We start from the raw sequence: 72,089 nt of genomic DNA on the forward strand, positions 1-72,089 counted from the left end.
ACTGGGTGTGCTGCGACATCTGAGCATGTATGTTCTCCTCAGGATGTTGATCACTCCCCCACGTATCATGTGATGCTGACATAGACGCATGATATCCGTAGGCTCCTGCACGATGGAACATTTAGTCATGAAGAATGAGGTCGCCTCAATTAATATTGAAAACAATAAAAATGAAGACACTTACCTGCTGGTTGTGACGGCTGCTCTGGCTCAAACACGAAGCTCGACGAGGGACCGTGCTGCTGTGGCTGTGGAGAAAACACGAAGCTCGACGAGGGACCGTGTTGCTGTGGCTGTGGAGAAAACACGAAGCTCGACGTGGGACCATATTGATGTGGTTGCTGCCATGTTGAATTGCCAGGTTGGTCAGGACGGGGTGGCCTGGTTGTCGGCTGATGTGCTAGACGTGGACGTGGTTGATGTCGGTGCATGGAGTGACGCGGCTGCTACTGCTGGTGCTGAACAACGTCGGTTCTCCGGGTGCACGTGATAGCCTCGTACACAGTTTGTATCTTGTTCTGAATTCGTTCCAAGAAGGGCTGTAGCACTAGACGGTGCTGAAGAAGAGGTCCAGACGACAGTGATCGTCCAAAGGTGGTCACGTCCTGGTAGAGTTCGTGTGTCAAGGTAGCCTGCAAATTTCCATGACGATTAATAATGTATGTCTCTTGCACGTCAAAGTATGTGACAACATTACTTAAAGAAAATATATCTTACCGCGTACTGCCTAGAGCCCGAAGTGTCATAGCTCGGGTACATATCCGACGGAGTAGGATCCGGTATCTCCTCTGGGTGGGAGTGCTCAACGATGCGTAATCGTGTTCCGGTCATGTAGCATCGCAAATAGAGATTGAATTCATCGAGATCAAAATTGTGATTCTCGTGCCATAGATGTGTGTTTGTTGTCTCCCATTCTATAACATACGGCTCTAGTCTAACTAGCCAGTCAGCAGTTGTCCTGGTCATGCCCTTCCTTGTCGTCCTAAAATTGTGGTGTCTGTTCAACAATTACCTAAAGCTTCGAATGGAGTACTATGAAAGATAATGCAACATTGAAAAATTAGTTAATACCTGTGGATGTGTGCTGGCACTGGGTTCTCTATAGGGGGAGGCAGCTCCAACTGCAGAAGACCAAATTGCCTCATAACCCTCTGTTGTGCCATCTCCTCGACGAAGACATCGAAGATGATTTTTGATTTTGTCATCCAGTAATCTCGGTCCCTTGTGCATAGCACAGACAGACCACCAGGGTATCTCGCTTGTATGGCTGCTTCCGTGTAGGGCTGCCAGATGACCCCGGTGTACGCATCGAACTGCTCGTTCAATGCTGTGTATGCCTTCCTGGTCTGATCACTAGCAAAGCGTCTCTGCAGAAAACAAAAGTTAGTAGCCGCTAGCATCGAACTATCTCTTGTGCAGAAAAAAGTTACATTAAACTATAACATGGTGCATACCTCGCAACGTGTCCAACACAGACCGAAAGTAGGCATGTCGATGTTGTCAGCATCAAACATGGCGTCTATAGGCTCACGAACACGTACATCTGGTCGCCCTAGAGAGAACCTCTCCCACGACCATAGCTGTAGGAATAGAGGGCATCCAAGAAGGGTTGGCTTTCTCGATGTAAGTTGGCAACCGTTGCACATACCTCGGTATGTAGCCGCTAAGACCGCCGAACCCCAACTCCTCTGTCTGATCTGATCCGCCGTCTGAGCGCTCGCTATCTCGAGTGCCATAGGGATGTAGAGCGCGTTAATAGTGGTGACATGGTTCTCTGTGAACATCACCTTGCCGAAAAGCCACATTAAGTAGGCCTCCAGGCTCCGAGTGATCTGTTCCGCAGTCAACGGCGCCCGGAAGTTTTGGATCTGCATTAAGCAAAGAGAAAGTATTAGTTAGCCGCAGTTATTTTCTGTAAAACCATATGCACGATAACTTGAAGATAAGAGGTTGGGGAAATTACCCGGAAATTGAGCAACCACTCATACTTAGGTCCGTGATGCTCCCATACCGGATCCGGAGCATCCGGAAAAACACCATGAAAACGTTGTGTAAGGGCTCGCTCCCAACCAGCCAGTGCGTCCAACGGTCCTATGGCATGACCTGCCAACGGTAGTCCGAGAAAAAGTGACACATCCTCCAGAGTAGGAGCCATCTCTCCCCATCAGAAGTGAAACGTGTGGGTCTCTGGCCTCCAACGGTCCACTAAGCAGCTCAGCAAGGACCCGTCGATGGCGATGCGTTTCTCACCCGGGATAGACTCAACCAGACGCGCGAAAGGTAAAAGGCCGGCCCATTTCAACCTTCATCAGAGAACATTTCAGTTAGTGTCTCCCATTAATATGCATGTCAGTGTGCAAATTAATAAAACATGTACCGCTGAAGCCATCCTGGGTGTATCATCCAGTTTTTTTTAGGAGTGCGAGTGACCAGAGGCTCAAGCTTGCGCTCATACCATATCGCACCACGATGACCCCAATCAATGTTCCCATTCAGCAACCACATTCCCGACATTCCTGCACATAAAAAAATTCAGAACATAGTGCCACACTTAATAAAAATTCAGAACATAGTGCCACACTTAATAAAAATTCAGAACATAGTGCCGCACTTAATACAAATTCAGAACATAGTGCCACACTTAATACAAATTCAGAACATAGTGCCACACTTAATAAAAATTCAAAACATAGTGCCACACTTAATACAAATTCAAAACATAGTGCCACACTTAATACAAATTCAGAACATAGTGCCACACTTAATACAAATTCAGAACATAGTGCCACACTTAATACAAATTCAGAACATACTACTGCTAGCTTAGCTTCTTCCTCTCGCCCTTACTCCTCTACTGCCTCTTCCTCCTCTTCTTCCCTGGTTGCCTCATCCACGCCCAGCGACAAAAGTGGGACAATTAGTGTCCCTATGGCCAAATTCATTGCACAGAATGCATTGCCTAGTCGGACCTCCTGCTTCAGATTCATCCATATCATTCCGGATGCGCCGACAATGCCGTCTGCCTCTACTTGTACGCATATGCTCTGGGTTTGGAATGTAACGCCTTTCAGCAGGGTTGACGCTGTTGAAATTACCCATTGATCGAAAACCATCAGCTCACCTGTCCAGGTATTGAGGACAGACTCTTTCAGAAAAAATGGAGATACAAACAATATTGCGTCCATTCCAAGCTGCCCACAAGGAGCAAGTACATGTGAGCAAGGTAGGTGAAGCAATTTTGGTTTGTTGCATGTGCACTCACACGTTGGCCAGGCTTCATTGCCAATTTTCACCTCATGCGTCCTCAACTCATTTGCACATCCGAATTTGTTGTTGGCTAAGCGGACCTAAAACCTTCTTTCTTGATTACCGATGGCGACTACAGTGTGTGATCTAGCTTGTTATCCATGTACTTCATGACTCTTTCACAGTACCATGTATTCGGGTTGTTGAAGATATGTTGCTCTGCTTTTTGACATCTATCTCTGAAATACTTGACGGTGCCATAGAAAATACCCTCAAACATGGCTGTAAGTGGCAATGCCCGATTTCCTCTGAGGACAAAGTTGTATGTTTCTGCGAGGTTTGTTGTCATGACACCGTATCGTGCTCCATGTGTGTCATGTAGCAAAGACCACCTCTCTAGAGGCTCATGCTCTATCCACTGTTTGAAGGTTTTAATCAACCTCCCAAGCCTTCTCCTAGTACCAGGTGGGTCAAAGCTTGGCAGGTCACATAGCCCAACAGGCTCCTCCTCCACGGCCGATGTTCCTGTTGCCAACTGTGCAGCTACTGCTTCAACATGTGCCCTCGCCGCTGCATCTCTTGCAGCTTTCCTGTCCCTCACGTGTCTCTGCATGCACACATTAAGTCTGTCGTGTATCAAATTGTACTTCCATAGCTGGTTCTGCTTGTAGAGTTTTTTGAACAGATTCATCAGGTTCTTATTTCTAAACTGCGAGAAGAAATTAGCCCCCAGATGGCGCATGCACCAACGGCTCTGCAAGTCCTGCCATGGAACTTGTTCCTCAGGGCCTGGGTTTGTCAGTGTCCTTATCGCACTGAGTATACCTGCATGCCTATCATGAAGGATGCACACATTGGGCTTCTCCTTCACAACTGATATTTTCAACTGCCTGAAGAACCATGTCCAACTTTCAATGTTCTCACTCTCCACAAAAGCAAATGCGAATGGGACGACTTGATTTTGGCCGTCTTGACCTATGGTTGTCAGGATCTGACCCTTGTACTTGCCTGTGAGAAAAGTACCGTCAACACATATCACCGGTCGGCAATGCCTGAAAGCTTCGATGCATACACCGAAAGAGAAGAAGAGACGATGCAACACCCTCACGGTTGGGAACTCTGGCATGAACATGTCTTGGATATCGATATAGGTGCCTGGATTCCGCTGCTGCAGGGTGTGGAGGAGCTGGACAACAGAGTCATATGCATCAAAATAAGAACCAAATCTCCTCTCAAGCGCCGCATGCTTAGCCCTCCAAGCCTTGCCATAAGAAATTATGTACTTGAACCTGGCGAAGACTTTTGTCTGGACTGCCTTCACTTCCATAGCTTTGCCCTGCACTATCTCATCGTAAAACAACCGAGCAATAAGCATCGATGAAAGGTTGGCATGATCCTGAGGGATGCAGGGAATAAGACAACTGTGATTAACTAAGTCACTTATCACCCATCTTGTGCCATACTTAGGGAGAAAACCGTGCACCCTGGCGGGACAATCTGCGTTCTTGCATACCATTGTCAGGAATTTCTGACTGGACACCTGAGCTGTGAAAACCCTTTGCATGGACATTGCCCAGTTAATTATTGCATCTTTCAGGGCTTGCTTGTTCGGATACATAGCACTCGTCGCAATATTGTTCTGGTGATATTGCCAGGCTGAATCATGTCCATCATTCACGGTCATTGCAGATGAGAAGTCATGATTCCACGATGCAGGATTCGGGACCTCCTCTGCATTTTCTTCTTCATCTGACTCGTCGGAATCATCGGCATGACCCCTTTCAACATCGGTGTCTTCTTCTTCCATCCGGTCCTGCATGTGCCCATCTACCTCGTCAGCGTCCACCTCGCCATTGTAATCACCATCGGCATTTCCTCCTTCTACCTGACTACTCTGCCCCGGTTCATAACCATAAGCATTTCCTCCTTCTACCTGACTGCTTTGTCCTTGTTCATAACCATCATCTCCAGCATTTGACATAGATAACTGCCTCCCTACACTGCTATGATCAGGATTGTAGCCACCCTCGCCTTCATGTGCAGTGACCTCCTTCACGACGGGAAGAACTAAAGCAACAGGATTGCATCCCCTTCGTTCACAACCTTGTAACCGCAGCACCCATTCGGAGTCTCGCTCTATCGGCCTCACACTACTAGGAAAAGGGCTATAGATAGGATTGACACTAATGGCGCACCAGGGAAGTAGTGCGCCACTACTATATACTAATGGCGCACAAGTTGGTGATGCGCCATTAGTGTGGAAGACACTAATGGCGCACCAAAAAAAAGGTGCGCCACTAGTGATATTTTTTTTCATTTTTACATACATACTAATGGCGCATCCGACCGAAGTGCACCATTACTAATTCTAACTAGTAATGGCGCACCGGACAAGGAGTGCGCCAGTACTGAATTTTTTTTATTCTTTTTTTTTGCAAAACAACTAATGGCGCACTACTACGCGGTGCGCCATTAGTATATATATATTTTTCACTACTACACGACTATCTTGGTTACGGTTATCTCGCGGGGCAGGTAGTCTACGGATTTTCTGGATGCGTAAGGTGCATGGATGACACAACGTATCGCCAGCTAGATAGAGATCCCGGGTCTTCGAAAACCATGTTCATGGGACATCGACGTCCCCCTCGCCGCCAACGATCAACCGCACCCTCCCCCACTCCACCGCCGCCGACGATCAACCGCACCCTCCCCCGCTCCACCGGCCGCCGCCGCCGACCCCCGGCCCACACCCTCCCCCACTCCATCGTCGCCAATGACCCACCGCACCCTCCACTCCACCTTTTTCATATTCATAAATATTTTCAAATAACAAATTTGAACATATTTTTTAAAAAAATTATTACTGTTTTTATAAAAAAAAATATTACTGTTATGATTTAAACAAGTTTAAACATATTTAAACACAAATAAATATCAAACGGCATTTTAAATGCACTACTACACGACTATCTCGGTTACGGTTATCTCGCGGGGCAAGTAGTCCACGGATTTTCTGGATGCGTAAGGTGCATGGATGACACAACGTATTGCCAGCTAGATAGAGATCCCGGGTCTTCGAAAACCGTGTTCATGGGACATCGACGTCCCCCTCGCTGCCGACGATCAACCGCACCCTCCCCGCTCCATCGCCGCTGACGATCAACCGCACCCTTCCCCGCTCCACCGGCCGCCGCCGCCGACCCCCGGCCCGCACCCTCCCCCGCTCCACCGTCGCCGATGACCCACCGCACCCTCCACTCCACCTTTTTCATATTCATAAATATTTTCAAATAACAAATTTGAACATATTTTTTAAAAAAATTATTACTGTTTTTATAAAAAAAAATATTACTGTTATGATTTAAACAAGTTTAAACATATTTAAACACAAATAAATATCAAACGGCATTTTAAATGCACTACTACACGACTATCTCGGTTACGGTTATCTCGCGGGGCAAGTAGTCCACGGATTTTCTGGATGCGTAAGGTGCATGGATGACACAACGTATTGCCAGCTAGATAGAGATCCCGGGTCTTCGAAAACCGTGTTCATGGGACATCGACGTCCCCCTCGCTGCCGACGATCAACCGCACCCTCCCCGCTCCATCGCCGCTGACGATCAACCGCACCCTTCCCCGCTCCACCGGCCGCCGCCGCCGACCCCCGGCCCGCACCCTCCCCCGCTCCACCGTCGCCGATGACCCACCGCACCCTCCACTCCACCTTTTTCATATTCATAAATATTTTCAAATAACAAATTTGAACATATTTTTTAAAAAAATTATTACTGTTTTTATAAAAAAAATATTACTGTTATGATTTAAACAAGTTTGAACATATTTAAACACAAATAAATATCAAACAGCATTTTAAATGCATAAAAATAAAAATTGGGGAGCCTGGGAATCGAACCCAGGACCTCCAGTGTGTGTGCTGCGTGCTAACCAGTCAGGCTAGTGGGCTAGTTCTGATGTAGATTGGGTTAGGAGGAATATAACCTGAGGGCTTGAACTGTAATAAAAAAACATTCTAATGGTGCACCGCTGCTGGGTGCGCCATTAGTAAGCTTCCCCCCCCCCACTCCACCTATTCCCCTCCCTCCCTTCCTCCCCACTCGACCTAATTTGCCCCCTCCGCCCCAACCGTACGCCGCCGCCGCGCCTGCACGCCCCCTCCGTCCCCTGCCGCCGCCGCCCCGACCCCCGTCCCCACGCCCCCCACCACTGCAGCTCCCCCGCGCCGCCGCCCCCACGCCCCCGCCCGCCCCCCACTGGCTCCCCCGCGCCGCCCCCCCCCCACCACTGTAGCTCCCCCGCGCCGCCGCCCCCGCGCCCCCGCGCCCCAAGCCGGAGGAGGAGGACCAGGAGGAGGACGAGGAGGAGGAGACGACGACCGCCAGCTCAGCCAGGCCACGCGACGCCGCCGTCCGTGCGCTGCTCTGCCCTACCTCAGCTTAGCCAGGCCGGCGCCATGTACTCCCTCGACTGCAGGTGAGCCCCTCCCCTCCACTTCCTTCTTCTTCTTCTTCCTCTTGCCCTCAACCTCTGCTCTGAGTCTCGACCGCTGTGCAGGGCCCGTCCATCTCCGGCGAGCTCACCACACCGCGCGAGCTCAACGACCGCTGTGCAGGGCACCACCACGCAGGTGACAGTTAGGTACAGTTACAGAAAATGGCTTGTAAATAGGGTTAGGGTTTGGGAGTGGAGACCATGGCCATGGCTTGTAAATTGTTGTTGATTCTCAAGTAAATTTTTCTATTATGTACAGTTAGATACAGTTACAGAAAAATTCACACGGAAAGGTTGTGTCATGCATCACAGCATTTGTAGGAGTTCTTGGAGCCACAAAAATAACTTTAGAACCCAGAGAGGCCTCAGACCAGCATCATAGGCAATAAGATCACGCAACATCTGTTCTTATTAGTTTAATAGAAGAGAGAGGGATGGAAAAATAGACAAGAAAGCAGAATATAGCCAAGACAAGTAGCATCTATTCTTAAGCAGAGTATAAGGATAGCATAGAAGAAATAGACAGGGTAGCACCCAACTAAACATCTGCTTCTGCAGAACACTGCACTCCACTTACACATGGTATTTTTCTGCAAATAGGACACCACACCCACAAGCACTTGGGCTAGTATCATTAGCAGTGCTGCTGTAAGTATATATAACAGCAGTAACCTGTAACAACAAGTATAAGTAGCTATTACCCAAAGGTCAGCCAGACCAATGGGAATAGACAGAATTAAGTAACCAACTCCAGGAACTAGAGTAGCATATTCAGTTAACTGAATCCAAACACCCTTTTTATCCTTCAGTTTATGATGTACTATAGTCAAGAGGATCTGATTGTCTGTAGTTCTCATCTCACAGCCATTCTGAAGCACTCGAACCGCAATGTCTTGAAATATCCCACCATAATTTGTTTAAAAAAATGTTTGTTTGCACCTCATCTACTGCTTGCTTCATATTAAGCCTGAACCATCACACCTGCTTAGCATATGATGGGGTCCAAAATCTGTATAACAGTTTAATTTTTTTTGCATGGAAAGGTTCACCCAAATTTCCATTAAGAGAAACCAGAGCTCGCTACAAAGTCTCGAATACTAATCTTTATAACTATGTGCTTTCTTTTCTATATTTTCTGACAGGTGGCACATATGTTTCTGATGCCATATTTGTTGGTTTTTTCTGGAGGGTGATGATGTCATGTCTCTACCGTAGATTAAAATAAATGAAAGTTTAAAAATATGAGAGAAGTTGTCTTGACTAATTACATGTTTATGTAAAAAAGAATAGCAGGGATATTTTACAACTCTTGTGTGTGTAGTTGCTTGTTTTTACTGTAGTTGTGGCTGCTTTCTTCTTGTATCATAAAAATATCCCTGCTGCTGTATTTGTGATGATGTTGTACTTGTGATGATGCTACTTGTGATCTTCTGAAATGACCCATTGGCGACTTCATTACGCGGGGATAATGATTTTGCAGGTACCCCGAGAGGCCCTTGAGTTTGCCGGAATGTTGATTAACTTCCGTTCCGGCAAATTCGGGTACTCCATATGTCCTATTTTCAGCAAAGGTCATGCTGAAATTTTCCGTGAATTTTAGCATGACTTTGCTAAAAATAAGACATATGGGATACTTGCGACTAATGCCTGTTATCATGCATGTTTTATGATCTGTTGTAAGGGTACTAATTGGTCTCTTCTGCTGCTTATCAGAGATGGCGGGAAGCAGCCACCGCCGCTCTGCGACACCGCAGTACGAGTTGGATGCTTCCGAGTTCTTCACTATCATACTTGGGACTTCAGTATCATCCATGACGCAGGTATATAAAACGAGAGATCTCCCCTTCACCCATCTCATTATGATATCTGTTGTTTGCTACATCACTCATTGTCCCAACCTGCAGAGGCTGCCTGACAGTTTTATGAACATGCTGATGGGTGAAGATCCGCTAAATAATGTGAAGCTGCGACAGGCCGGCAGCGGGCTTCGCAGGCAGTGGGATGTGGAGTTGGTGATCAAGGAGGGCCACATGTACTTGTCTCGTGGGTGGGAGAAGTTCTACCGTGCCTACGACCTGCGGCTGGGGTACTTCCTTCTCTTCAGGTACGACGACGATGCCACCATGCTCATCGTGAAGGTGTTCAACGCGACTATGTGTCGCATGCGCTACGCTGACGATGATGATGCCGGTGCGTTCTGCCTCTTCTTATTCCTCTACATTTGGCTTTGTCTCACATCGATTGTTAACGGTCATTGTTGCATTTGGACAGGTAATGGGAGCAGCAGCAGCGACACTGGCTACAGCCAAAGCAGCAGCGACTATGGCTGTAGCGAAAGCAGCAGCGATTCTGGCTGTAGCGAAAGCAGCAGCGATTCTGGCAGCAGCATAGACAACAAGAAGGATGATCCGGACTGGAGTGCGGGAGAAGAGGAGCAGAGTGGGAATGAGGAGCTGCAGGATGACGATGGGCATCAGGCTGAGGATGACCTAACGCTGGTGGTGGCTGACCAAGGGCAAGAGATGGTGGTGGCTGACCATGGGCAAGAGATGATGGTGGCTGACCATGGGCAAGAGATGGAGGTGGCTGAGGATGACCTAGCGATGGTCGTGCCTGAAGGTGGCCTCGCGATGGTGGTGGTGCCTGACAATGACCACGCACCGGTGGTGGCGCCGGCGATCCCACAGCTGGGCGACATGACCACGCCAATTGAGGTAGAAGACTACATCCCACTACCTCCACCGCCTCGCCACTCTTGGCGCATCAGGCTGAGGAAGGAGAAGGAGAAGAACAATGCATGAGAACTGAACTTTGTCAGGTATGTCAGATCTCCAAAATGATATATATATATATATATACTTAGTTACCTATATTATCTCTAATATGCTTAGTTTCCTATAAGTTAGCTTTATTTTACCTAAGTTGGCTCTAATATGCTAACTTAGAGCTTATATGTTTAGTTTCCTATAGGTTAGCTCCAAAATAACCTATGTTAGCACAAAATGATCAAGTTTACATAATAAGCTTATAGTCTTTTTCTTATTCTTCTTCTTTTCCAAAATGACATAGGTTAGCTTCATTTTACCTAAGTTGGCTCTAATATACTAACTTAGAGCTTATATGCTTAGTTTCCTATAGGTTAGCTCCAAAATAATTTATGTTAGCACAAAATGATCAAGTTTACATAACAAGCTTATAGTCTTCTTCTTATTCTTCTTCTTTTCCAAAATTCTTCTTATTTCTTCTTCTAGTGTTCTTCTTCTTCTAGTATTCTTCTAGTCTTCTTCTTTTTCTTCTTCTAACTTCTTGTTTATCATTTTGCAGATTTGATTTAATTCACGGAAGCTTGCATGGATGGAGTGCTTCTTTTCCATTTGTGTTTTTATTTTGTATCAGTGTTAAACTTTTGTGAATTGATGGATAACGGTGTTGGATGAACAATATGAAACTTTTGTAATATGTAACGATGAAACTATGTGTTGGCTATGTATGTATATATGATGGAACTTGTGTGTTGGCTATGTATGTATATATGATGGAACTTGTGTGTTGGCTATGATTGTTATATGGATGCTTGTTGTATATATATGTGTTGGATATCTCATAGGTGAAATAGTGACATGAGATTAAGAAAAAAAATTAAAAAAATTGTTACTAATGGCGCACTACCATGTGGTGCGCCATTAGTATAGCAGACACTAGTCGCCACCGCGGGCAAAACTAATGGCGCACTGTCTGGTGCGCCATAACCATACCAGATACTAATGGCGCACCAGCGGTGCGCCATTAGTAAAAAATTCTAGTGACGTGATACTAATGGCGCACCGGTGGTGCACCATTATTAGGCAAAACTGGTGCGTCATTAATAGGCCTTTTCCTAGTAGTGTCAAATAAAAGTAAATTATTGAACTTGACTGTGTCCACAATGCATGAACACCGACGGTGTGTGTTTCAGTATCAAGACCTAAACTTGCCGCAATCCATTCTTTCAACTGACTGACAGACCATGTTTGAGGTGCGCTCATTGGCACATCTATATGAGTAAATTCACTCAGATCTGCTCCCATCTCAGTTGTTTGGACAGTACCAGGACCATAGCAAAATCTGAAGTTCACTACATCAGACATCTCGGCTCACCTATTTTTTTCAACAACGAAATACAGGTATTAAGCAACAACTTAATATACCCCCACTAAGAAATATTAGACATGTGTATATATTAGCTAGCTATATATTACAGAATATTAACGGAGCAACTAATACCACTGAAAAAATAGCACGATATATCGCCGCTAATAGCACGCTATAGCATATAGAGAATTGTCTCGCTAAAATAAATCAATGTACAATGCCTCGCTAATAGCACGTTATAGCGCGTTATAGCACGCTAATAACATATTTTCAAGGATGACGCTATTTTCTGTAGCGCGCTATTTTTTTCAATGACTAATACTACCGGAGCAACTAAAATATTTTTACACAACTAATTAGTTAACATCTAAATATATTTACGTATACTACCGGAGCAAATAACAATAATCACACACCTAATTTATTTCACATCGAAACATATTAACAAATACTACCGGAGCACCTACGAAAAATAAAATGTTGGTTGAAATATACTCTTCGAACGACGGCCTTCAATCACCGGAATCGGAGAGGGAAACTCCACCAAACTGCCGGAGCTTCACCTCCACCGCCTCCACCACACTGCCCCAACTTCTCCACCACCACCTCCATCGCCGCAACAAGCTCCACCAATGAGCTGGAAAAAAAATCCACCTAAATGCTCATCACGACCGCCACGAGCTACCCCATCAGTAGATCGAGGTCTCTTTTGGTTGCCCTAACTGAGTAGAATCCATTCACGGTGCCAAATCCGCAAATAAATGGTTCATTTAGGTGTAGAAATTGAGGGCATTTTGGTGTACAGAGAGGAGAAGGAAAGAACAGAAGAAGAACCTCGCGTGCGTGGGAGGAGGAAGAAGAGGCAGGGAGCCTCTCGTGCCGCGCGAGGTGGGTCCACACCCTGTCGGCCCGCAGTTGGCCGATCGGCCCGCGGTAAGCCAATAGGCCTGCGGTAAGCCGACAGGGGCTCGCCCCGTGACCGCCGTGCCGACAGCTCCCTCTCTCCCCCCTTGCGACGTGGACTGCCCAATCCGCGCGCGACACGTGGCAAGCTGGCCAGCTACTGGCCGAGTGCACCCAGTCGGCCTGCTGTGGGCTGACTAGGCCCAGTCGGTCCGCAGCGGGCCGACGGTGTATTATTTCTGAAATTGTTTTTTTAAGCATAATATTTGTGCAAATTAATAAAAAAATGTATTATTTAAAAAAAATTAGCTGTGATGTTATTACTCCCTCCGGTCCTTTTTACTCTGCATACAAGAATTGTCTGAAGTCAAACTTTACAAAGTTTGACCATATTTATATGAAAAATATCAACATCTACCATGATAAAGTTATACAACATGAAATTTAAGTCATGATTTTTTTTTATAAAGTTGGTCAAACTTTACAAGGCTTGACTTCAGACAAATCTAATATGAGAACTAAAAAAGACCAGAGGGAGCACCTATGTTACTCCCACTGTGGGTAGTCTTAAGGTAAGTAAAGCAAATTACTTGTGCTAGCTGCCTGGGTCATGAGGGGATGGATCACCCTCGGCGCTGCGACCGGCTGCCTGGCTGCTGGAGCACAACGCAACCTCCCCGTCTACGCCGTACGACCGTGCACCTGGACTGCACTTGGCTGGGCACTCGGACCTCAAAAAGCAAGTGTCATTCCGTCAGGCTGCTCACGGGATGGGCTGTGCATATCTAACTCCTTTTCCGTTTTTGTGCTGGGCGGCCCACGTCACACTTTTGCCCCAGCATAGCTCCGCCAGTGCCGTTGTGGTCCATTGATTATAAAAGAGTCAACCAAATCAATTGCTTGATGTTCTACCTTTTTGTGAGAACCTATATAAGGCGATCCCTCTTTATTTGTGTTGTATTGTGCTTTTAGTATACATTATCATGAAGATGTAATGGCCACGATATGTTTCGGTACATTTATGAAGATCATGTGGTTGTGATCTATTTAGGTAAAATCATCGATTCATGGTAAAGAGTGGGCAGTGTAGCCTCTCATGTTCTTTGCAACCTACACCATACAGCTTATTCAGCCATTGATAAAAGTTTCGGGAAAATGGGCAAGTGAAATAGTGAATAAAAAGAACCAAAAGGTCAAAACCATACCAGTGCTTGGCCACAGATCTTGAGATTTCATCGTGAAGGTCTCAACAACTTTGTGGACTTCAGAATATTTATCCTTTTGAACTGAAGTACGTAGACATCATTGGAATTCACATGAATTTATATTACCATCAAAGAAGATGCAGACGGCTTTAATAAAGGCAAAACCTCAGCTGGATCACTTATTTTAGAGACATGCTTAAACAACAAATCAGAAAGATCGGTTCGCCCTTTTTAACCAGTTTCCTGATCACCCAAAGCTACTGTAGTATATGGACCCATCATAATTTCATCGCCCATTGAGACAGAGATTCTTTAATATATATAGCAAATACCCAATTAGTCTTGCTTTGAAAGCCATACATAGTAAAATGCTGTCATTATTACAAATAATAGTAAAAAGAAGAGAAAATTTTACTTTGGTCTCATATGCATCTCAAAGGCAATGAAAAGGCTATTGAATAAATGAATACATAACTACCTAGAGTAGTTTATTGTTTTACTTCTATTCAAATTCAAGAAAGGGAAAAGGGATTTAATTTTATATCACAATTGATGAGGAGCAGAAAAAGAAACACTACGAAACACTAAACTTTCAAGCATGATATGCAGGGGCGGAGCTTAGTTGGGGCCAACCTGGGCCATGGCCCGCCCAGGATTTTGGTAAAAACAATACCTGTGCTTTTTAGCCCAGTCCAGTAACCATGCAACGTCTATTCGGGCTAGTACTCATGGCCTGATATTTTTCGCTCATCTATTCTTTAATTCTACAAATTGCAGCGGCAAGCCTTCTTCTTGTTTTACAAAAAAGCGAGTCATTTGCTGGGTCACCAGCTATAGGGTACGAGTACAAGCAAAGATGACGCTCACACAGGCCAAAGACCTTACAGAAAAGCAACAACGAAAAACTCATGGATAGTTGCAGACTCGATAGTTGTGCTTTCCTTTGAGTTGGCCAGCCCAGCTTTTTCTTCGAAGCTCCACCACTAATGATATGTATATGTATAATTCTAGAGTTTGATCCTGATTCTAGGCAGCTAAAAGATAAAAGGGAAACAAATTTATATGGCAAGATTTATATAGCCTAAGCTTGTGTTTGACACTTGAAATCGGCCTACATTATCTATACCAGGAAAAACAAAACATCAATAAACAGAAATTGTGGAGTGAATTGCTTTTATTATGAACAAGCAGTCAGTGCTGCAGTCCAGATAGATATTGAATCATGAACAAGCAGTCAGTGCTGCAGTCCAGATAGATATTGAATCATGAACAAGCAGTCAGTGCTGCAGTCCTTTACTCCTTGTCATGCTGGAGCAAAAAGCCTAGAATGACAGATTGCTATAACTTGTGAACTAAAAGATCACAAAAATGTATAATTGTCCAGGGGGAACTTGGTGTTCGATTGTAAAGTTATAACACAACCTTTTTGCTCAGCGCAATCAATACGAATGATTAGGTATAAAGCATGAAAGAGTAGGTTTCACTCAATTTCTTAAAGCCACGGATTGCTAGTACAAATTATGTGCAAATACAAGATACTTAAATGCAGTGTCGGGAATGAACTGTTTTAGAGGAAAAAGAGAGGGAGATATACCGTTCTCCAGAGTTCATTTTTTGAGTGGAAAGATCCAATCATAAGGAGCTGGAAACACAGTGTTTGTCAGCTGGTACAGTTCTCAATAATCTTAGTTTCAATGTCAAATTTTAACATAACATAAGAGTAGGTTTCACTCAATCTCTTATAGCCATGAAATGCTACTATGCTAGTACAAATTATGCACAAATGCAAGATACCTAAATATATTATAGGGAAATGAACTACTTCAGAAATTGAATATGTCACGAGGTGCTAGGAAAAGGAGAGTGAGATATACTGCTTTCCAGAGTTCATCACTGTTGGGAAAAAACTATCATGCATTGTCACCTAAAGAATAAATAGGATTCACTTTCTACACAAAGAATTCAGGCCATGTGAAGGAATCTAAAAACTGATGATGTGGATGGTGGACCATTCATAAGAAATAGTCTTGCCATGGCCATTGCTTACTGTGTTCACAGTAAATTCACAGCCTAATTAAGTACTATGCAATGCAGTTTTAGGTTTTCATGATAGGTAACTGAGAAGACATGTATACGGAGTTAAAAGTAAAAATTAGCAATGCGATATGTATATCAATAAATGATATGTGACAGAGTCTTGCAATGCAACATTACGAAAGTATGTTAACTCACAGATGGAAACATCACAGAGGAAAACAGATGCTAATGAAAATTTGGACTGTCAACAAATTAAAAAGGCTTACATTGTCGATGTCCCAGATCCCTAAATTTTGGTCAAATGGTGATGTACCAAGACACATAATTCTTCGACCGAACGATACATTGGTTATCAGAGAAGAGAATGATTCCATTGACCACTTTATGCTTGCTCTAGCTGAAGAAATCTCTCGGAAAAAAAATGCTGTGTAAAATGCACATGAAACTAAATATAGAACAAACTTATGATAGTTGATCATATAATTAGCAGCAAACAAAACGGCGTACACTACTGAAATATAAAGGTGGCAACCTGGATGTCTCTACCTTTTTTAGGACGATCATCTGGAATACTTCTCTGAACAGAACAAACCAAGGGACCAATGGAGCTACCAGATAAAACAGTGAACAAAAATAATCTAGGATGTGATCTTGCCATGGCCATCAGACGTTGTGGCGATCTTGACTGGTTCTTTGAAAACATCTGTTTGGTCTGTTTCTACTACAAGGAAGGCAAAAGAACAAAGATGAATGAACACAATGGAGAACAGCCCAGGGAGACTGACCCTCGACATGATGTCCGTTGCTGCTGGTAACCAACAACGTCATCACAGCCACATCTCGCCCGAGGAATTTCTGAGCGGGCTAGAACACAAGGAGGCAGAAGCAGGAAAGAAGCAGCCCACACTAGAATAGAGCAAGACGAGCCAAGACTCGGCCGTGGCAATGCACCACCGACCACGATCACCCAGAAGATGAGGCATCCATTAACAAAGGCCAGCAGAGAACCTAGCAACCATGTTTATCCATCAAGTACATGCAGCATCACACGTCTATGAACTACAACACCACCGTATCCACATTTGGAAGAACAACAAACACATCGCGTGCAAAGCATATAAACCAACCAAATCCGCATAGAACAACCGCCAACGAACTGGAAAATGCACATAACACAGGTAATGGGAGACGTGACTGACTGTTTAACCACCAGGAAATAGAGACGAGATGAACCTATCAGCACAACCGCCGACGGTGCAAGGCTAGCCAAATATTGGCAGCAAGCCAATCATGCTCTCAATGACAAAGCACACAAGAATAGTGCAATAGAGAACCAATTTGTTAGTCTCAGGCTCAAACCCTGATGCTACATTCTGCTCATGCAGATCTTGCATACGCGAACCTGCGGCCGAACAGCAACACAAAGCTCGAATCAACCACCGCAGGCTGCACCTAAAGAAATACTAATCACTACTACAAGACTCAGCTAAATAATGTAGCTACTACAGACACTACGTTGCCCAGACAAAACTCACAGCTCGTTTTCGATGATGTTCCTGACCATTTCAATAGGAATCAGCCCCTCGGTCCTAACGGCGTCCTTGCCCTGATCCGGGCTGAAGAAATACAGCGTGGGCAGTCCCCGTACCTGCATATCCCTCGCGAACTCGTACTCCTCGTCCGTGTCCACCTTGACAAACAAGGCGCTGTCCTCGTACTCGACCGCAAGCGTCTCGACGTCCTGCGCCATGAGCACGCACGGCCCGCACCAGGTGGCGTAGAAATCCACGATGAGCGGCACCTTCCGCTCCCCCCTGACGAGCTCCTCCAGCTCCCTGGCCGACACCTTCTTCACGAGGTAGTCCGGCGCGATGTACTTGCCGGAGCCTGGCACGTAGGTCTCCGCGGCGTTCCGTCGAACGGCTGGCCTGCGGCGGCTCCTGGTGTTGAGGCTGCAGGAGGCGGCGTTCTTCGCCGCGGGGACGGGGGAGGCCGGGATGGAGACGCTGCGGGTGGTCGCGGCTGCCGGGAGGTGCGACGCTATGGTGGGGAGGGAACGGGCGGCGGATGCCAGCGGGAAGGAGGCCATGGCCGGAGGGATTTGGGGGAGGAGCAAAATCCTATCCTCGGCGTCAGGGGTTTGGGTTGCTTGCGTGCGTGCGCACTGAAGAGGACCCTTTGGTTTGTAGGCACTGGCTCGGTCGCCACTCACTCGTTCGCTCCATCACTGTTCATGAAAAAAACAGGCAGTTTTTTTTCAGAAAAAAACTCAGATCTGGTATTCATCAAATATCATGGCAGCATAAAGAACATGAGAAGTAACAAAAATTACATCCAAGCCTGTAGACCACCTAATAACGACTACGATAACTGGAACGAGCCAAAGGCGCACCGCTATCATCGTTCTTCTCTCATGGAAGCCAATTAGAGCATCTCCAATAATCCCTAAAAAAGAGCAACTCCGATTAATAATGTAGATGTAAAATATTATTTTCACATCATCAAGGCACAAAAACGCTGCTCCAACAGGATGTAATTTTGTTTTACTCGAGATTTGCTCGTGATGTAAAATAGGGCATCAAGTGATGCAAATTTGCATCACTCGACCAAAACGCGCGCAGCCCTAACTGCCGCCAACGGACCTCATGGACGCCTCCTCAGACCCGGCGGCCACTAATCACCGCTGAGGTGCACCTCACCATGGCCGCCTCCGCGGTGACGTAAATTTTACATTTGGAGTTGGAGGTCATTTGTTGAAGTTAGAGATTTTTTTATGATGTAAAAACCCATTTTTTGGTGATGTAAATTTTAATTTGATGGTGTATTTTACATCATCTATTTGCTCTTACTAGTTCAAGAAATGATTCTCAAAAAATAATATTGTTCAGGAAACAGAAAAAAACAACCTCTGCTTTTTGTAGATTATAAAAAGTTTGCAGAGTTAAAAAAATAATTAATTTGAAATAAGTTCATGAAATTGAAAAAATATTCATGAATTGAACAAGTATTTATGAATTTAAAAAATTACAACATTTTCAAAAAATCATGATTTTATAGCAAAAAAAGAAAGTAAAAGTAAAAAAGAGTTGAAAAGGGGGCAAATATATATTTTAAAAATAGGTAAGAAGTCCCAAAAAACAAAACAGGGTGGAGGCTAATAGGTTTGCCCATTACAAGCTATCGCTCGGCAACGTGTGGGCGTTGTGTATGAGTTGCACTCGCCAAATCAGATTTACCTATCCTATCGTCAAACAACAATCAAACCCCTATGGCATATGGAACCAACTAAACATATGGCCCACATGCATACCAGCCCAATCTCTCCCCACTTGATCGACGAGTCACTTACTACAACTACTAAGCTCCCTAGAGAGGGAGTTGTGGTGCAGTGGGGCTGGGCGGCGCTTAGGGCCTGGCTGTAAGTGGATTGTCCGACTATATATGGTTGTTGGGCCCAATTGCAAGCGATGTGTAGTCTGTGTGAACTATATATGCATCGCGGTGAGTTTTTCTTATTGTCGGTGCTCGTGTGAAAGGGGTGGTGCTAGTCGCTGATTTTCTAGGCCGTGGGTGTGGGGGAGGGATGTCGTGCTACTTCTTTGCCGAAGGGAGGGTACATTATTGTCTTCCAGATACTGCCATCACCTTCAAAAATAGAGGCCAGCAGAATAAAAGGCTCCATGAATGAAGAACGACACGACAAAGCACATCGATAGTTTATTATACTGGGGTGGCCCATCAGCTGGAAAGTCGGTCAGTGGGCTGACCTCAAGACCCAACAAGCAAAGGTATGGTCAGGGTTCCTCGAGCCCTCCTTTTGGAAGATTCTCATCTTGACGTGCAAGTCAAGAACCCCTCATCGGCCTGGACCTTAGGTCAGTTAGCAAACTTGTAACCTTAGGTCTCGTTGCCCTTTATAAGGCGAGACCAAGGGTAGTTCGAGGCATGTCATACCATTCGTAGTCTCGATAACAACATCACTATGCATATTGTGACCCTCTCACACGAGGCATTTTCCTCATCAATCAATAACCAAAACAGGAGTGGGATGTTACCTCCATGATGAGGGTCCGAACTTGGGTAAACCCTCCGTGAGTGATCCCGTCTGATACTACTAGTCCTGCGCACCACCAGATCGGGACTAAATGGGGAGTTGGCGCGCCAGGCGCGAGTTGCGTTGATCAGAGATGTAGCCCAGATTGGATATCAACTTTCAGCCTGCGTATTCATGTCGGGCCAAAGTCATCTTTGACTCCCTCACCTTTGTTTGTGGATGAGACGGGTCGACTCTACACCAAACCCACCACCCACCCCCCATCAGAGCCCTCTTCTTCAGAAACCTTGAGTTCGGCATCAACCGCTATTGGTGGCATCCGCCTTCACATCCCACCACTTCTCCGGGCAATGGACACTGCTCCCGAGCACGCTTTGGAGTCTGCATCCATAGCCCTCGCTCTGGGCTCCCAAGCGAAGCGATATGAGGTTTCATCATCGACACTCTGCACCTGAAGCCCGCGCCAGCTCTCCGGCCTCTTGGCCGAGGTGTTGCACGGATACAACATCATTACATTAACCCGCCAGCCCACCCCAACTTCCCACTTAGTGCCGAGGTGTTGCACGGATACAACATGCCCGTTGCTGGACGATCATAGGTCCAGCGACTGCATCTAGGACGGTAACACATCCGACGCCGGCAACAACTCGGGGAGCTGCCCCTCGGCCACGCGTAGGCTAGGAATTTTTTCACTCGAGTCTAGGCTAATGTTTTTTCTTTGAAATGTGAAGGCTTGACTCATATCCCATGTATGAATAGAAATTCATTCCTACAAACCAAAGGGCTTCAAAGGATTCTTTTTTCTATAAAATTCCTATCCTTTAGAATTCTACAAAATTCCTGTCAATCAAAGGAGACCCGAGTATTAGACATGCATGCCCCAAGCACCCCGAAGGCTACTTTCGAGCCGCACACAGACCGTGCTGCGTCAAGAATCACTTTCTGGCTGACATCAAATCTTCATTGCCACTAGCTTATTCAAAACAGGTTCTAAGATCAGGCTGAACTTACAAATTACCAGTTCGCTATTCGCACGCACGAAGCAAATACTACATGCAGACAACAAATCGATCCATTAATCAGCAGTTTTCATCCCTCCAATGGAGAGGCGAACACTCTTGAAGGACAGCGGCAATGGCTGGGGTTGACGGTACATGTGGGAACAGAAGAATTCATGTTGTTCCTGGATTAGACGCTTTCATTCTGCGCATGGAACCATGCAAGCCCCGGCTGTGCGCACCGTCTTGATTCGGGGATGGGTACGATTGGCCCCAGAAATATGCGCCATAAATCGAGTATTATTGTGACGAGCATGGCTGCGCCCAGAGCATCGACGGCCACCCTGGGAAGGTCCCACTTCTCTGCTTTTTCGTCGATCCTGAAAATGCCAAATAAGAGTTACACAGAGTTGAATATGGATTATGAGATTGAGAACTAGGTAAAGAGAAAACAGTGAGAAGCCTATGCACCCAACTGCGATGATGCGAATGAAGTAGGTTGTTGGAATTCAGAACTATATTATTTTGGTTATTCAATATACCGATGTTTAATATGGCCAGCTAGAGAAAAGCTTAAATGTTTTGGCAAGCATTGACAGAGTTCAGAACCAGATATTGCTGTTTAACAATGAGCTCGATGGATAAAGTCATAGCAGAAAGAGGAGAAAAGGAGACTAAATTCAGACAAGTTTTACCTTGAGAACATCGGAAAGCTGACGAGGAAGTAAATTGCATAAAACAATGATCCAACTTTGTACATTATGTCCCGATCGACGAATTCGTAATATGGAAACTGCAAGGTCAATTTTAACATCAGGAATGTAGTATCTTGGCTTCATTCACAAATAGAAAAAGGATGCAGAAGCAGAAAAAATTTAGTACGTATAAGCAAGGAAACATTTAGCTTTCTGGATAGCATCACTGAAAAGTGAAAACAACATCAACTGTATGTACATCACAAATAATGACATACTGTGGTTGTGTATAACATAACTTCGTGATACAATTTGATGTGATGCTACAAAATAGTTGCAACATGGGGGTAGAATGTTTTGCTTTATTTAATTTTCCCAAGTACCTTACGAAATTCTGATGCATTGAAAAATAAACAAGACTGATAGAAAAAACTCTGGTTACAGAAAAAATGTAAACACTACACGAAGAAAATCACTACAGCGTTTAATTCGTGGGACATAAGGTAGATGAATCTTAGTCAAATAGATGATACAATCTACATTAGGAACTAAAGATTTCCCCATGTCAGGCAACCAAAATACGAAGCAGTAATTTCCTCGAAATGTTAAGTGTCAATAACTGGGCACTGTTTGAAATTTATTTACGTATGACATCTGTTTCGTATGTAAGTATAAACTATTTGACTATATTTACCTAGTTGCTTCCAGGTGCATCAGAGAACTGATTCCAGGCTCACAATGCCCGCACAGTGAACAGTAGAACATGTGTCGAAAGCATTGCACAAGCTACCACTGATTTATATTTTAAGGGACAATACGTACAAACTTGATATGACCTAGCACTTAAAATTAAGAGATATCAAGGATTGCCTAGAAGTTCTTATCCACACTTGCCCATAATTAGAGATTCAAAGGCATTGTCTGCATGTTCTCTGTTATCTACCTAGTCCAGCAGGATACATAGTTAGAGTAGATGGGTTCTGTGCAATTGAGCTGCATGAGACACACACACACAAAAAGTAATAAAAGATTGGATTCAATCAAAATAGTTTGTACTCTAGAATTAAGGCACAAAATATTGATGATCACCACTGTACGCAAGCAGATGAAAGTTAAATATTAGTAGACTGGGGAGAAAAATCTCATAATATTCATAGCACTCTATGCATCAAGAAATATATGCTGGAACATACATTTGCAATGGCTAGGGTCTCCAAGTATGCAATGAAGTATGAGAGTGCTAAAATCCACGCGGCTTCAAACAACCACCGAATAGACTGTGGCAGGTGAGCTGTAGAGTGACGTAATCTACGAAGTGTCATATTTGATGCCATGTGATAAAATAAGAAGCAGGCATGGGTCAGGAGAAATGTTGTATGGGGTACCTGAAACATGAAGAAAATCATTAAGCATTGAAACAAATAAGTAGAATTAGTGTAGCACATTTGAATAACTAGTTACTATCCCACAGATGCACTACAGAATTACAATAGAAGGGTTGCAACAGATATGTATCTGATTTGTGTCAATAATGTACATAACATAACGGAAACTATGTAGCAACCAAACAAAGTTTTAAATTAAATATAAAATCTGAATTGATGAATGATACCATCAGCATGTGGTACTCAACTAATATGCAGAAACTTCAACCCTGCTATTAACCCCTAATTTGCAGAAGAGAAATGATGGAAGGGGATATATGAAGTGGGAACAAAGCTATGAAATGAGACAATTTGATTGACTTTATAGTAGTATTCCGCAAAAATATGTTACAGGTATAGTAAGTAAAAAGAACATGTATCTGACAAAATAAAATATTTGTAAAGAGTAGCACTCTCAGTGAAATTTCTCCACCCATCCATCCCTTGTGTGAACAGGATCTTACATTATTCATCCTCCATGATGGAAAAGTATATGACGCACCAAGAACTGTGAAAAAGTAATGCGTCCAAAAGTAGTTACCGACATAACTGAAAATTATAATCCAAACATTAGCCTGCAATTGAAAGATGTATCATGGATTTAGCAAACAGTTTCGAAGAGATAATGTGAGAAAATGCATTACCAAATAAAACTAAGTCCATAGACAATGAGAAGTGCTGCTCATTATACCTGTATTAGTAGTTGAGCAACAAAGTAAGTACTGTCGTAACTGAAGATAATATATCACTAGTGTTTGTTCATACAGTGTAGCTTGCTGAGTTTATATTACAAAAGCTTTCATGAGTGTCACTTGGCAAAAATATGGTAAACGCTTGATACATAAATTGTTATACGAGCACTTTTAAATTTCTGTAGGTCAAAGTTAAATCTGAGTACAGTATAATTGTAGTGAAAAATATAATCCTGAACCAGGTCTATATAACAGAATCATATTACATACAACTGTGGGGCTTTCCGGGACAGTGTTCATTTCTGGAACAAATTGGCTTACAAAAGATCCACACTGAAAATACATACCTTGACCCAGTAACGATCTTTTAAACTTCTAATACTATCTGCCTGAAATGGAGAAAAAAATCAACTTAACTTTCAAATATATGATTGGTGTACACACCAGTACAAGAGTAACATAATAAGCTCAAATTTGCATCCTTTATGGACCAAATTAAGAAGATATAGTTTATGACCGAAAATAGGAAGACAGATCAGAAGGGAAAAGATGCAATGCAAAACTGAAGCTCGGATAAGAGAGCTGCAAGTGAGAGGAGCACATCCTAATGGAGAAGCTGACTTGCCGAGACAACCCTCCTGCTCTTCCATCATAATGGTGCAGTATTATAAAATGTTTTCTCAACTCTAGTTGTCATCTTAATTGCGATAAAATGTTAATGTCTATGTTTATGCATACTACTACAATGTTTCTCCATTCTCACTTAACAGCGGACACCTGAATTTGGTGAAACAGTAATACTGCTGCGCAGATACCGCCCTTTCTTTGCTACGAAGAGTAATCATGGGGACACGGTTAACCTCTGAAGACTGAATGTCACGTCGAACAGATCTTCAGAAGTTGATCTGACGAGTGAGTAGAAGCCTAGAAGGAGGGTGCCAAATTACCTTTCCTACGAGGAACAGAGGGATGAGAAAGGCAGGCACGGTTGACACCAATCCAAGAACCAGATATTCCAGCTCCGTGAAACTCTGCACATCACCACAATAAAAAAATACAGGAATGCTTATATAAGAGGAAGAAGATAGTTGATCCAGTCGCTACAAAACAAATCAGCAAGATCGAATCTTTCTCTCAGGATCCCATCTTCGCTTTAGGATCCACCAAAACGCTCCCAGGATGAGATCGATCGACCAGCAGGCGAGGGCGGCTAGCGCTGGTAGTACCTCGTAGAGCTTGAAGGGGACGACGACGCCGAGGCAGAGCGTGAGCCAGAAGGGCGTGTACAGCAGGAAGAACTTCTCCCCCCACCTCTTGCTCCCATCCGCCGCCAACCATGCGTTCTTCCCGGCCGCGCCGCCTCCGCTCCGCTTCGCCGCCGCCTGCCGCCGGACAGCTGCAAGGACAGACGGCTCCTCCGGTCAGGTGGGGAGACACGTGGAGGGACTCCATTGGGCGCTGGGCTCACCTGTCATCGCTCGATCCCGCTGTCAGCAGCCCCTCCTCTCCTCAGTCGCCGCCTCGCCGGGGCTGTCGCTGCTTGCGGCTGCAGCGGAGGAGATTCGGTTCTGGGTGGCACTTGCGGAGTGTGTGTATGCACCCTCGACTGACGCGCCGAACAAGGCAATTTGCAGGCGATTGGTTCGTCCGGTCTGATGGGTGGGTACAATACGGACCCGAGTAGAGTAGAGTAGTTTCGGTGGACGGGTACATTGGTGGATTTTATTTCAATATATATTCAAAAATGATAATATTTTCAAGTTCAAAAAAATCGAAAAAATTCTGTGAAAACTTATACATATTCGTGATGGATTTGTAAAATTTCGTTCAAAAATATTATGATTTGCAAGCTGCATGAAAAAAAAAACCCGGCCCAAAACAATAAAAATGGCCCATTTTCATGTATGTTGTACACCACATATTAAAGTATATTGTTATGAAATTTTTCCTGGATGTGTTATACATGTATTTGTGTATGTAAAAAAATCGATTTTTTTTGTAATGTGGAAATATGCTTTTTTTTAAGTCCACCATGGAGCCCGTCCTCCATTTGCTCTTTTCGATCTACAGCTGAAGTATCCCTCCCTCCCTGTATGTCATGACGGATGGCCCAATCAAAGACCAGTCACAAAAATACTACCCAACAGGACCTTTTAACCTGTTTCTAGATTTTCTTTAGGAGTATTTCTAGATGCCCAGGCTGACTGGCACACCATTACGAGTTCATAACCGGGGTCGATATATAGAGGCCTGCACATGTGTGCTACATCAAATTTGGCCCATGTTAACCCACCCGACCCTACAAATATAACCTATCTATCTCCATCTGGATGAAACCCCACCTCCCACTCCACTTCACTCTCAGTCCACTCCATCCCTCGTCCTTACCTCCTCTTCTACATGATGGGCAGCGGATCCGAGTCCAGCAACTTTGGATCCATCGACTGGGACCTTGTCCCCTGTCGGGACGAGGAGTTTGTCGTTCGCCCGACTCTCCGCCGGTCCCGATAGAAATTCGCTCAAGCTTCACCGCCCGAGTCGTGACAACGGGAATCCATTGCGTCTGTGCAAGAGGGGCTTGGATAAGCCGGCGTCGGTGGCTCAAGGCACGCGATCGCGGCAGATCCTAAGTCGATGGGAGGTGGCTGGAGGAATAAGCGCTCCACCCCGGATGGACCCAGTCTGGCCGTGCAACTCCTGTGTTGTGTCATCATCCCGGGGATATTCTGCTCATAGTCCAAGGTCAACAACGCCAATGTGCGCTACCTTGGATGCGCCGGGTGCCCCAGGTGCGATGGCAAGTCCAGGGTCGAGGACCGGCATGCCTCTCGTGTGAGGGCGAAGGTACGAAACGCCGTGCGAGGGCGAAGGCACGGAACGCCGCCGAGCCTCTTTCTCCAACCTTCTTCCCTCATTTCATCGTATTTTGCCCTGAAAATTTACACACATGTGTGCTATGCCTTCATGTATGTACCTTTTTTTCAGAATTATTGAAACATAAAAACATGAATTTTGATGAAATTTGAATTTTGAATTTGGAGGCCCCATTGGAGGCCGAGCTCCAAAACGGTTTTGCCACACATCGGCCTAGCTCCCATGCGATACATTGTGTTAAAGCGGGCGATGTGTGGCAAAAGACCGATGCACCAGACACCTCTCCTCCTGTGTACTTTTCCTTTCCAACATCTCCTCCTCAAGTTACAAAACTGGCAGCAATACGATCATGCACTTTTCATCTCCTTTATCTGCTCTATAGTTTATTGTGTTAGAGTTTGAGTTATTCACGCCATGTAATCTCAACTATCTTCCCTCGTATCTGAATCTATCTCTCTTTCTCTGTAATGACTGGATCGATCTCCTCCTCTCTTGTACTCCGGACAAGGATTTCAGCCTCAATAAATATACACACGCGGCTCTTCTTTGGGAGAGAAGGAACGCTTCATAGATTCTAACATGGTATACAAAGCCTAGCCTTTTATCATCATGTAGCGATTCCATCATCCAGCGAACAGAAACCCAAACCCAATCATCGCCAGGAACCCAAATCCTATCACCATGGCTGGTTCTAGCGTCGTCTCCCTCAACCTCGGAGCCCCTCTAACAGAAAAGCTCGCAAGAGGGAATTACCTTCTCTGAAAAGCGCAGGTGATGCCAGCGCTGCGAGGCGCGCAAGTAACTGGCCTCCTCGACAGTACAGATGCCGCACCACCAAGAACGGTGGAGGTCGCGAAGGCGGGAAATACCACGGCCATGGAGCAAAACCCTCTGTATGGCCTGTGGCTAGCGAAAGATCAACAGGTTCCGAGCTACATGTCGAATTGGTTCACTCCCAAAATCTTGGCGCGGGTCATTGGTAAGGAAAGTACTCATGATCTATGGACTGCTCTTACCGCACTATTTGCTGCGCAGTCCCAATCTCGGATAACAAATCTGAGAATTGCCATCTCCAACACCAAGAAGGGCAACATGTCAAGCAACTCCTTCATCGTCAAGATGAAGAGTCTCGGAGATGAGCTTCCAGCCGCCGGTCGTCCAATGTGTTAGAATTGTGTCGAATATTGTGTATGAGGTAGGTTACAGTTGGACTTGTAGTTGTATTGTGTTTAGATAGGATATGGAGTCGTGTCCTAATAGAACACTTGTATCCTAGGCCTCTCATATATAGCGGGGGTAGACACATGATGTAACCTATGCCAACATAATAGCACCGGAACACAGGGGAAGCCAGCGGCATGTGCCGGTGTCCAGGGCGACCGGGTGCGGTATTGTAACAGTGTCACGGGGAGGAGCGCCCATAGTCAAGCCCCGGGGATGTAGCCATATCGGTGAACCTCGTTAACAAATCTCGGTGTCGTGCTCGTGTGATTGCTTGGTCCTCGGATAATCAACGATATGCCTCGAATTTATTCTAACAAGTGGTATCAGAGCAAGGTTCAAAGAGACCGTTGAAGTTGATCTAGAGTAAGAAGAAGCATAGACGTAAATCTGCAGGAAGTGATCATAATACGGGATGTAGGATGTCGGCGAGTTGCGATCTAAAGCCGAGTTTGTCGTGCTGTAATCTTCGAGTAGTAATCGGAATCGGTGCGGGTGGCTACAACGGTGAAAGATCAATCTCGGCGTGTTGCGGTAGCCGCAAACAGCTGCAGTGGTGCACATGGTCCAGCACAAGACGCGTACGTGGGGCAGCGGCTTGTGGGCAGGCTGGCTGTGCGGCTTGCAGCCGTGGCTTGGGGCCGAGAAGGAGCAGCGGGCCAGATGTGTGTTGAGGCCCATGAAAGGGTGCCGCTGATCTGAAGACACATTTGTGTAGCTACATGAGATTTGTTTTGGACAAAAAGAATAGGACCGAGTCCTGGTATATGACACAAGGCAGGAGATCGAATCGGCGGAGAAAATTCATTGATACACATCATCAGAAGAGTTGAGGCAAGGCAAAGCTAGCATTACAAAATTTGTGCCAAGGGAGCTACGCCACGTGAGAAGACCAGAAGGTTTTTTGGTTGAAATTTCTATTAGTACATGAGGGTGTACCACGCCAGGTTTTGCTTGTGTACTTGGGCATCACGTGAGGAAAGCTTGGATAATTTTTCGCAGGGTCAGCCATACAAAGAACCATGGTGCCAACGGGTACCAGGTTTGAGGTGGAGAAGTTTGCGGAGCTGAAAACCTTGGGTTATGGCAGACATGGATGAAAGATTTGTTGGCACATCAAGGATGCTTGAAGGCATTGCGGGAAGTCATGCCAACTGAGATGGAATTATCATGTGATGGATGGAAATTCATGGAAGACGATTTGGGAGCCTCGAGCGTGTCATACAGTCGAACGAGTTCGGCTGGGTCGGACTGGACAGTCTGACAGGATCGACGCAAGTCGGTTGGTACAGAAGACGGTGGTGGGATCGGCGACGACAGCATAGGGGCGTGATGCTGATGGTGACCGACTTCTGGGCGTGGACACACGTGGCGCAGGCCCCGAGGGTTTGTGTGGCTTCGACAATACTATGGCACGGGGTTGATTCAAGACGGAGTACACACGGAGTTTGAAGTCGACGGGGCGCGAGGGTGGACTAATCATCTACCATGGAGTCATGTTGGAGGTGGAGCTGGATTGAGGGGCTACGGTGTAAGGATCCAGAGAATCGAAGCCTATTCAGTGGGAAAAGCGAGTGACATGCAGTTCGGACTGGAGCCCAGTGGTCTGATGGAAGCGTGAAACTCGTCATCGGTCGGTGGTGATCGGTAGTACTCTGCAGTGGAGGTTGAGTGGTGTGGGTTCGCGACCCTTGAGGCTCGACCGGGACAGCGGAGGCTCGACGCATAATAGCGGCGAGGCGTGCGGTACGCACGAGGCATGGAGACGGGCCAGGGCTCTGGTGGTCATACATGTGGTGAGACAACTGTGAATTTGACTCGGGATGACTAAAAGCAATGGTGAAATTTCTTCAAATTTCAGACAGACAGTCAAGAAAGGAGCGGAGATGTTGAGTTCAGGTCACTCTTATATGTGTCACCCAATATATGAGTTGTTCTTTTTCACGCAGGTCGGTGATCAGTGTGTGATGGCGTTGGACTGATACTCTGGAAGTTGGGAGCACAAACTAGAGTAACAAGGAACTTAATTTTGCTCGAGTGTTGACTGTGGTCAAGAAAAGAAGGGACTACAAGTTGCAGGTGGAGTCATATGGAGTCTTTGGAGTAGCAGCGGTACTCATGGGATAAGCTCAAGTCCAATGTACATGGAAGTTTGATGCATGGACGAATTCAAGGTGGTGGAGAATATTCACCAAGGTGGAGTTTGTTAGAATTGTGTCGAATATTGTGTACGAGGTAGGTTACAGTTGGACTTGTAGTTGTATTGTGTTTAGATAGGATATGGAGTCGTGTCCTAATAGAACACTTGTATCCTAGGCCTCTCATATATAGCGGGGGTAGACACACGATGTAACCTATGCCAACATAATAGCACCGGAACGTAGGGGAAGCCGGCGGCATGTGCCGGTGTCCAGGGCGACCGGGTGCGGTATTGTAATGGTGTCATGGGGAGGAGCACCCATAGTCAAGCCCCGGGGATGTAGCCATGTCGGTGAACCTCGTTAACAAATCTCGGTGTCGTGCTCGTGTGATTGCTTGGTCCTCGGATAATCAACGATATGCCTCGAATTTATTCTAACACAATGACCGACGGTGAGATGGTCGACTACATCCTCGCCGGCCTTGATCGGGATTACCATCCCATCATTGCAAGGCGCCATCAAAAACTCAATCACTGTTGATGATATTTTCTCGTAGATTTCAGCTTTCAATCAAAGGATGGACATGTTGGGTGACGGACTATCTGTTGGGGAACGTAGCAGAATTTTAAAATTTTCTACGCATCACCAAGATCAATCTATGGGGTCATCTAGCAACGAGGGAGAGAGGAGTGCATCTACATACCCTTGTAGATCACGAGCGGAAGCGTTCAGAGAACGGGGATGATGGAGTCGTACTCGCCGTGATCCAAATCACCGATGACCAAGTGCCGAACGGACGGCACCTCCGTGTTCAACACACGTACGGAGCGGATGACGTCTCCTCCTTCTTGATCCAGCAAGGGGGAAGGAGAGGTTGATGAAGATCCAGCAGCACGACGGCATGGTGGTGGATGCAGCAGCAGTGATCGCAGCAGGGCTTCGCCGAGCTTCTGCGAGAGGGAGAGGTGTAGCAGGGGAGAGGGAGGCGCCAAGACTTGAGGGTGCGGCTGCCCTCCCTCCCCCCCTTTATATAGGCCCCCTGGGGGGCGCCGGCCCTGGAGATGGATCTCCCAAGGGGGCGGCGGCCAAGGGGGGTGGAGTGCCCCCAAGGCAAGTGGAGGCGCGCCCCCCACCCTAGGGTTTCCAACCCTAGACGCAGGGGGGGCCCAAAGAGGGGAGCGCACGAGCCCACTATGGGCTGGTTCCCCTCCCCACTTCAGCCCATGGGGCCCTCCGGGATGGGTGGCCCCACCCGGTGGACCCCCGGGACCCATCCGGTGGTCCCGGTACAATACCGGTGACCCCAAATCTTTCCCGATGGCCGAAACTACACTTCCTATATATAATTCTTCACCTCCGGACCATTCCGGAACTCCTCGTGATGTACAGGATCTCATCCGGGACTCCAAACAACTTTCGGATTACTGCATACTCATATCTCTACAACCCTAGCGTCACCGAACCTTAAGTGTGTAGACCCTACGGGTTCGGGAGACAAGCAGACATGACCGAGACGACTCTCCGGTCAATAACCAACAGCGGGATCTGGATACCCATGTTGGCTCCCACATGCTCCTCGATGATCTCATCGGATGAACCACGATGTCGAGGACTTAATCAATCCCGTATTCAATTCCCTTTGTCAATCGGTACGTTACTTGCCCGAGACTCGATCGTCGGTATCCCAATACCTTGTTTAGTCTCGTTACCGGCAAGTCACTTTACTCGTACCGTAATGCATGATCCTGTGATCAACCACTTGATCACATTGAGCTCATTATGATGATGCATTACCGAGTGGGCCCCGAGATACCTCTCCGTCATACGGAGTGACAAATCCCAGTCTCGATTCGTGCCAACCCAACAGACACTTTCGGAGATACCTGTAATGTACCTTTATAGTCACCCAGTTACGTTGTGACGTTTGGCACACCCAAGGCACTCATACGGTATCCGGGAGTTGCACAATCTCATGGTCTAAGGAAATGATACTTGACATTCAGAAAAGCTACAGCAAACGAACTACACGATCTTTGTGCTATGCTTAGGTTTGGGTCTTGTCCATCACATCATTCTCCTAATGATGTGATCCCATTATCAATGACATCCCCATGTCCATAGCCAGGAAACCATGACTATCTGTTGATCAACGAGCTAGTCAACTAGAGGCTCACTAGGGACACATTGTGGTCTATGTATTCACACATGTATTCGATTTCCGGATAATACAATTATAGCATGAATAATAGACAATTATCATGAACAAGGAAATATAATAATCATTTTATTATTGCCTCTAGGGCATATTTCCAACAGTCTCCCACTTGCACTAGAGTCAATCATCTAGTTACATTGTGATGAATCGAACACCCATGGAATTCTGGTGTTGATCATGTTTTGCTCTAGGGAGAGGTTTAGTCAACGGATCTGCTATATTCAAGTCCGTATGTTCTTTACAAATTTCTATGTCTCCATTTTGAACACTTTCACGAATGGAGTTGAAGCGATGCTTGATATGCCTGGTCTTCCTGTGAAACCTGGGCTCCTTGGCAAGGGCAATAGCTCCAGTGTTGTCACAGAAGAGAGTCATCGGCCCCGACGCATTGGGTATGACTCCTAGGTCGGTGATGAACTCCTTCACCCAGATTGCTTCTTGTGCTGCCTCCGAGGCTGCCATGTACTCCGCTTCACATGTAGATCCTGCCACCACGCTTTGCTTGCAATTACACCAGCTTACTGCCCCACCATTCAAAATATACACGTATCCGGTTTGTGACTTAGAGTCATCCAGATCTGTGTCGAAGCTAGCATCGACGTAACCCTTTACGACGAGCTCTTCCTCACCTCCATAAACGAGAAACATTTCCTTAGTCCTTTTCTGGTACTTCAGGATATTCTTGACCGCTGTCCAGTGTTCCATGCCGGGATTACTTTGGTACCTTCCTACCAAACTTACGGCAAGGTTTACATCAGGTCTGGTACACAGCATAGCATACATGATAGACCCTATGGCTGAGGCATAGGGGACGACACTCATCTTTTCTCTATCTTCTGCCGCGGTCGGGCTTTGAGCCGTGCTCAATCTCGTACCTTGCAATACAGGCAAGAACCCCTTCTTTGACTGATCCATTTTGAACTTCTTCGATATCTTGTCAAGGTACGTACTCTGTGAAAGACCAATGAGGCATCTCGATCTATCTCTATAGATCTTGATGCCTAATATATAAGCAGCTTCTCCAAGGTCCTTCATTGAAAAACACTTGTTCAAGTAGGCCTTTATGCTTTCCAAGAATTCTATATCATTTCCCATCAACAGTATGTCATCCACATACAATATGAGAAATGCTACAGAGCTCCCACTCACTTTCTTGTAAATGCAGGCTTCTCCATAAGTCTGCATAAACCCAAACGCTTTGATCATCTCATCAAAGCAAATGTTCCAACTCCGAGATGCTTGCACCAGCCCATAAATCGAACGTTGGAGCTTGCACACCTTGTCAGCATTCTTAGGATCGACAAAACCTTCTGGCTGCATCATATACAATTCTTCCTTAAGGAAACCATTAAGGAATGCCGTTTTGGCGCCCATTTGCCATATTTCATAATCATAGAATGCGGCAATTGCTAACATGATTCGGACGGACTTCAACTTTGCTACAGGTGAGAAAGTCTCATCGTAGTCAACCCCTTGAACTTGTCGATAACCCTTAGCGACAAGCCGAGTTTTATAGATGGTCACATTACCATCCGCGTCTGTCTTCTTCTTAAAGATCCATTTATTTTCTATGGCTCGCCGATCATCGGGCAAGTCAGTCAAAGTCCATACTTCGTTTTCATACATGGACCTATCTCGGATTTCATGGCCTCCAGCCATTTGTCGGAATCCGGGCCCGCCATCGCTTCTTCATAGTTCGAAGGTTCACCGTTGTCTAACAACATGATTTCCAAGACAGGGTTGCCGTACCACTCTGGTGCGGAACATGTCCTTGTGGACCTACGAAGTTCAGTAGCAACTTGATCTGAAGTTTCATGATGATCATCATTAACTTCCTCTCTAGTCGGTACAGGCACCTTAGGAACATTTTCCTGAGTTGCGCCACTTTCCGGTTCAAGAGGCAATACTTCATCAAGTTCTACTTTCCTCCCACTTACTTCTTTCGAGAGAAACTCTTTCTCTAGAAAGGATCCATTCTTGGCAACAAAGATCTTGCCTTCGGATCTGAGGTAGAAGGTATACCCAATAGTTTCTTTAGGGTATCCTATGAAGACGCATTTTTCCGACTTGGGTTCGAGCTTTTCAGGTTGAAGTTTCTTGACATAAGCATCGCATCCCCAAACTTTTAGAAACGATAGCTTAGGTTTCTTCCCAAACCATAATTCATACGATGTCGTCTCAACGGATTTCGACGGAGCCCTATTTAAAGTGAATGCGGCAGTCTCTAAAGCATAGCCCCAAAATGATAGCGGTAAATCGGTAAGAGACATCATAGATCGCACCATATCCAATAGAGTGCGATTACGACGTTCGGACACACCATTACGCTGAGGTGTTCCAGGCGGCGTGAGTTGTGAAACTATTCCACATTTTCTTAAGTGTGTGCCAAATTCGTGACTCAAGTATTCTCCCCCACGATCTGATCGCAAGAACTTGATTTTCCTGTCACGTTGATTCTCAACCTCACTCTGAAATTCCTTGAATTTTTCAAAGGTCTCAGACTTGTGTTTCATTAAGTAGACATACCCATATCTACTCAAGTCATCAGTGAGGGTGAGAACATAACGATAACCACCGCGAGCCTCAACACTCATTGGACCGCACACATCTGTATGTATGATTTCCAATAAGTTGGTTGCTCGCTCCATTGTTCCTGAGAACGGAGTCTTGGTCATTTTACCCATGAGGCATGGTTCGCACGTGTCAAATGATTCGTAATCAAGAGACTCTAAAAGTCCATCTGCATGGAGCTTCTTCATGCGTTTGACACCTATGTGACCAAGGCGGCAGTGCCACAAGTATGTGGGACTATCATTATCAACCTTACATCTTTTGGTATTCACACTATGAATATGTGTAGCATTACGCTCGAGATTCATTAAGAATAAACCATTCACCATCGGAGCATGACCATAAAACATATCTCTCATATAAATAGAACAACCATTATTCTCGGATTTAAATGAGTAGCCATCTCGAATTAAACGAGATCCTGATACAATGTTCATGCTCAAAGCTGGCACTAAATAACAATTATTGAGGTTTAAAACTAATCCCGTAGGTAAATGTAGAGGTAGCGTGCCGACGGCGATCACATTGACCTTGGAACCATTCCCGACGCGCATTGTCACCTCGTCCTTTGCCAGTCTCCGCTTATTCCGCAGCTCCTGCTTTGAGTTACAAATGTGAGCAAGCGCACTGGTATCAAATATCCAGGAGCTACTACGAGTACTGGTAAGGTACACATCAATTACATGTATATCACATATACCTTTCGTGATGCCGGCCTTCTTGTCCGCTAAGTATTTGGGGCAGTTCCGCTTCCAGTGACCACTTCCCTTGCAATAAAAGCACTCAGTCTCGGGCTTGGGTCCATTCTTTGGCTTCTTCCCGGCAGCTTGCTTACCGGGCGCGGCAACTCCCTTGCCGTCCTTCTTGAAGTTCTTCTTACCCTTGCCTTTCTTGAACTTAGTGGTTTTATTCACCATCAACACTTGATGTTCCTTTTTGATTTCTACCTCCGCTGATTTCAGCATTGAATATACCTCAGGAATGGTCTTTTCCATCCCCTGCATATTGAAGTTCATCACAAAGCTCTTGTAGCTCGGTGGAAGCGACTGAAGGATTTTATCAATGACCGCGTCATCCGGGAGATTAACTCCCAGCTGAGTCAAGCGGTTATGTAATCCAGACATTGTGAGTATGTGCTCACTGACAAAATTATTTTCCTCCATTTTACAGCTGAAGAACTTGTCGGAGACTTCATATCTCTCGACCCGGGCATGAGCTTGAAAAACCATTTTCAGCTCTTCAAACATCTCATATGCTCTGTGTTTCTCAAAACGCTTTTGGTGCCCCGGTTCTAAGCTGTAAAGCATGCCGCACTGAACGAGGGAGTAATCATCAGCACGCTGCTGCCAAGCATTCATAACGTCTTGGTTCTCTGGGATGGGTGCGTCACCTAGCGGTGCTTCTAGAACATAATCTTTCTTGACAGTTATGAGGATGATCCTCAGGTTCCGGACCCAGTCCGTATAGTTGCCGCCATCGTCTTTCAGCTTGGTTTTCTCTAGGAACGCGTTGAAGTTGAGGACAACGTGGGCCATTTGATCTACAAGACATATTGTAAAGATTTTAGACTAAGTTCATGATAATTGAGTTCATCTAATCAAATTATTCAATGAACTCCCACTCAGATAGACATCCCTCCAGTCATCTAAGTATAACATGATCCGAGTTAACTAGGCCGTGTCCGATCATCACGTGAGACGGACTAGTCAACATCGGTGAACATCTTCATGTTGATCGTATCTTCTATACGACTCATGCTCGACCTTTCGGTCTTCTGTGTTCCGAGGCCATGTCTGTACATGCTAGGCTCGTCAAGTCAACCTAAGTGTATCGCGTGTGTAAATCTGGCTTACACCCGTTGTATTCGAACATTAGAATCTATCACACCCGATCATCACGTGGTGCTTCGAAACAACGAACCTTCGCAACGGTGCACGGTTAGGGGGAACACTTTCTTGAAATTATTTCGAGGGATCATCTTATTTAAGCTACCGTCGTTCTAAGCAAATAAGATGTAAAACATGATAAACATCACATGCAATCAAACAGTGACATGATATGGCCAATATCATTTGCTCCTTTGATCTCCATCTTCGGGGCTCCATGATCATCGTTGTCACCGGCATGACACCATGATCTCCATCATCGTGTCTTCTTGAAGTTGTCTCGTCATCTATTACTTCTACTACTATGGCTAACGCTTTAGCAATAAAGTAAAGTAATTACATGACGTTTATGTTGGCACGCGGGTCATAAATAAATAAAGACAACTCCTATGGCTCCTGCCGGTTGTCATACTCATCGACATGCAAGTCGTGATTCCTATTACAAGAACATGATCAATCTCATACATCACATATATCATTCATCATTCATCACAACCTTTGGCCATATCACATCACAAAACACTTGCTGCAAAAACAAGTTAGACGTCCTCTAATTGTTGTTGCAAGTTTTTACGTGGCTGCTATAGGTTTCTAGCAAGAAAGTTTCTTACCTACGCCAAAACCACAACGTGAATTGCCAATTTCTATTTACCCTTCATAAGGACCCTGTTCATCGAATCCGATCCGAGTAAAGTGGGAGAGACAGACACCCGCCAGCCACCTTATGCAACTAGTGCATGTCAGTCGGTGGAACCGGTCTCACGTAAGCGTACGTGTAAGGTTGGTCCGGGCCGCTTCATCCCACGATGCCGCCGAATCAAGATAAGACTAGTAACGGCAAGCAAATTGACAATATTGACGCCCACAACTACTTTGTGTTCTACTCGTGCATAGTAACTACGCATAGACCTAGCTCATGATGCCACTGTTGGTGAACGTAGCAGAATTTTAAAATTTTCTACGCATCACCAAGATCAATCTATGGAGTCATCTAGCAACAGGGAGAGAGGAGTGCATCTACATACCCTTGTAGATCACGAGCGGGAGCGTTCAGAGAACGAGGATGATGGAGTCGTACTCGCCGTGATCCAAATCACCGATGACCAAGTGCCGAACGGACGGCACCTCCGTGCTCAACACACGTACGGAGCGGATGACGTCTCCTCCTTCTTGATCCAGCAAGGGGGAAGGAGAGGTTGATGAAGATCCAGCAGCACGACGGCATGGTGGTGGATGCAGCAGTGATCGCAGCAGGGCTTCGCCGAGCTTCTGCGAGAGGGAGAGGTGTAGCAGGGGAGAGGGAGGCGCCAAGGCTTGGGGTGCGGCTACCCTCCCTCCCCCCTCCTTTATATAGGCCCCCTGGGGGGCGCCGGCCCTGGAGATGGGATCTCCCAAGGGGGCGGCGGCCAAGGGGGGTGGAGTGCCCCCCAAGGCAAGTGGAGGCGCCCCCCACCCTAGGTTTCCAACCCTAGGCGCAGGGGGGGCCCAAAGGGGGCGCACCAGCCCACTATCGGGCTGGTTCCCCTCCCCACTTCAGCCATGGGGCCCTCCGGGATGGGTGGCCCCACCCGGTGGACCCCCGGGACCATCCGGTGGTCCGGTACAATACCGGTGACCCGAATCTTTCCGATGCCGAAACTACACTTCGCATATATAATTCTTCACCTCCGGACCATTCGGAACTCTCGTGACGTCCAGGGATCTCATCCGGGACTCCAACTTTCGGATTACTGCATACTCATATCTCTACAACCCTAGCGTCACCGAACCTTAAGTGTGTAGACCCTACGGGTTCGGGAGACAAGCAGACATGACGAGACGACTCTCCGGTCAATAACCAACAGCGGGATCTGGATACCATGTTGGCTCCCACATGCTCCTCGATGATCTCATCGATGAACCACGATGTCGAGGACTTAATCAATCCGTATTCAATTTCCCTTTGTCAATCGGTACGTTACTTGTCCGAGACTCGATCGTCAGTATCCCAATACCTTGTTCAGTCTCGTTACGGCAAGTCACTTACTCGTACCGTAATGCATGATCCCGGATCAACCACTTGATCCATTGAGCTCATTATGATGATGCATTACCGAGTGGGCCCAGAGATACCTCTCCGTCATACGGAGTGACAAATCCAGTCTCGATTCGTGCCAACCCAACAGACACTCTCGGAGATACCTGTAATGTACCTTTATAGTCACCCAGTTACGTTGTGACGTTTGGCACACCCAAGGCACTCATTACGGTATCCGGGAGTTGCACAATCTCATGGTCTAAGGAAATGATACTTGACATTCAGAAAAGCTACAGCAAACGAACTACACGATCTTTGTGCTATGCTTAGGTTTGGGTCTTGTCCATCACATCATTCTCCTAATGATGTGATCCCGTTATCAATGACATCCCCATGTCCATAGCCAGGAAACCATGACTATCTGTTGATCAACGAGCTAGTCAACTAGAGGCTCACTAGGGACACATTGTGGTCTATGTATTCACACATGTATTACGATTTCCGGATAATACAATTATAGCATGAATAATAGACAATTATCATGAACAAGGAAATATAATAATCATTTTATTATTGCCTCTAGGGCATATTTCCAACACTATCAGGTTTCCGATCATCTGCAAACGCCATGTACAGAGGTCGTCGGCAGGCCCGCAGTAGAGGTCGCGGGCGAGGGAACAGAGGGCGCGGCCGCGGCCGCGATTGTGACTCTCCCTCTCCTTCACGTGGGGTGGAGGCGGCTATCAGCAACGCTAGCAATGACAACCTCCCTGTTCATTAAGCTAAGCTTCCCGGCCATGTTTTGTACGCAAGATCATACGATAAGCATAACATAAACTGAGTCCACCTCTAGTTTCCTCATGCCATGCCCAAAAGTCCTCTATCCTCTGCGTACATATGGGTATCTTCAAAATTTCCGCCGCATCAAACTGAGTGAAAGTCGCCCTTACAAGATCCACATTCCAAGATGAGCTTGTAGCATTAATTAGTTGGGCCACCATCTGAGGCGGATTTGGGACCAGAGAGGTAATGGGTCTCTTAAAACTGTCCCGGGGAATCTAGTTTTGGCTCCAAATATTTATGGTTTTACCGTCCCCGATTCTTCTGATTATTCCTTGCGCAAGGATGTCGCGCCCATCAAGGATCGTCCGCCAAATCTGGAAAGGATGTGCCCCCAGCTCCGCCTCTAATAATGAGCACTTTGGGTAGTAGACCGCTTTCATAATCCTTCCACTCAATGATGACTCATCCGTCAACAGTCTCCAAGCCTGGCGAGAAAGCAGCGCGAGGTTGAAGATTTCCAAATCACGAAAACCTAGACCGCCAAGCTTGGTCGAGTCAATATATCCCATGCCACCCAGCTAGGCTTCCGCTTCCCCTGCTTACTTCCCCACCAAAATTGTCGTATGATGGAAGTGATACTTTCACAAAGTCCTCTCGGCAACCTGAAACATGACATAGAAAAGACCGGAATTGCTTGGGCCACTGATTTGATCAACACTTCTTTACTTGCCGATGACAAGAGCTTCTTCATCCAACCTTTTATCTTCTCCCAAACACGATTGCGCAAATATCTGAATGTACCATTCTTCGAGTGACCCACATCTGTAGGCATACCTAGATATCGTTCATTCAGTGATTCATTGTGTACCTAAAGAGTGTTTTTGACCGCCTCTCTCACAGCCACCGGACACCCCTTACTGAAAAATATCGATGACTATTCATTATTTATCCGCTGCCCAAATGCACCACAATAAGTATCAAGTAGGTTTTACACCACACCGGATCCCTCTACATTCGCCTTGAAAAGCAACCGTCTGTCATCTGCGAATAGAGGTGGTTAATGATTGGCACCGTCGGGGCCACCTGGATACCCGCAAACAATGACTGAGTACTGGATTTGAGGAGGCACGAAAGGCCCTCTGCTGCAATCAAGAATAATTAGGGGGAGATTGGGTCTCCCTGCCGAATACCTCTAGTTGGTCTAAATGGATCAAGTTTCTCACCATTGAAGAGCACCGGGAAAGATACTGATGACACTATGCCCATCACAATATTTATCCACTATTCTGCAAAGCCAAGTTTTGCCATGATAGCTCTCAAATATGGCCACTCCAATCGATCATAGGCCTTCATCATGTCCAACTTCAACGCACAAAATGAGTTGGCCTCTGACCTGGACCTTTTCATGAAGTGTAGGCACTCATATGCACATATGATATTATCCGTTATCAACCTCCCTAGAACAAATGCTGACTGCTCCGCAGAAATTATGTCAGGAAATATAAGTTTTAATCTGTTTGATATTACCTTTGATGCTATCTTGTATAATACGTTACAAAGACTGATGGGTCGGAACTGGGCCAAAACTGTAGGATTTGTTACCTTGGGGATAAGTACTAACACCGTACTATCCTCAGGACAATCCTTGTGACTTTGTCTCCACAAATGTCCCAGTGACGCTGATAAAAATGTGCAGGATAACCATCTGAGCCCGACGCCTTTGTTGGGAACATATGAAACAATGCAACTTTCACCTGCTCATTAGTGTATGGGGCACAAAGTGTTGTGTTCATATCATTTGTTACCTTCCTAGGAACATGCTGTAAAACAGCCTCCATGTTATGCACCCCCTCCGAAGCATACAAATTTGGTAGAACTCATTTGCCATAGCTTTCAGCTCTGCCGGGTCTACTACAACCGCTCCAAGGGAGTTTTGTAGAGCCTTTATCATGTTTTTCTTTCTTCTTAGACTGTGTAGCGTCTGATTGACAGGCGTTGCACGGCTGACTAGCGTAGCATCTCGAGGCAAGACCCGGCCCAACCCCCGGCCGTACAGCGCCTAGCCGACAGGGTTAGATGGGCTAACAGAGTGCGGAAAAAAAATAAAGGGAGAGAGGAGGGTTGAGGAGTTAGATGGGCTAGAAAGAGGCAGCTCGTGAAAGAATTGACTAACCGCACAACAAGACACCCCACACAATAGAAAAAAAGACAAGCGCGAATCTTAGAGCAGTAATCAACGGACATGAGATTGACTAACCTAAATTCAATTTTCAGACGACTTATATATAGCTAAAGTGTAGATCAAACTACCCTATTTCTACTTGTCGTCGAAGATTTCGACAACCTCTGTATCTAAAGTGCGGGACGGACCGGACTTCTGGTCCTTCGCCGCTGCACGCAGCTTCGACTGGATTGACTTGAGGATGGCCTGCTTCCTTCTAGCCAGGTAGCCCGCTTCCTTCTGCCAAATGAAGCATTTGAAGAAAAAAAATGAAAGTAAAACAAAGGTATTTGTGGCTTCCGCCAAACGTCAGGCATACTAATCACCTTTCGTCAAACCCAAATACGCAATAGCGGCCTTCTGCAATCCAGATGGATACCGAAGGGTACGTGGTGGTTTTTTATTAGACAGTTGGATGATGGTTTTTTATTAGACAGTCGGATGTTCGGACTATCGTAAACCTTGCTCAAGTTTGTTTTCGGTTTGCGAGAATTTGGACTGGTCCACGGAGAAATAGAGATCTGCATTGCATGGCAAACTACGTCTAAACAGTTCGGTCCGAACATATGCGGATTGTTTGAGGATCCGTGTTGAAAATACCCTTAGGATGGAAGGATATAAGTTGCTATAACATTCAAAATAATTTCACAGAACGGAGAACACCCAAAGAAAAAAGAAACATTTACACGAAGGTTCCTAAAAATGATATATATATATATATATATAATACAAAAAATTAACCAAGTGCAAAGAAAGAGAGACGTTCTCCGGTGATAACCAATTCTGACAAGCTGACAACGGATGGCAAAGAGGCAGCGCCCTGCTCTCACGAGTCACGACCCAATCTTGTCGAGGCTGTCGGCGACGGCCTTCATCCGCGGCCGCCGCTCCAGGTCGGCCTCGACGCAGCCAAGCGCGACGTGGAACGCGGCCACCACCTCCTTGCGCGCGCCGGCGTCCCGCAGCACGGCGTCGTCGGCCAGCTCCGAGAGCGGCCGCGCGTCCTCGAACCCCTGCCGCACCCACCTCACGATCTCCGGCGCCTGTTGCCCCTCGGCGGCGGCGGCGGCGCCAGGCCCCGAGAAGGACGCCGAGGAACCAGAGGGCGACGCCTGCTCGGGCGAGCGCCCGGTGAGCAGCTCCAGCAGCAGGACGCCGAAGGAGTAGACGTCGGACTTCTGGCTCGGGCGGGACCCGGGCACGCGGGCCTCCGGGGCGCGGTACGCGTTGGGCCGGTCCGGCGCGGGGGGCTTGACGTACGGGAGAGCGCAGCCCATTATGCCGCCGGCGCCGGCTCCCGCGGCGTCGGCGCAGCCGGCGATGGTGAGGAGGCGGGCGAGGCCGAAGTCGGAGACGAGGGCGTTGTAGTCGGCGTCGAGGAGGATGTTGGAGGGCTTGACCTCGCCGTGGACGTACCGCCGGGGGCTGCACTCGTGGAGGTGCGCCAGCCCGCGCGCCGCGCCCTTGGCGATGCGGAGCCGCAGCGACCACGACAGGCTCGGCTGCCCGGAGCGCCCTGCACATACCAATGCCACGTCAGAAAATTTGTTCTTACTCGAGCATCTTACAAAAATTCACTCGGTATAATATTTTTGAAATGAGATAGCTGATGGAGATTTAACCAAGTCTTAGTCAGATGACATACCATGAATTTCTTTTACATGGATCTTAATATAAAATTTCACGGATATAACATTAGGAAGACTGTTATCAAATTCTAATACATGGAGCACAAAACTGAGGTCCTTTAGCAGTAGTTATACTTTTTCAAAAAAAAAATTGTGATTGCTTACCATGTACGTATGTCATTTGTTTGACTTTGTTTGAAGGTGTTATTCTATTTTTCCCTATTTCTATGGCCAAATACCCAAGTTCATAAAATCCTTATGTTTCTCAATCCTTTGTTTTGCACATGTATTCATGTCATATCTTTTTTATGTTTTCTCTATTTCTATACATGTTTGTGAATACTAATACAAAGCCATGGCGTGACGGTAGAGCTGTTGCCTTTTGACCATAAGGTCATGGGTTCGAGTCAGTGCAAGTGTTGACTTCGATAAGGCCGAGTGAGGACCTTGCCGGAGACGACGACGACACTGGGGGCGGTAGCGAGCCGTGACGTCGCACGTGGAGGCGAGGAAGCAGGCCGACGGCGCTGGCTGTTTGATGATGATCCAACGCCCCAGATTTTTACCGACGGCATCTTTTTTCCCAGCAGAGTTTTGCCGATTGACTGTGTATTTCTCTCTAGTTCCTACAGTTTTACCGACGGCATCTTTTTTCTCACGCATTTGTTGCGCCTTTTGTGTGCACCTTTCTGCTCCTAATTGTCACTTTTGCGAGGCTCTAGACCTGACCTGAAACATGACTGCTGGCAGACCCGACCCAAGCAGGCATGACCACAACAAGGTTTCGGGCCTGAAAAAAGAGCCTTTTGGCCTCCCTTGTCTGTCGGAAGGTACCTTTTCCTATCTACCCCTTTTGGATCTTTGTTCACTTTCCTGTTTTCTGCCAGGAGAGACAACCTTTAGGCTTTATTAGGGCAAGGTCTGACACCAATCATCTAAACCTGGAGCTTACTTAGCGCAGCAGGCAATCTCTGTGTTCGCATGCATTGGCCTAACATCCACATTATTAATCCTTACTACGTACATGAGTGAAGTTTGCGGATTGTGAAGGCTATGATGATGGCAACTCAAAGTTTCTGAAGTTTTGAAGGCAGAAGCATGGCTACAGGAGAAAAGGTGGCAGTGACAGTGACGCTAACCGGTAAGGCAGGGCAAGCGCCAACCGGAGCATCATCATCATCCAGATGCTGCTGTTGCGCTGCGCTGCGGTCCATGCCATGCATGCATATGCACCGGACAAGATTGCATATGCACACTCCCATCTGGCTCCCTTGGAAGCTTTTCACCGCGACCATGCATGACTCTCTAGTGGTCGGTCAGTTGGCTGGACCAGCACCAGCGCCAGCAGCAGGCTAAAATCCATTCCAGTGCACAGCGATGCATTCTCCTTAGCGTGCAGGGGCCGCAATCCAACAATCCAATGGAGCACAGCCTTGCACCATGCCTCATGGATGCTTAATCAGATATTGTTTGTGGCCACCGACAAAGGATCTCTAGTTTTGTACCGTATCGGAAGCCTTAATTAATCACGACGCCCATTATGTTCTGCCATTTGTTTTGCTTAGGTTGTGTTTTTATAGCCTTTGGATTTGCATGGAGCTTCTCGAACCAGTTCGTAACAGTTTTTAGAAGAGTCACTGGGAGGTGGGCCCGATGGCGTTACGACGTTCGGTCAGAGACTCAGAGCAGAGCAAACGGATGGGGAGAAAAAAGGGCGCGAATTGTATGGAGGAGAGGATGTTGCGTTACGTACCGCGCAGCGCGGAGGCGAGGTTGCCGTTGTTGATGAAGTCGGTGACGACGAGCTTCTCGTCGGGCGACCAGTAGTAGGCACGCAGCCGCACCACGTTGGCGTGCCGCACGCGCCCGACGGCGCCGGCCTCCGCCGCGAACTCCTTGTACCGCTCCGGGGCCGCGGTGCCGCCGCCCAGCCGCCGCACGGCCACGGGCGTTGTCCCGTTGCCCACCACCACCTTGTACACGATCCCCTTCCCGCCCTTCCCCAGCACGTACGCCGACGACCGCAGCAGCTCGTCCAGCTCCATCCGGAACCCCTTGTCGATCGCCACCAGCTCTCCGTCCTCGCCGCCCCCGCCCCCGCCCCCGGAACCGTTGCCGCGTTTCTTCTCGCCGTCGCCCCCGGCGTCCGACCCTTCCGACGAGTCCCCGCACGTGTTTGCGCGCATGCACGGGCAGAAGAAGAGCCCTCGCCCCTCCTCGTCTTCGTCGTCGCCGCCGCCGTCCCCGCGCCGGTCGCGCAGCTTCCAGTATATGTACACCACGATGACCCCGATGAGGGCCACGCCGGCCGCGTCGGCGACCGAGATGAGCACGATCAGGCTGGTCTTCATCGGCTGGCTAGGGCCGCCGCCGGCGCTGCCGCCGGAGCCGGTGGTGGTCGGAGGCGGCGTGGAGGAGGATGCCGACGGCGGGGCCGCGCGGCAGGGGACCTGGAGCGGGAAGCCGCAGAGGCCGGGGTTGTTGAGGAAGGCCGTGGGGCCCTGGCTGGCGAGGGACCCGGACTGCGGTATCTCGCCGGAGAGGTTGTTGAAGCGGAGGTCGAGGGTGACGGTCGCCGGGAGACGCCCTAGCTCCGGCGGCACCGCGCCGGAGAGGCGGTTGCGGGAAACGTTGAGCGTGCCGGCCAGCGCCTGGAGCTTGCCGAGCTCAGGCGGGATGGCGCCCGTGAGGGAGTTGGACGACAGGTCGAGCAGCTGCAGGCTCTCCATCTGCGGCAAGGCGGCTGCCGGGATGCGGCCCGAGAACCCGTTGTTGGCAAGGAGCAGCCGCTGTAGCTGCCTGCAGCGCCCGAGCGCCGGCGGGAGCGGGCCGGCGAGCGCGTTCTTGGAGAGGTCGAGGTTCTGCAGGCGCGGGAGGTCGCAGAGGAACGCCGGGAAGGCGCCGGTGAGGTTGTTGTCGTAGAGGAAGACGGAGCGCAGGGACGTGGCGTTGGAGAGCGCCGGCGGCACGGCGCCGGACAGCCGGTTGCCGTGGAGGTTGAGCCGGCGGAGGAGGGAGAGCGAGCCGAGCTCGGGCGGGAGGCGGCCGGAGAGGTTCTTCCCGGCGACGGCCAGGCCCGCCACGCGCGCCTCGGTGGAGGAGGTGTTGACGCAGGCCACCCCCGGCCAGCGGCACGGGTCCGTGTCGTTGGCCGACCACGCGGACAGCGCGGAGGTCGGGTCGTCGGTCACCGCGGCCTTGAAGGCCAGCAGCGCGAGCCCGTCCGGCGACAGCGGCGCCGCCGGCGGCGACGCGGCCAGCACGAGCAGCAGCGCCGGCAGGAGGAGGATTCCAAGCGAGGAGTGCGGCAGGCTCCTCATCTACGATACCAAAGCTGGTTCTTTGCTCTGTGTTTCGTTCAGAAATGTGCAACAATAATCGTGTCAGCGCGTGTACTCCACTGAGGGAGAGAGAGAGGGTTGGTTGTGGATGCGCCCGGTTGGCGAAGCGTATTTAAGGCCTGACTGACACAGGTGGGCAGGCATGCATGGCGGGGCCAAATTGCATGCACGGCAGCTACTATTCCTAAATATTTGTCTTTCTAAACATTTCAAATGACTACTACATGCGAATGTATGTAGATATATTTTAAAGTGTAGATTCATTCATTTTGTTTCGTATGTAGTCATTTATTAAAATGCCTAGAAAGACAACTATTTAGAAACGGAGGGAGTACTACCAACTATGGATCCGCGCATGCTGCTGATTAGCAAGCTCAATGATGCTTACAATAGTGGTCAGTGTGCTACTGTTTCTGTTGAGGTTCAACTCTCTTTTCTGTTAGTATCTTTTCCCACCCACGCGCTGACACGGGCTGGGAAGGGATGGAGCAAAGCTTGGGAGAGGTTGGTGACGCAGTGATGCCTGTGAGAAGTGGTAGTGAGGAGGTGGTTACGGTGGTGGCCCGGCCAGGCATGGGAGCGAGCGGCGGTGGAGGGGAGTAGAAGGGAAGCAAAGCCGAGGTGGGAAGCAAATGATGTTTTCTGTGTGGCCAAGGAGGGAGTAGATGGACTACTAATTCGTGCGCACCGGAGTTGAGTTTTGAGTGGCACCATCACCCTTTATTTGTTTATCTTTTGTCCCCTAAAAAAAATTTGTTTATCTTTTGTGGGGGGTCGGTTGATTGGAGTGAAAGCTAAACAACAACCAGCGTCAGCGTTTCATCAGGTCAGAAGTCAAAACTGCCTCTTCTTCCTTTCATGCATTGCAAGCCAACGGCTGTTGCTGGCTGCGTTGTGGGGCGACTTGGAGCAGATAGAATAGAAGCCGTTAGAAACATGTATGGGACGGCCATCAACAGCTGACGGCGATCTTTGGTACCTACGCCATGCACAGCTACGTCCTGACCACGAGCCCGTAACGGACTCCACGTGCACCGTTTTCGCTTTTCATCGCCGTCACAAAAGGGTGAGGTTGGCACCGAGAAGCAGTAGTGGGCTGGCAGCAATCCCGAGTTATCAGGTTGCAGCAAACACAAGCTACATAAGTGGCACAAGGATAGCACTCTTGATTGATTATGGCATGGGTGATTTTCAGCATCATTTGCACCGATTAAGAACAATAAACTATAGCGCGGATAAAGGGGATAAAAAGTGCAGGATCGTATTGCTGCCAGCTTGTAACTTGAGGAGGAGAGGTTGGAAATGGAAAGTACACATGAGGAGAGGTGTGTGGTGTGCATCGGTCTTTTGCCACACATTGCCTGCTTCAACACAACGTATCGCGCTATCTTGCGACTCAGGCCATGTAAAAAAAACCTTGCCTTTCAAACCAGACCCATGGCATGCCAACTTCTTGGCTTTGTTCGGTTGCGTGTGGATCCGAGGGGATTGAAAAGGTTCGAGAGAGATTTAAACCTCTTATAAGTCAAAATACATCTGAATCCTTGCCAATCCCCTCCAATCCTTTTGGGAGGATCAACCGAACAAGCCCTAAGTGGCATTGAAACATATGACGCGTTTCGTAGACTGCGTACCTCAGTCAGGGCCCACCTGATGCAGTTTTGGGCTGTTTGGATGTCTAGCCTGTATAGCCCAAACAACTGAGATAGCAAATCGTTGATAGGTAGACAGACCGGGAAAACCCTATTTGCCGCTCTCTGCGGTAAACAGTCGGGGTACCGCACATGGGCCTGTCGAGCGAGCTCTCGTAGGTGGGCCGGCCGGGCCGGCATGTTAAGCGTTCCATATACCGGTTTTGGGAACCTTCTATGAATGTTCCTAGCCGGGTTTTTCCTGTTTTAGGAACCTTTTAGAAGGTTCCTGAACAGGTTCTTTCTTTTCCTTTTTTCTTTTTATTTTTCTTTTCTGTTTTTCTCATTCTTTTTCTGTCTTTTTTTTCTATCTTCTTGCTCTTTTCTTTTTGATTTTTTTCTATTTTCAACGAATGTCTCAGAATTTATTTTATTTTTTTTAGATTTTGTTCGCTTTTTCAGAAAATGTTCCTGTTTTCAATTTTTTGTTCAAAATTTTCATAAAAGTTTAGAATTTCAAAAAATGTTCGCTTATTTTCAAAAAATGTTCAAAATTTCTATAAGTTTTGTTTAAAAAAAAGTTCAGATTAATAAAAAACAATCACATTTTCTAAATTCAAAACATGTTCATGTTTCAAAATTTGTTCACAAATTCAAACAGTGTTCGCGTTTTTAAGTTCTGAGCACGAATTAGAAAATGCTCAGGAATTTTAGAAAAGTTTCCCACTTTCAGAAAGTGTTTGAAAATTTTAAAAAATGCTCCCGTTTTCAAAATTCTTTGCAAATTCAGAAGTATTTCACGTTTTTAATTTCTGTTCACATATTAAAAATACGGAAATTTTAGAAAATGTTCTTTTTTAAAACTTTTGTTCAGAAATTCAATAAATGTTCATTTTTCGAAATTTGTTCACAAATTAAGAGATGTTGGGGAATTTCAGAAAACGTTCCAGTTCCGAATTTTGTTTAGAAATTCAGAAAGTGTTTCTTTTTTCCGATTCTTTTGTCACAATTCAAAACATGTTCATGATATTTCAAAAATGTTTGCCTTTCAAAACAGGTTCATAAGTTCAAAAACAATCACGTTTTCAAATTTTGTTCAAAAGTTCAAAATACGTTTCCATTTTCAAGTTTTTTTTCACATATACAAAAAATCTTTGCGATTTTCAAATTGTTCTCATGTTCAAAATTTCGTTCTTCATTTTTACCTGTTTATAAAATTTGTTCATCAATTAAAAAAATGTTTGCATTTTCCAAAAATGTTCTGGAATTTGAAAATTTTGTTCGTGTTTTACCAAAAGGGTTTCCATTTTTAATTTTTTGTCCATGTGTATAAATAATATTAAGATTTTCAAATTGTTCTCAGATTCAAAATTTTGGTCTGTGTCGGGGTTATACCCCGGGGTGTGACCCGGCCGGAGATATGACCCGGCTAGGACTTTGTGTTTCATTGGTAAACCGCCCGAACCTAGTGATTCATTGGTGACCCGGCAGATTATAAGCCGGCAGATTGTAAGCCAGCGGACAGTTATAAGCCGGCAGATTGTAAGCCGGCGGACAGTTATAACCCGACAGACAGTTATGACCCGACAGACAGATCGTAACCCGGCAAGTACTTAGCCATGAAGATGAGTCGTCCGGGATTAAGAAGCCCAAGACGTTAAGAAGCCCACAGAGAGAAGCCCAAGACGTTAAGAAGCCCACGATGAGAAGTTAGAATAGTTTAAGTCTTAATCCGACTTGGACTCTACATGTAAACCGCCTCTTCAACTTATACAAGGAGGGGCGGGGCGCCCAAGAGGGGGAAGTTTTTCTAGACGTCTCAATAGACAAGCCTTAGACAGACAAGTCTTAGACAAGTTTAACAAGTTAGGGTTAGACAGACAAGTCTATAGCTCTTGAGATAGAGCACCATTGTAATTGCGATCATCATTATGTATATCAATGAAGTATGATGTAGGCTTTTACCTCCACCGTGAGGGGTCGAACCTGGGTAAAACCTCGCGTCTCTCGTCCCACTCAACCCCTCTCAAGCTACCACATACTCTCGCCGTTTCAAATTAGTCGTCGCAAAAATGGATGTATCTAGAACTAAAATACATCTAGATACATCCATACCTGCGACAAGTAATTCAAAACGGAGGGAATAGATGCGTTGGCCTCACCACTAAGTCCTCACACTAAGAACATCTGCCGTGATAAATCCATGACCGGAGACTGCAAATCAATTGAGTCACGTTTGGTCTGCTTACAAGATCTAGATGGAAAAAAGCCAAAGTTGAGGGGGCCACTTCCTACACGGACATGGACTCATTGAACCGGACACAACTCGGAAGCGGAGGTCTTCGCAGTCTCAGCCCCGCCTCTGGTTGCGCCATCTCTGAGCCGCCTTAAGCCGGCCTTGCTCCGCCGAGAGTCGCCGCCGAGTGCCACGACCTGCCTACTTCTGCCGCAGAAGCCGTCATCGAGCACCACCTCCATCGGAGCTGCCGCAAGCCGCCATCGCTGTTGCCGACTCTGCAGCGCCAAGCCACCTCCCGAGCTTGGCCGCGACGCCACAACCCTTTTCTCAAGCCGCCGCTGCCGTGGCAACTCCGCAAGCCGCCATCGCCGCTCCCGTCTCTACGGCCTGCAGCTGCCGCTTGCCTAAGTCGCCACTGCACCTCTCCCTGCTGGGCATTGCCTCCGCGACCTTGTGTTGGGCAACGTAGTAATTTCAAAAATTTCCTACGCACACACAGGATCATGATGATGCATAGCAACGAGAGGGGAGAGTGTGTCTACGTACCCTCGTAGACCGAATGCGGAAGCGTTAACACAACGCGGTTGATGTAGTCGTATGTCTTCTCGATCCGACCGATCCAAGTACCGAACGCATGCCACCTCCGAGTTCTGCACACTTCAACTCGATGACGTCCCGCGAGCTCCGATCCAGCAAAGCTTCACGGGAGAATTTCGTCAGCACGATGACGTGGTGACGGTGATGATGATGCTACCGACGCAGGGCTTCGCCTAAGCACCGCTACGATATGATCGAGGTGGATTATGGTGGAGGGGGGCACCGCACACAGCTAAGAGATCAATGATCAATTGTTGTGTCTCCAATGGGTGCCCCCCTCCCCGTATATAAAGGAGTGGAGGAGGGGGAGGGCCGGCCCTCTCTATGGCGCGCCCTAGGGGAGTCCTACTCCCACCGAGAGTAGGATTCCCCCTTTCCTAGTAGAACTAGGAGCCCTTCCAAGTAGTAGGAGTAGGAAAGAAGGAAAGGGAAAGAGAAGAGAAGGAAGGAGGGGGCGCCGCCCCTCCCCCTAGTCCAATTCGGACTAAGCATTAGGGGGGCCCGCAGCCTCTCCTCTCTCTTTCCCCTAAAGCCCAATAAGGCCCATATACTCCCCGGCGAATTCCCGTAACTCTCCGGTACTCCGAAAAATACCCGAATCACTCGGAACCTTTCTGATGTCCGAATATAGTCGTCCAATATATCGATCTTTACGTCTCGACCATTTCGAGACTCCTCGTCATGTCCCCGATCTCATCCGGGACTCCGAACTACCTTCGGTACATCAAAACACATAAACTCATAATACCGATCGTCACCGAACTTTAAGCGTGCGGACCCTACGGGTTCGAGAACTATGTAGACATGACCGAGACACGTCTCTGGTCAATAACCAATAGCGGAACCTGGATGCTCATATTGGTTCCCACATATTCTACGAAGATCTTTATCGGTCAAACCGCATAACAACATACGTTGTTCCCTTTGTCATCGGTATGTTACTTGCCCGAGATTTGATCATCGGTATCTCAATACCTAGTTTAATCTCGTTACTGGCAAGTCTCTTTACTCGTTACGTAATACATCATCCCGCAAATAACTCATTACTTACAATGCTTGCAAGGCTTATAGTGATGTGCATTACCGAGTGGGCCCAGAGATACCTCTCCGATAATCGGAGTGACAAATCCTAACCTCGAAATACGCCAACTCAACAAGTACCTTCAGAGACACCTGTAGAGCACCTTTATAATTACCCAGTTATGCTGTGACATTTGGTAGCACACAAAGTGTTCCTCCGATAAACAGGAGTTGCATAATCTCATAGTCATAGGAACATGTATAAGTCATGAAGAAAGCAATAGCAACATACTAAACGATCAAGTGCTAAGCTAACGAAATGAGTCAAGTAAATCACATCATTCTGCTAATGATGTGATCCCGTTAATCAAATGACAACTCATGTCTATGGTTAGGAAACTTAACCATCTTCGATTAACGAGCTAGTCAAGTAGAGGCATACTAGTGACACTATGTTTGTCTATGTATTCACACATGTATTATGTTTCCGGTTAATACAATTCTAGCATGAATAATAAACATTTATCATGAAATAAGGAAATAAATAATAACTTTATTATTGCCTCTAGGGCATATTTCCTTCAGTCTCCCACTTGCACTAGAGTCAATAATCTAGTTCACATCGTCATGTGATTTAACACCAATGGTTCACATCACCATGTGATTAACACCCATAGTTCACATTGTCATGTGACCAACACCCATAGGGTTTACTAGAGTCAATAATCTAGTTCACATTGCTATGTGATTAACACCCAAAGAGTTACAAGGTGTGATCATGTTTTGCTTGTGAGAGAAGTTTAGTCTACGGGCCTGCCACATTCAGATCCGTATGTATTTTGCAAATTTCTATGTCAACAATGCTCTGCACGGAGCTACTCTAGCTAATTGCTCTCACTTTCAAAATGTATCCAAATTGAGACTTAGAGTCATCTGGATCAATGTCAAAATTTGCATCGACATAACCCTTTACGACGAACCTTTTGTCACCTTCATAATCGAGAAACATATCCTTATTCCACTAAGGATAATTTTGACCAATGTCCAATGATCTACTCCTAGATCACTATTGTACTCCCTTGCTAAACTCAGTGTAGGGTATACAATAGATCTGGTACACAGCATGGCATACTTTATAGAAACTATGGCTAAGGCATAGGGAATGACTTTCATTCTCTTTCTATCTTCTGTCGTGGTCGGGCTTTGAGTCTTTACTCAACTTCACACCTTGCAACCACTGTTCAAGATATCTTCCGATATGCCGATAAATCGGTCGATTTATCGCTTACCGCTGTCAGACCGATAAGATAAATCGGCCGATAAATTAGTCGATATGGCGATAAATCGACCTATATGCCGATAAACTGGCCGATTTACCCCTTATCATGGGTCGACCGATAAGTTCCCGATAAGCGATATCCCCAACATTGTTTGCAACACAGGAAAGAACTCCTTCTTTGACTGTTCCATTTTGAACTACTTCAAAATCTTGTCAGGGTATGTACTCATTGAAAAAAATTATCAAGCGTCTTGATCTATCTCTATAGATCTTAATGCTAAATGTGTAAGCAGCTTCATCGAGGTCTTTCTTTGAAAAACTCTTTTCAAACACTCCTATATGCTTTCCAGAAAATTCTATATTATTTCTGATCAACAATATGTCATTCACATATACTTATCAGAAATGTTGTAGTGATCCCACTCACTTTCTTGTAAATATAGGCTTCACCGTAAGTCTGTATAAAACCATATGCTTTGATCAACTCATCAAAGTGTATATTCCAACTCCGAGATGCTTGCACCAGTCCATAGATGGATCGCTGGAGCTTGCTCATTTTGTTAGCACCTTTTAGGATCGACAAAAACTTCTGGTTGCATCATATACAACTCTTCTTTAAGAAATTCAAGAAGGAATACAATTTTGACATCCATTTGCCAGATTTCATAAAATGCAGCAATTGCTAACATGATTTGGACAGACTTTTAAGCATCGATACAAGTGAGAAAATCTCATCGTAGTCAACACCTTGAACTTGTCAAAAACATTTTGCGATAATTCGAGCTTTGTAGATAGTAACACTACTATCAGCGTCCGTCTTCCTCTTGAAGATCCATTTATTCTTAATGATTCACCGATCATTAGGCAAGTCAATCAAAGTCCATACTTTGTTCTCATACATGGATCCCATCTCAGATTTCATGGTCTCAAACCATTTCGTGGAATCTGGGCTCATCGTCGCTTCCTCATAGTTCGTAGGTTCGTCATGGTCAAGTAACATGACATCCAAAACATGATTATCGTATCACTCTGGTGCGCATCTCACTCTGGTTTACCTACGATGTCCGGCAGTAACTTGATCTGAAGTTACATGATCATCATCATTAGCTTCCTCACTAATTGGTGTAGGAGTCACAGGAATAGATTTCTGTGGTGAACTACTTTCCAATAAGGGAGCAGGTACAGTTACCTCATAAAGTTCTACTTTCCTCCCACTCACTTCTTTCGAGAGAAACTCCTTCTCTGGAAAGGATCCATTCTCAGCAACAAATATCTTGCCTTCGGATCTGTGATAGAAGGTGTACCCAACAATTACTTTTGGGTATCCTATGAAGACGCACTTCTCCGACTTAGGTTTGAGCTTATCAAGATGAAACTTTTTCACATAAGCATCGCAACCCCAAACTTTAAGAAACGACATCTTAGGCTTCTTGCTAAACCACAGTTCATACGGTGTCGTCTCAACGGATTTAGATGGTGCCCTTTTTAATGTGAATGCAGTTGTATCTAATGCATAACCCTAAAACGATAGTGGTAAATCGGTAAGAGACATCATAGATTGCACTATATCAAATAAAGTACGGTTATGACGTTCGGATACACCATTACGCTGTGGTGTTCTAGGCGGCATGAGTTTGTGAAACTATTCCACATTGTTTTAATTGAAGACCAAACTCGTAACTCAAATATTCGCTTCTGTGATCAGATCATAGAAACTTTATTTTCTTGTTATGATGATTTTCCACTTCACTCTGAAATTCTTTAAACTTTTCAAATGTTTCAGACTTATGTTTCTTCAAGTAGATATACCCATATCTTCTCAAATCATCTGTGAAGGTCAGAAAATAACGATACCCACCGCGAGCCTCAACACTCATCGGACCTCATACATCAGTATGTATTATATCCAATAAGTCGGTTGCTCGCTCCATTGTTCTGGAGAACGGAGTCTTAGTCATCTTTGCCCATGAGGCATGATTCGGAAGCATCAACTGATTCATAATCAAGTGATTCCAAAAGCCCATCAGCATGGATTTTCTTCATGCGCTTTACACCAATATGACCTAAACGGTGGTGCCACAAATAAGTTGCACTATCATTATTAACTTTGCATCTTTGGTCTTCAATATTATGAATATGTGTATCACTACGATCGAGATTCAACAAACCATTTTCATTGGGTGTATAACCATAGAAGGTTTTATTCATGTAAACAGAACAACAATTATTCTCTGACTTTAAATGAATAACTGTATTGCAATAAACATGATCAAATCATATTCATGCTTAACGCAAACACCAAATAACATTTATTTAGGTTCAACACTAATCCCGAAAGTATAGGGAGTGTGCGATGATGATCATATCAATCTTGGAACCACTTCCAACACACATCATCACTTCACCCTTAACTAGTCTCTGTTCATTCTGCAACTCCCGTTTCGAGTTACTAATCTCAGCAACTGAACTAGTATCAAATACTAAGGGGTTGCTATAAACACTAGTAAAGTACACATCAATAACATGTATATCAAATATACCTTTGTTCACTTTGCCATCCTTTTTATCCGCCAAATACTTGGGGCAGTTCTGCTTCCAGTGACCAGTCCCTTTGTAGTAGAAGCACTTAGTCTCAGGCTTAGGTCTAGACTTGGGCTTCTTCACTTGAGCAGCAACTTGCTTGCTGTTCTTCTTGAAGTTCCCCTTCTTCCCTTTGCCCTTTTCTTGAAACTAGTGGTCTTTTCAACCATCAACACTTGATGCTTTTCTTGATTTCTACCTTCGTCGATTTCTGCATCACGAAGAGCTTGGGAATCGTTTCCGTTATCCCTTGCATATTATAGTTCATCACTAAGTTCTAGTAACTTGGTGATAATGACTAGAGAACTTTGTCAATTACAATCTTATCTGGAAGATTAACTCCCACTTGATTCAAGCAATTGCAGTAGCCAGACAATCTGAGCACATGATCACTAGTTGAGCTATTCTCCTCCATCTTTGTAGGCAAAGTACTGTCAGAGGTCTCCTACCTCTCGACACGGGCATGAGTATGAAATACTAATTTCAACTCTTGGAACATCTTATATGCTCCGTGGTGTTCAAAACATTTTTGAAGTCCCGGTTCTAAGCTGTAAAGCATGGTGCAGTAAACTATCAAGTAGTTATCATACCGAGCTTTTGTCAAAACGTTTGCATCTGCTCCTGCAATAGTTCTATCACCTAGCGGTGCATCAAGGACATAATACTTCTGTGCAGCAATGAGGATAATCCTCAGATCACGGAGCTAGTCCGCATCTTTGCTACTAACATCTTTCAACTTATTTTTCTCTAGGAGCATATAAAAAATAAAACAGGGGAGCTAAACGCAAGCTATTGATCTACAACATAGATATGCTAATACTACTAGGACTAAGTTCATGATAAATTAAAGTTCAATTAATCATACTATTTAAGAACTCCCACTTAGATAGACATCCCTCTAATCATCTAAGTGATCATGTGATCCAAATCAACTAAACCATGTGCGATCATCATGTGAGATGGAGTAGTTTTCAATGGTGAACATCACTATGTTGATCATATCTACTATATGATTACGCTCGACCTTTCGGTCTCAGTGTTCCGAGGCCATATCTGCATATGCTAGGCTCATCAAGTTTAACCCGAGTATTCTGCGTTTGCAAAACTAGCTTGCACCCATTGTAGATGAACGTAGAGCTTATCACCCCGATCATCACGTGGTGTCTCGGCACGACGAACTTTGGCAACGATGCATACTCAGGGAGAACACTTTTATCTTGAAATTTAGTGAGAGATCATCTTATAATCATTGTTCAAGAATTTACCCGATTAATCAGTTAACGGGCCAGTTAATCGCTACTCATGGCATGGCCGAATCGAATAACACCTATTCGTCGCATTAACTTGTCAGACCGATTAATTGGCTAGTTAGACCAGTTAATCAGTTGTCATGCTGATTAATCCCTGCTGGCCCATTAATGGGTTGGGAAACAAAGCCCAGATTTTTGGCCTGGAACCCCTTCTAGCCCCATCCCGCTCCTTAATAGCCATCATTAATAATTTTACCTCCTCTCTATGATTTTCATATGTGTGTTGCAGCAGTTTTTGGTATACTACATAGCTGGGAGCATGAGAGTATTGTATAATACATAAAAGAATCTAGATATATGTTGGCAAGGTCCTGTTCAATCTACCGATTAATGGTCGACCGATTAATCCATTTAATAGGCCGATTCACCGGTTAATCGCTACTCATAAACCGACCGAGAAGCTACTAGTTAACGATTTCTTGAACATTGCTTATAATGCTACCGTCAATCAAAGCAAAATAAGATGCATAAAAGATAAACATCACATGCAATCAATATAAGTGATATGATATGGCCATCATCATCTTGTGCTTGTGATCTCCATCTCTGAAGCATCGTCATAATCACCATCGTCGCCGGCGCGACACCTTGATCTCCATCGTAGCATCGTTGTTATCTCGCCAACTATTGCTTCTACGACTATCGCTACCGCTTAGTGCTAAAGTAAAGCAATTACAGGGTGATTGCATTGCATACAATAAAGCGACAACCATATGGCTCCTACCAGTTGCCGATAACTCCGTTACAAAACATGATCATCTCATTAATAAAATATAGCATCATGTCTTGACCATATTACATCACAACATGCCCTGCAAAAACAAGTTAGACGTCCTCTACTTTGTTGTTGCAAGTTTTACGTGGCTGCTACGGGCTGAGCAAGAATTGTTCTTACCTACGCATCAAAACCACAATGATAGTTCGTCAAGTTAGTGCTGTTTTAACCTTCTCAAGGACCGGGCGTAACTACACTCGGTTCAACTAAAGTTGGAGAAACTGACACCCGTCAGCCACCTGTGTGCAAAGCATGTCGGTAGAACCAGTCTCACATAAGCGTACGCGTAATGTCGGTCTGGGCCGCTGAAGTCTACTACACAACCTTCTTCTTGTAGACGTTGTTGGGCCTCCAAGTGCAGAGGTTTGTAGGACAGTAGCAAATTTCCCTCAAGTGGATGACCTAAGGTTTATCAATCCGTAGGAGGCGTAGGATGAAGATGGTCTCGCTCAAGCAACCCTGCAACCAAATAACAAAGAGTCTCTTGTGTCCCCAACACACCCAATACAATGGTAAATTGTATAGGTGCACTAGTTCGGCGAAGAGATGGTGATACAAGTGGTATATGGATAGTAGATAAAGGTATTTGTAATATGAAATTATAAAAACAGTAAGGTAACTAATGATAAAAGTGAGCGTAAACGGTATTGCAATGCGTTGAAACAAGGCCTAGGGTTCATACTTTCGCTAGTGCAATTTCCCTCAACAATAATAAAATAAATGGATCACATAACTATCCCTCAACATGCAACAAAGAGTCACTCCAAAGTCACTAATAGCGGAGAACAAACGAAGAGATTATGGTAGGGTACGAAACCACCTCAAAGTTATTCTTTCCAATCAATCCGTTGGGCTATTCCTATAAGTGTCACAAACAGCCCTAGAGTTCGTACTAGAATAACACCGTAAGACACAAATCAACCAAAACCCTAATGTCACCTAGATACTCCAATGTCACCTCCAGTATCCGTGGGTATGATTATACGATATGCATCACACAATCCCAGATTCATCTATTCAACCAACACATAGAACCTCAAAGAGTGCCCCAAAGTTTCTACCGGAGAATCACGACGAAAACGTGTGCCAACCCCTATGCATAGGTTCATGGGTGGAACCCGCAAGTTGATCACCAAAACATACAAGTGAATCATGTGGCATCCCATTGTCACCACAGATACGCACGACAAGACATACATCAAGTGTTCTCAAATCTTTAAAGACTCAATCCGATAAGATAACTTCAAAGGGGAAACTCAATCCATTACAAGAGAGTAGAGGGGGGAGAAACATCATAGGATCCAAATATAATAGCAAAGATCGCGATACATCAAGATCGTATCACCTCAAGAACACGAGAGAGAGAGAGAGAGAGATCAAACACATAGCTATTGGTACATACCCTCATCCCCGAGGGAGAACTACTCCCTCCTCGTCATGGAGAGCACCGGGATGATGAAGATGGCCACCGGAGAGGGATTCCCCCTCCGGCAGGGTGCCGGAACGGGTCTAGATTGGCTTTCGGTGGCTACGGAGGCTTCCGGCGGCGGAAGTCCCGATCTATTGTGCTCCCAGATGTTTTTAGGGTATATGGAGATGTATAGGCGGAAGAAGTACGTCAGGGGGCCACGAGGGGCCCATGAGGGTGGAGGGCGCATCCCCTACCTCGCGGCCTCCTCGAAGCTTCCCTTACGTGCACTTCACTTCTAGTCTTCTGGGCTTCTTTCCTTCCAAAAATGAGTTCCGTGAAGTTTCAGGTCAATTGGACTCCGTTTGATTTTCCTTTTCTTCGAAACCCTAAAACAAGGTAAAAACAGAAACTGGCACTGGGCTCTGGGTTAATAGGTTAGTCCCAAAAATGATATAAAAGTGTATAATAAAGCCCATAAACATCCAAAACAGTAGATAATATAGCACGGAGCAATCAAAAATTGTAGATACGTTGGAGACGTATCAGCCGCTTCATCCAACAATACCGTCGAACCAAAGTGTGACATGCTGGTAAGCAGTATGACTTGTATCGCCCACAACTCACTTGTGTTCTACTCGTGCATATAACATCTACTCATAAAACCTGGCTCGGATGCCACTGTTGGGGAACGTAGTAATTTCAAAAATTTCCTACGCACACACAGGATCATGGTGATGCATAACAACAAGAGGGGAGAGTGTGTCTACGTACCCTTGTAGACCGAATGCGGAAGCGTTAACACAACGCGGTTGATGTAGTCGTATGTCTTCATGATCCGACCGATCCAAGTACCGAACGCATGCCACCTCCGAGTTCTGCACACTTCAACTCGATGACGTCCCACGAGCTCTAATCCAGCAAAGCTTCATGGGAGAGTTTCGTCAGCACGACGGCGTGGTGACGGTGATGATGATGCTACTGACGCAGGTCTAAACACCGCTACGATATGATCGAGGTGGATTATGGTGGAAGGGGGCACCGCACACGGCTAAGAGATCAATGATCAATTGTTGTGTCTCCAAGGGGTGTCCCCCTCCCCATATATAAAGGAGTGGAGGAGGGGGAGAGCCGGCCCTCTCTATGGCACGCCCTAGGGGAGTCCTACTCCCACCGGGAGTAGGATTCCCCGTTTCCTAGTAGAACTAGGAGCCCTTCCAAGTAGTAGGAGTAGGAGAGAAGGAAAGGGAAAGAGAAGAGAAGGAAGGAGGGGGTGCCGCCCCTCCCCCTAGTCCAATTCGGACTAAGCATTAGGGGGCCCACAACCTCTCCTCTCTCTTTCCCCTAAAGCCCAATAAGGCCCATATACTCCCCGACGAATTCCCGTAACTCTCCGGTACTCTGAAAAATACCCGAATCACTCGGAACCTTTACGATGTTCGAATATAGTCGTCCAATATATCGATCTTTACGTCTCGGCCATTTCGAGACTCCTCGTCATGTCCTCGATCTCTCCGGGACTCCAAACTACCTTTGGTACATCAAAACACATAAACTCATAATACCGATTGTCACCGAACTTTAAGCGTGCGGACCCTACGGGTTCGAGAACTATGTAGACATGACCGAGACACGTCTCCGGTCAATAACCAATAGCGGAACCTGGATGCTCATATTGGTTCCCACATATTCTACGAAGATCTTTATCGGTCAAACCGCATAACAACATACGTTGTTCCCTTTGTCATCAGTATCTTACTTGCCCGCATTCGATCGTCGGTATCTCAATACCTAGTTTAATCTCGTTACTGGCAAGTCTCTTTACTCGTTACGTAATACATCATCCTGCAAATAACTCATTAGTTACAATGCTTACAAGGCTTATAGTGATGTGCATTACGGAGTGGGCCCAGAGATACCTATCCGACAATCGGAGTGACAAATCCTAACCTCGAAACACGCCAACTCAACAAGTACCTTCGGAGACACCTGTAGAGCACCTTTATAATCACCCAGTTACATTATGACGTTTGGTAGCACACAAAGTGTTCCTCCGGTAAACAGGAGTTGCATAATCTCATAGTCATAGGAACATGTATAAGTCATGAAGAAAGCAATAGCAACATACTAAACGATCAAGTGCTAAGCTAACGGAATGGGTCAAGTCAATCACATCATTCTCCTAATGATGTGATCCCATTAATCAAATGACAACTCATATCTATGGTTAGGAAACTTAACCATCTTTGATTAACGAGCTAGTCAAGTAGAGGCATACTAGTGACACTATGTTTATCTATGTATTCACACATGTAATATGTTTCGGGTTAATACAATTCTAGCATGAATAATAAACATTTATCATGAAATAAGGAAATAAATAATAACTTTATTATTGCCTCTAGGGCATATTTCCTTCACCTTGTTTGGAACCGCTGCCAGGCCTCGCCTCGCTGCCAAGCCGCCTCCGCTGCAGTGACCCGCCGCGGGTGAGCCGCCGCCGTCGAGCTACTGTAACTTGCCCCCGCCGGAACAGATTACGAGTTGCCTATTCTTGGGCCGCTCTGGCTTCACTTAGAGCCGCGTCTGCTGTGGCCGCGGGGGCGTCTTTAGTCGCCAGCCGCCCCGAACCGGCCGAGCTCCGCCTCTGAGTCGCCGCCCACCCCGAGTCTTTGCTGCCTCTGATTCACTACTGCAAGCTGCCGTCGTGCTTTCACTAGAAGCTGCTGCCTCGAGCTGTTGCCAAGGGGGCGGCCCGTGCAGCCTCGCGTCAGGTCACCGGGTCCGGCCATGATTCGTCTCCGGCTCCCCTTGACGGCCACGTGTCTGTTCTTCGCCATAAGCCGCCCTGGACGGGTTGCTCCACCGTTGGCCGCTGAGCCGTCTGGCCTTGAACCGGCCCATGAGCCGCCATCGTTGTCGCCGCAGCGAGCCGCCCTTGTTGACTCGCTAATGCTACGAGCCGCTGTGACCGGTTCTGCCTCTGCTCCGTGGTTTCCGCTGCTACTCTGGAGCCACCCCACGGCCTCGAGGTCGCCGTTCTGAACCACCTCCACTATGAGTGGGCCTGCGTCGGTCACTTCTGCCGCCCCCGCGCCGTGTCTCCGTTGCCGGCCTCTACCTGTGCTACAGCACTGCTCAAGCCGCCCGGTGTTGACCCGCCGAGCTGTGGTCGCTACCTCTGCCACGGCTTGGTCTCCCTCCAAGCTAGTCTGCTTCGCCACTACTACGGATATGGCCGCAGGGGTTGCAGTTCTGTCGTGCCTCGCCTCCGCTTACGGTCGGCTCTCTTCTGTTGCAGCTCTGCCTCTGAGCCACCGCCAAGTATAATCATCTTACACACGATGCAGAAAGATCTATCAGAAGATTGAAAAAAAGAGAGCCTACGATGATCTATTCATTTATGATGGTCTGTTCCTCTGCTAAATACGGTGGTTGTAACTCGGTTGTTTCCACCACTGCCGCCGTGGTTTTCCTCCAGCTGCTAAGCCGCCCGATTCCTACTGAAAGGGATGAGAAGGAATGTGTTGGAAAGATATTTACGGAGACTATTTACGGGTCATCGATCGTCAAAACATATCAGGTGATATTCACCTAAGTATATTTTCTTAACACATATTGTTTTTTGTCAAAAAACAATTACTTTGGTCTACATATTTTTATGTGCAGGATAATGATTCATTATAAAGGTGGTGCCATGTTATGCCTATGGAGTGTGCGTTAGCATCATCATGCACCGGCGTCCGTGCCTGTTTGTTGTTGAACAGGTGTGCACAAGCTGCCGCTCGCGCAGCTCGATCCTCATCAACTCGCCCAGACCGCGCCTGTGATTGACTCGCCATCCGCGCGGTTTACCACGCCTACGATTGAAAGTGCAACTATCCCTAGGTGGTTTTGGTAATTCCTAACAACATATAGCTCATTGAGCTAATGATATTCCAAGATTAATATTTCAGGAAAAGCTCAATGAATGGCATGGCATGGATGAGGAAAGTGGACCCCTCAAAATACTAAGGACAAAAAGATTGGCTCAAGCTCAAAGCTCAAGACTCTACATTTTATATTTTAGTGATCCAAGATCACATTGAGTCTATAGGAAAAGCCAATACTATCAAGGAGGGATGAGGTGTTGCTTGATGAGGTTCTTGCTTCATAGTGCTTAGTGATATGCTCCAAAACCCTCAACTACCTTCCCAATCCACATATGACCTAAACCAAAAGTCAAACTCAGCCCCACCGATTCTTTCTATCCGGTGCCACCGAGTTCAGATGTCATAGCCACCACCACAAACCCTAGGCAAATCGGTCTCACCGATAGGGATCTCGGTCACACCGAGATGGGGTTGTAATCTCTCTGTTTCCCTTCGTAACATTTCGGTCCTACCGAGCTGAGCGATCGGTCCCACCGAGATTGCAATGTAAACTCTCTGTTTCCCTTTTGTAACATTTTAGTCCCACCAAAATGAGCGATCGGTCCCACCGAGTTTACCTGACCAACTCTCTGGTTAGCTTATTACCAAAATCGATCCCACCGAGTTTGTGTAATCGGTCACACCAAGATTACGTTATGCCCTAACCCTAACCATACCGATCCTACCGAGTTGCATCTCAGTCCCACCGAAAATCCTAATGGTCACTAGGTTTGCTAAATCGGTCTGACCGAGTTTCTCAATTCGGTCTCACCGAGATTGGTAAATTGTGTGTAACGGTTAGTTTTTGTGTGGAGGCTATATATACCCCTCCACCCACTCTTCATTCGTGGAGAGAGCCATCAGAACATACCTACACTTTCAATACACATTTTCTGAGAGAGAACCACCTACTCATGTGTTGAGACCAAGATATTCCATTCCCACCATATGAATCTTGATCTCTAGCCTTCCCCAAGTTGCTTTCCACTCAAATCTTCTTTCCACCAAATCCATATCCTGTGAGAGAGAGTTGAGTGTTGGGGAGACTATCATTTGAAGCACAAGAGCAAGGAGTTCATCATCAACACACCATTTGTTACTTCTTTGAGAGTGGTGTCTCCTAGATTGGCTAGGTGTCACTTGGGAGCCTCCGACAAAGATTGTGGAGTTGAATCAAGGAGTTTGTAAGGGCAAGGAGATCGCCTACTTCGTGAAGATCTACCGCTAGTGAGGCAAGTCCTTCATGGGCGATGGCCATGATGGGATAGACAAGTTTGCTTCTTCGTGGACCCTTCGTGGGTGGAGCCCTCCGTGGACTCGCGCAACCGTTACCCTTCGTGGGTTGAAGTCTCCGTCAACGTGGATGTATAATAGCACCACCTATCGGAACCATGACAAAAACATCCGTGTCTCCAATTGCGTTTGAATTCTCCAAAACCTTCCCTTTACATTCTTGCAAGTTGCATGCTTTACTTTCCGCTGCTCATAGACTCTTTGCATGCTTGCTTGAATTGTGTTAAGATTGCTTGACTTGTGCAAAGTTACTAAAATCTGCCAAGAACTAAAATTGGGAAAAGGATAGATTTTTAATTGGTCAAGTAGTCTAATCCCCCCTCTAGACATACTTTCGATCCTACAAGTGGTATCAGAGCTTTGGTCTCCATTTTCTTTGATTTCCATAGCTTTTGCTGGTTATAGCCTTAGTTTCACAACCTAGGAGAGTATGGCGTCTAGCGAGGGAAATTACCACCATAGAGGTCCTTACTTTGATGGTACTAATTTTTCTAGTTGGAAGCATAAGATGAAAATGCATATTCTTGGACATAACCCCGCCGTTTGGGCTATTGTGTGTGTTGGCTTGCAAGGTGAATTATTTGATGGGAGAGAACCGAATCGTGAAGCTACCGCGGATGAGTTGAAGATGCTACAATACAATGCTCAAGCTTGTGATATCCTCTTCAACGGATTGTGCCCCAAAGAATTCAACAAAATCAGCCATCTTGAGAATGCAAAGTTAATTTGGGATACTTTGATTGATATGCACGAAGGTACCGACTCCGTCAAGGAATCCAAGTTGGATGTGCTTCAAAGTCAACTTGACAAGTTCAAAATGAAGGATGGTGAAGGTGTCGCTGAGATGTACTCTAGGCTTGCTCTTATCACAAATGAGATTGCCGGCTTAGGAAGTGAAGAGATGACCGACAAATTCATCATCAAGAAGATCCTAAGAGCCTTGGATGGAAAATACGATACCGTATGCACATTGATCCAAATGATGCCAAATTACAAATATCTCAAGCCAACAGAAATCATTGGAAGAATTGTTGCTCATGAGATGTCACTCAAGGATAAGGAGGAGCTCCATAACAAGTCAAGTGGTGCTTACAAAGCCTCATGTGAAGCTCCCACATCATCAAGTGAGAAACAAACCTTCAATGAAGAATTGAGCCTAATGGTGAAGAACTTCAACAAGTTCTACAAGAATAGAAGCAAAGAGAGAAGTTCCAAGTCAAGGTCCTACAATGACAAAAGATCTTCTAGTTGAGAGCGAAACTGCTACAATTGTGGAAGACCCGGACACTACTCCAATGAGTGTACGGCTCCCCACAAGAGAAGAGAAGATTCTCCCAAAAGAAGAAGTAGAAGAGAAGAATCACCATCAAGGGAGAGAAGGAGTAGGGATGATCGATATGAACGAAGACCCTCTCGGAGAAGCAAGGATTCGGAAAGGAAGGACAAGTCATCAAGGAGCTACACAAAATGAAGACATCAAGCTCATATTGGTGAATGGGTATCTGGCTCCAACTCCGACAATGACTCCGAGAGAAGCTATCACTCCGACTCCGAATATACTCAAGATGAAGGTGTTGCCGGTCTAGCACTTGTGACAACCAACTCCTACGACATATTTGATTCACCAAATGAAGGAATTGGAAGATGCTTCATGGCCAAAGTGTTGGGGAACGTAGCAGAAATTCAAAATTTTCTACGCATCACCAAGATCAATCTATGGAGTAATCTAGCAACAAGGGGAAGGAGAGTGCATCTACATACCCTTGTAGATCGCTAAGCGGAAGCGTTCAAGTTAACAGGGTTGATGGAGTCATACTCGTCGTGATCCAAATCACCAATGATCCTAGTGCAGAACGGACGGCACCTCCGTGTTCAACACACGTACAGCCCGGTGACGTCTCCTACGCCTTGATCCAGCAAGGGGAGAAGGAGAGGTTGGGGAAGACTCCATCCAGCAGCAGCACGACGGCGTGGTGGTGGTGGAGGAGCGCGGGACTCCAGCAGGGCTTCGCCAAGCACTGCAAGAGATGAGGAGGGAGAGAGGTAGGGCTGCGCCAACAGGGAGAGCAAATCACGTGTGTTGGGCAGCCCCATACCTCAAGTATATATAGGGGGAGGGGAGGGGCTGCGCCCCCACCTAGGGTTCCCTCCCTAGGGGTGGCAGCAGCCCCCAGATCCCATCTGGGAGGCGGCCAAGGGGGAGAGAGAGGGGGCGCGCCTAGGGTGGGCCTTAGGGCCCATCTGCGCTTAGGGTTTGCCCCCTCTCCCCTTGAGGATGCCTTGGGCCTTGGTGGGAGGCGCCCCAGCCCACCTAGGGGCTGGTCCCTTCCCACTATTGGGCCATGTAAGCCTCCGGGGCTGGTGCCCCACCTGGTGGACCCCCGGACCCCTCCGGTGGTCCCGGTACACTACCGGTGATGCCCGGAACAATTCCGGTGGCCAAAACCATACTTCCTATATATCAATATTTACCTCCGGATCATTCAGGAACTCCTCGTGACGTCCGGGATCTCATCCGGGACTCCAAACAACATTCGGCAAGCGCATACATACTTTCCCTATAACCCTAGCGTCATCGAACCTTAAGTGTGTAGACCCTACGGGTTCGGGAGTCATGCAGACATGGCCGAGACAACTCTCCAATCAATAACCAACAGCGGGATCTGGATACCCATGTTGGCTCCCACATGCTCCACGATGCTCTCATCGGATGAACCACGATGTCAAGGACTTAATCAATCCCGTATTCAATTCCCTTTGTCTAGCGGTATTATACTTGCCCGGGATTCGATCATCGGTATCCTGATACCTTGTTCAATCTCGTTACCGGCAAGTCTCTTTACTCGTTTCGTAACACATCATCCGTGATCAACTCCTTGGTCACATTGTGCACATTATGATGATGTCCTACCGAGTGGGCCCCGAGATACCTCTCCGTTACACGGAGTGACAAATCCCAGTCTCGATTCGTGCCAACCCAACAGACACTTTCGGAGATACCTGTAGTGAACCTTTATAGCCACCCAGTTACGTTGTGATGTTAAAGCACTCCTACGGTATCCGGGAGTTGCACAATCTCATGGTCTAAGGAAATGATACTTGACATTAGAAAAGCTTTAGCATACGAACTACACGATCTTTGTGCTAGGCTTAGGATTGGGTCTTGTCCATCACATCATTCTCCTAATGATGTGATCCCGTTATCAACGACATCCAATGCCCATGGTCAGGAAACCGTAACCATCTGTTGATCAACGAGCTAGTCAACTAGAGGCTTACTAGGGACATGGTGTTGTCTATGTATCCACACATGTACCTGAGTTTCCTATCAATACAATTCTAGCATGGATAATAAACGATTATCATGAACAAGGAAATATAATAATAACCAATTTATTATTTCCTCTAGGGAATATTTCCAACAGTCTCCCACTTGCACTAGAGTCAATAATCTAGTTCACATCGCCATGTGATTAACACTCACAGGTCACATCACCATGTGACCAACATCCAAAGAGTTTACTAGAGTCAATAATCTAGTTCACATCACTATGTGATTAACACTCAATGAGTTCTGGGTTTGATCATGTTATGTTTGTGAGAGAGGTTGTAGTCAACGGGTCTTGCCATATTCAGATCCCTATCTATTTCGCAAAACTTTATGTCATAGATGTTGCTACCACGTTCCACTTGGAGCTATTCCAAATTATTGCTCCATTATACGTATCCGGTATCTCTACTCAGAGCTATCCGGATAGGTGTTAAGCTTGCATCGACGTAACTCTTTATGTCGAACTCTTTATCACCTCCATAACCGAGAAACATTTCCTTATTCCTCTAAGGATAATTTTGACCGCTATCTGGTGATCTACTCCTAGATCACCTTTGTACCCTCTTGCCAGACATGTGGCAAGGCACACATCAGGTGCGGTACTTCAGCATGGCATACCGTATAGAGCCTATGACAAAAGCATAGGGGACGACCTTCGTCCTTTCTCTTTCTTCTGCCGTGGTCAAGCTTTGAGTCTTACTCAACTTCATACCTTACAACTCAGGTAAGAACCCCTTCTTTGACTGATCTATTTTGAACTCCTTCAAAAACATGTCAAGGTGTGCGTTCTTTGAAAGTACCATCAGGCGTCTTGATCTATCTCTATAGATCTTGATGCCCAATATGTAAGCAGCTTTATCCAGGTCTTCCTTTGAAAAACACTCTTCAAACAATCGTTTATGCTTTCCAGAAATTCTACATCATTTCGAATCAACAATATGTCATCCACATATACTTATCAGAAATGTTGTAGTGCTCCCACTCACTTTCTTGTAAATACAAGTTTCTAACAAACATTGTATAAACCTGAAAGTTTTGATCACTCCATCAAAACATATATTCCGATTCCGAGATGCTTGCTCTAGTCCATAGAAGGATTGCTGGAGCCAGCATACCTTTTAGCATCCTTAGGATCGACAAAACCTTTATTGTATCACATACAACTTTTCTTACGAAAAACTGGTAAGAAAACTTGTTCTGACATCCATCTGTAAGATTTCATAATCGAAAAATACAGCTAATGCTATCATGATTCCGACGGACTTAAGCATCGCTACGGGTGAGAAATTCTCATCATAGTCAACTCCTTGAACTTGTGAAAAGACTCTTTCCCACAAGTCGAGCTTCATAGATGGTAACATTACCGCCCACGTTCGTCTTCTTCTTAAAGATCCATTTATCTCAATGGCTTGCCGATCATCGGGAAAGTCCACCAAAGTCCATACTTTGTTCTGATATATGAATCCTATCTCGGATTTCATGGCTTCTAACCATTTGTCGTAATATGGGCCCACCATCGCTTCTCCATAGATCGTAGGTTCATTGTTGTCTAACAACATGATGTCTAAGACAGGATTACCGTACCACTTAGGAGTAGTACATATCCTTGTCGACCTACGAGGTTCGATAGCAACTTGATCTGAAGCTTCATGATCACTATCATTAACTTCCTATTCAACAGACGTAGGTGCCACAGAAAACATCTTTCTGTGTTGCATCATTCTCTGGTTGAAATAAAGGTTCGACAACCTCATCAAGTTCTATCTTCCTCCCACTCAATTCTTTCGAGAGAAACTCCTTCTCGAGAAAGGACCCGTTCTTACTGACAAACAATTTGCCCTCGGATCTGAGATAGAAGGTATACCCAACTGTCACCTTTGGGTATCCTATGAAGATGTGTTTGTCCGCTTTGGGTTCGAGCTTCTCCGGCTGAAGCCTTAAGCATCGCAGCCCCAAACATTAAGAAACGATAACTTTGGTTTCTTGCCAAACCAATGTTCATACGATGTCGTCTCAACGGACTTAGATGGTGTCCCATCTAAAGTGAATGCAGTTGTCTCTAACGCATAACCTCAAAATGAAAACGGTAGATTGGTATGAGACATCATAGATCGCACCATATCTCATAGGGTTCGATTACGACGTCCGGACACACCATTACCTTGTGGTGTTCCAGGTGGCTTCAACTGTGAAACAATTCCACAATGTCTTAAGTGATTGCCAAACTCATAACTCAGAAAATCCCCTTTTGATCAGATCGTAGGAACATGATCTTATTGTTATGATGATTCTTAACTTCACTCTGAAATCGCTTGAACTTTTCAAACGTTTCAGACTTGTGCTTCATTAAGTAGATATACCTATATCTACCCAAATCATCAGTGAAGATGAGAAAATAGCGATATCCACCGCACGCTTCAATTCTCATTGGATCACACGCATCAGCATGTATGATTTCCAACAAGTCACTTGCCCGTTTCATTGTACCTGAAAGCGGGGTCTTAGTCATCCTGCCCATGAGGCATGGCTCGCATGTGTCAAGCGATTCAAAATCAAGTGACTCCAAACATCCATCGACATGGAGTTTCTTCATGCATCTTATGCCAATATGACCTAAGAGGCAGTGCCACAAGAAAGTGGTACTATCATTATTAACTCTACATCTTTTGGCGTGAACATGTGTATCACCACGACCGAGATTCAATGAACCATTCACATAGGGTGCATGACCATGAAAGGTATCATTCATGTAAACAGAATAACCATTATTCTCTAACTTAAATGAATGACCGTATTGCAATGAACATGATCTAGTCATATTCATGCTCAACGTAGACACCTGATAACATTTATTTAGGTTCAATACTAATCCTAAAGGCAGATGGAGCGTGCGATGGTGATCTCATCAACTTTGGAAATACACACATCGTCACCTCACCCTTAGCGAGTCTCCGTTTAGTCCGCAGCTTTTGCTTCAAGTCACCAGTAATAGCAACTGAACCAGTATCCAATACCCAGGTGCTACCAGGAGTACTAGTGAGGTACACATTAATAACACGTATATACTTTGTTGAAGTTTCCAGCCTTCTTATCTACCATGCATTTGGGGTAATTCCGCTACCAGTGACCGTTCCCCTTACAATAGAAGCACTTAGTCTCGGGTTTGGGTTCAACCTTGGGTTCCTTCACTGGAGCGGCAACTGGTTTGCCATCCATGAAGTTTCCCTTCTAGCCCTTGCCCTTCTTGAAACCAGTGGTCTTGTTAAACCATCAACACTTGATGCTCCTTCTTGATTTCTACCTTTTTGCGGTCTTAAGCACCACAAACATCTCCGGGATCAACTCCATCCCTTGCATGTCATAGTTCATCACGAAGATCTAGTAGCTTAGTGATAGTGGCTAGAGAACTCTATCAATCACTATCTTATCTGGAAGTTTAACTCCCACTTGATTTAAGTGATTGTAGCACCCAGACATTCTGAGCACATGCCCACTAGCTGAGCTATTCTCCTCCATCTTGTCGGCAAAAGAACTTGTCAGAGGTCTCATACCTCTCAACACGGGCATGAGCCTGAAATCCCAATTTCAGCTCTTGGAACATCTCATATGTCTTATGACGTTCAAAACGTCATTGGAATCCCGATTCTAAGCCATAAAGTATGGTGCACTAAACTATCAAGTAGTCATCAGGATGTGTCTGTCAGATGTTCACAACATCCACAGACGACGTTGTAGGGGTTTGCACATCGAGCGGTGCATCAAAGACGTAAGCCTTCTGTGTAGCAGTGAGGACACTCCTCGGACTACGGACCTGGTCCTCATCAGTGCTTACAATATCTTTCAACTTGGTCTTTCTCTAGGAACATATTGAAACAGGGAGCTACAACGTGAGCTATTTATCTACAACATATTTGCAA

At 46.1% G+C, this 72,089-nt stretch overlaps 3 protein-coding genes across 3 annotated transcripts; all 3 read right to left on the minus strand.

The window, feature by feature from the left end:
• Positions 1–17,337: 17,337 nt before the first annotated feature.
• Positions 17,338–18,223, minus strand: LOC125550621 (thioredoxin-like protein CITRX, chloroplastic). The gene has a single exon (XM_048713650.1). It carries the CDS (start codon positions 18,124–18,126, stop codon positions 17,569–17,571), a length of 558 nt encoding a protein of 185 aa, XP_048569607.1. The 5' UTR covers positions 18,127–18,223; the 3' UTR covers positions 17,338–17,568.
• Positions 18,224–21,015: 2,792 nt separating this feature from the next.
• On the minus strand, positions 21,016–25,571 carry LOC125550622 (cycloeucalenol cycloisomerase-like). Its single transcript, XM_048713651.1, has 8 exons — positions 25,369–25,571; positions 25,127–25,296; positions 24,848–24,931; positions 24,248–24,289; positions 23,673–23,783; positions 22,978–23,169; positions 21,785–21,882; positions 21,016–21,469 (listed from the first exon to the last, which is right to left on the minus strand). Exons 1-8 carry the CDS (start codon positions 25,373–25,375, stop codon positions 21,280–21,282), a joined length of 894 nt encoding a protein of 297 aa, XP_048569608.1. The 5' UTR covers positions 25,376–25,571; the 3' UTR covers positions 21,016–21,279.
• A 16,831-nt stretch (positions 25,572–42,402) lies between these two features.
• On the minus strand, positions 42,403–46,880 carry LOC125550623 (receptor protein kinase-like protein ZAR1). Its single transcript, XM_048713652.1, has 2 exons — positions 45,211–46,880; positions 42,403–43,345 (listed from the first exon to the last, which is right to left on the minus strand). Exons 1-2 carry the CDS (start codon positions 46,775–46,777, stop codon positions 42,663–42,665), a joined length of 2,250 nt encoding a protein of 749 aa, XP_048569609.1. The 5' UTR covers positions 46,778–46,880; the 3' UTR covers positions 42,403–42,662.
• Positions 46,881–72,089: the final 25,209 nt, after the last annotated feature.

Source organism: Triticum urartu, chromosome 4 (genome assembly GCF_003073215.2).
Source record: "Triticum urartu cultivar G1812 chromosome 4, Tu2.1, whole genome shotgun sequence".
NCBI lineage: Eukaryota > Viridiplantae > Streptophyta > Magnoliopsida > Poales > Poaceae > Triticum > Triticum urartu.

Coding starts and splice junctions, on each gene's coding strand:
- LOC125550621 (XM_048713650.1), bottom strand. CDS start 18,126: ATGGCCTCCTTCCCGCTGGCATCCGCCGCCCGTTCCCTCCCCACCATA.
- LOC125550622 (XM_048713651.1), bottom strand. Junction 23,170..23,672: donor CATCATGGAGGATGAATAAT/GTAAGATCCTGT, acceptor TTCATGTTTCAG/GTACCCCATACAACATTTCT. Junction 21,470..21,784: donor AGCTTTCCGATGTTCTCAAG/GTAAAACTTGTC, acceptor TGGCATTTTCAG/GATCGACGAAAAAGCAGAGA.
- LOC125550623 (XM_048713652.1), bottom strand. CDS start 46,777: ATGAGGAGCCTGCCGCACTCCTCGCTTGGAATCCTCCTCCTGCCGGCG. Junction 43,346..45,210: donor CCTCGCCTCCGCGCTGCGCG/GTACGTAACGCA, acceptor TGGTATGTGCAG/GGCGCTCCGGGCAGCCGAGC.